The sequence below is a fragment of the Aegilops tauschii genome, chromosome 7 (genome assembly GCF_002575655.3).
Source record: "Aegilops tauschii subsp. strangulata cultivar AL8/78 chromosome 7, Aet v6.0, whole genome shotgun sequence".
NCBI classification, from domain to species: domain Eukaryota; kingdom Viridiplantae; phylum Streptophyta; class Magnoliopsida; order Poales; family Poaceae; genus Aegilops; species Aegilops tauschii.
The window spans coordinates 70,891,228-70,963,316 of record NC_053041.3 but is presented as its reverse complement, the minus strand read 5'-3'; the positions used below and the strand labels follow the sequence as shown (position 1 = coordinate 70,963,316).

Here is a 72,089-nt window from a genome sequence, read left to right as displayed (position 1 = left end):
CGAAAGTCAAAGGGCTAGACCAAGCGGTCGTCTGTGTCAGGGTTAGACGGGACAAGGTACCTGGGGTGGGGGTGGGGGTAGCAATGCCGCCAGGTGCTGCGGTGGGCCCTCCTACGGTTGGGGAAGCATGGTGGTAGGCGCAAGCACCCGGCACGCGGCTCCGGGGTGTCGCTGCCGCCGTGTCCCGGAGGGGGGGAAACGGCCACGCCGGGCCGACACGGAGGGAATCTTGGGGTGGGTTGGGCCGGGACGGTGTTGGGGGTGTTGCTATGGGCTGGGCTATGACAACCAGGTGAAATGGTCCACCGGTCAAACGCCGTCCGATGGAAGTCAAAGGGCTAGACCCGGCGGTCGTATGTGTCAGGGTTAGACGGGACGGGGTACCTAGGGGGTGATACGTCTCCAACGTATCTATAATTTTTTATTGTTCCATGCTATTATATTATCAAGCTTGGATGTTTTATATGCATTTATATGCTATTTTTTTATTTTTGGGACTAACCTATTAACCTAGAGATCAGTGCCAGTTTCTGTTTTTTCCTTGTTTTTGAGTATCGCAGAAAAGGAAAACCAAACGGAGTCCAATTGACATGAAACATCACGGAACTTATTTTTGGACCAGAAGAAGGCCATGGAGTACAAGAGTTGGGACAGAAGAGTCTCGGGCTGCCCACGAGGGTGGGGGGCGCGCCCACCCCCTGAGCGCGCCTCCCTACCTCGTGGACAGCCCGAAGACCCCCCCTGACTATTTCTCGACGCCAAAACCTCTTATCTATACAGAAACCCCCAGAACATAACCTAGATCGGGAGTTCCGCCGCCGCAAGCCTCTGTAGCCACCGAAAACCAATCTAGACCCGTTCCGGCACCCTGCCGGAGGGGGAATCCCTCTCCGGTGGACATATACATCATCCCGGCTTGAGTCTTGAGGTGTATCAGTAGCTCCTTCCCAAATGATGTTGCTCCTATTACTCATTGTTATGATGATAATTGCTATACTATTGGTGCTATCAATACTATTAATGATGAGAGTGATTATGCTTATGATATGAAAAGGCCCAAGCTTGGGGATGCTATGTTTGATGAGAATGACATGTTTGAGAATTTATTTGCTGCAATTAATGTTTGTCCCAAGCTTGGGGATGCTATGTCTAATGAAGATGATATTTTTATCCTCCCAAGTTTTGATATGCAAATTTGTTATGATGATAGCATCCCCCCTACTTATGATGATTATATTGATGAAAGTGGATTTGGAGAGGTCTTGACTTTATTTAGTAATGATTCCACTATCTTGGAAGAGGTTTCAATTGATTATGATGAGAACAAAGTTGCTACCTATGATGATTATTGTGATGATACTTATGCTATAAAATGTAGTGATGATTATATTTATAAAACTTGTCATGATTTTGATTACCATTTTTCTGAACACTACTCTTTTAACGTGGAAACAATTTATAGTATTCGAGTCTCTTATGATACTCCCACTATTTCGATTGAGAAGAATTTTGCTTATGTAGAGAGTAGTAAATTTTCTATGCTTGTAGATCATGAAAAGAATGCTTTAGGTGCTGGTTATATTGTTGAATTCATTCATGATGCTGCTGAAAATTATTATGAGGGAGGAATATATTCTTGTAGGAATTGCAATAATATCATGTTTCCTCTCTATGTGCTTAAAGTTTTGAAGTTATGCTTGTTTTGCCTTCCTATGCTAGTTGATTATTGTTCCCATAAGTTGTTTGCTCACAAAATCCCTATGCATAGGAAGTGGGTTAGACTTAAATGTGCTAGTCATATTCTTCATGATGCTCCCTTTATGTTTCAATTCTTATCTTTTATGTGAGCATCATTGAAATCATCATGCCTACCTAGGGGCGTTAAGCGTTAGCGCTTGTTGGGAGGCAACCCAATTTTATTTTTGTTCTTTGATTTTTGCTCCTGTTTAGTAATAAATAATCTATCTAGCCTCTGGTTAGATGTGGTTTTATGTTTTAATTAGTGTTTGTGCTAAGTAGAACCTTTGGGAAGACTTGGATGAAGTCTTTATGATCATGCTGTAAAAAATAGAAACTTTAGCGCTCACGAGATGTGCTGCCATTTTTTACTGGAGAGTGCTTTTAGGTTGATTTGTTTTTCAGATGATTAATAGACAAAGTCCTAAGGTCCACAAATTTATTTCAGAATTTTTAGAGTTCCAGAAGTATACGTTTCATACAGATTACTACAGACTGTTCTGTTTTTGACAGATTCTATTTTCATTGTGTTGTTTGCTTATTTTGATGAATCTATGAGTAGTATCGGAGGGTATAAACCATAGAGAAGTTGGAATAAAGTAGATATTACACCAATATGAATTTAGAATGAGTTCACAACAGTACCTAAGTGGTGGTTTTATTTTATTATACTAACGGAGCTTACGAGTTTTCTGTTGAGTTTTGTGTTGTGAAGTTTTCATGTTTTGGGTAAAGATTCGATGGACTATGGAATAAGGAGTGGCAAGAGCCTAAGCTTGGGTATGCCCAAGGAACCCCAAGGTAATATTCAAGGACAACCAAGATCTTAAGCTTGGGGATGCCCCAGATGGCATCCCCTCTTTCTTCTTCGTTCATTGGTAACTTTACTTGGAGCTATATTTTTATTCACCACATGATATGTATTTTGCTTGGAACGTCATTTTATTTTATTTAGTTTCGCTTGCTGTTTGAATAATATCCCAAGATCTGAAATTCTTAATTGTTAGAGAGTCTTCACATGGTTGCATAATTATTCGACTACTCATTGATCTTCACTTATATCTTTCGGAGTAGTTTGTCATTTGCTCTAGCGCTTCACTTATGTCCTTTTAGAGCACGGGGGTGGTTTTATTTTGAAGAAATAGATGAACTCTCATGCTTCACTTATATTATTTTGAGAGTCTTTAGAACAGCATGGTAATTTGCTTTGGTTATGAATTTAGTCCTAATATGATAGGCATCCAAGATTGGTATAATAAAAACTTTCATATAGAGTGCATTGAATACTATGAGAAGTTTGATACTTGATGATTGTTTGGAGATATGGAGATAGTGATATTAAAGTTGTGCTAGTTGAGTAGTTGTGAATTTGAGAAATACTTGTGTTGAAGTTTGCAAGTCCCGTAGCATGCACGTATGGTAAACGTTGTGTAACAAATTTGAAACATGAGGTGTTCCTTGATTGTCATCCTTATGAGTAGCGGTCGGGGATGAGCGATGGTCTTTTCCTACCTATCTATCCCCCTAGGAGCATGCGCGTAGTGCTTGGTTTTTGATGACTTGTACATTTTTGCAATAAGTATGTGAGTTCTTTATGACTAATGTTGAGTCCATGGATTATACGCACTCTCACCCTTCCACCATTGCTAGCGCTTCACCTTGAGAGTTGGAGCAAACTTAGCCGGTGCATCCAAACCCCGTGATATGATACGCTCTATCACACATAAACCTCCTTATATCTTCCTCAAAACAGCCACCATACTTACCTATATGGCATATTGCCATGCAACTTTCCACCGTTTCATTTATTATGACACGCTTCATCATTGTCATATTGCCTTGCATGATCATGTAGTTGACATCATATTTGTGGCAAAGCCACCATGCATAATTTCATACATGTCACTCTTGATTCATTGCCCATCTCGGTACACCGCTGGAGGCATTCATATAAAGTCATACTTTGTTCTAGTATCGAGTTGTAATCATTGAGTTGTAAATAAATAGAAGTGTGATGATCATCATTAATAGAGCATTGTCCCATGAAAAAAAAGAAAAAAAAAGAAATGGCAAATAAAAAAAAGAAAAAAAAGGGAAGGCCAAAAAAAAGAGGGAGGCCAAAAAAAAGAAAAGAAAAAGAAGGGACAATGCTACTATCCTTTTTCCACACTTGTGCTTCAAAGTAGAACCATGATCTTCATGATAGAGAGTCTCTTATTTTGTCACTTTCATATACTAGTGCGAATTTTTCATTATAGAACTTGGCTTGTATATTCCAACAATGGGCTTCCTTAAATGCCCTAGGTCTTCGTGAGCAAGCAAGTTGGATGCACACCCACTTAGTTTCTTTTGTTGAGCTTTCATACATTTATAGCTCTAGTACATATGTTGCATGGCAATCCCTACTCCTCGCATTGACATCAATTGATGGGCATCTCCCTAGCCCATTGATTAGCCGCGTCAATGTGAGACTTTCTCCTTTTTTGTCTTCTCCACACAACCCCCATCGTTATATTCTATTCCACCCATAGTGCTATGTCCATGGCTCACGCTCATGTATTGCGTGAAAGTTGAAAAAGTTTGAGAATACTAAAGTATGAAACAGTTGCTTGGCTTGTCATCGGAGTTGTGCATGATGGGAGCATTTTGTGTGACGAAAATGAAGCATGGCCAAACTATATGATTTTGTAGGGATGAGCTTTCTTTGGCTATGTTATTTTGAGAAGACATGATTGCTTGGTTAGTATGCTTGAAGTATTATTATTTTTATGTCAATATTAAACTTTTGTCTTGAATCTTATGTATCTGAATATTCTTGCCACAATAAAGAAGATTACATTGATAATTATGTTAGGTAGCATTCCACATCAAAAATTCTGTTTTTATCATTCACCTACTCGAGTACGAGCAGGAATTAAGCTTGGGGATGCTGATACGTCTCCAACGTATCTATAATTTTTGATTGTTCCATGCTATTATATTATCAATCTTGGATGTTTTATATGCATTCGTATGTTATTTTATATGATTTTTGGGACTTACCTATTAACCTAAATCCCATAGCCAGTGCCAGTTTATGTTTTTTCCTTGTTTTTGAGTATTGCAGAAAAGGAAAACCAAACGGAGTCCAATTGACCTGAAACTTCACGGAACTTATTTTTGGACCAGAAGAAGGCCATGGAGTAAAAGAGTTGGGCCAGAAGAGTCCCGGGCTGCCCACGAGGGTGGGGGCGCGCCCACCCACCTGGGCACGCCTCCCTACCTCGTGGACAGCCCGGAGACCTCCCTGACTTATTCTCGACGCCAAAACCTCTTATATATACAGAAACCCCTAGAACATAACCTAGATCGGGAGTTCCGCCGCCGCAAGCCTCTGTAGCCACCGAAAACCAATCTAGACCCTTTTTGGCACCCTGCCGGAGGGGGAATCCCTCTTCGGTGGCCATCTACATCATCCCGGCGCTCTCCATGACGAGGAGGAGTAGTTCACCCTCGGGGCTGAGGGTATGTACTAGTAGCTATGTGTTTGATCTCTCTCTCTCTCTCTCTCTCTCTCTCTCTCGTGTTCTTGAGCTGGTATGATCTTGATGTATCGCGAGCCTTGCTATTATAGTTGGATCTTATGATGTTTCTCCCCCTCTACTCTCTTGTAATGGATTGAGTTTTCCCTTTGAAGTTATCTTATCGGATTGAGTCTTTAAGGATTTCAGAACACTTGATGTATGTCTTGCATGTGCTTATCTGTGGTGACAATGGGATATCACGTGATCTACTTGATGTATGTTTTGGTGATCAACTTGCGGGCTCCGTCACCTCGTGAACATATGCGTAGGGGTTGGCACACGTTTTCGTCTTGACTCTCCGGTAGAAACTTTGGGGCACTCTTTGAAGTTCTTTGTGTTGGTTGAATAGATGAAACTGAGATTGTGTGATGCATATCGTATAATCATACCCACGGATACTTGAGGTGACATTGGAGTATCTAGGTGACATTAGGGTTTTGGTTTATTTGTGTCTTAAGGTGTTCTTCTAGTACGAACTCTATGATAGATCGAACAGAAAAAATAGCTTCGTGTTATTTTACTACGGACTCTTGAATAGATCGATCAGAAAGGATAACTTTGAGGTGGTTTCGTAACCTACAATAATCTCTTCGTTTGTTCTCCGCTATTAGTGACTTTGGAGTGACTCTTTGTTGCATGTTGACGGATAGTTATATGATCCAATTATGTTATTATTGTTGAGAGAACTTGCACTAGTGAAAGTATGAACCCTAGGCCTTGTTTCAACGCAGTGCAATATCGTTTGTGCTCACTTTTATCATTAGTTAACTTGCTGTTTTTATATTTTCAGATTACAAAAACCTATATCTACCATCCATATTGCACTTGTATCACCATCTCTTCGCCGAACTAGTGCACCTATACAATTTACCATTGTATTGGGTGTGTTGGGGACACAAGAGACTCTTTGTTATTTGGTTGCAGGGTTGTTTTAGAGAGACCACCTTCATCCTACGCCTCCCACGGATTGATAAACCTTGGGTCATCCACTTGAGGGAAATTTGCTATTGTCCTACAAACCTCTGCACTTGGACGCGCAACAACGTCTACAAGAAGAAGGTTGTGTAGTAGACATCAGGAGGGGGGGCTAGCAGTACCGCCAGGTGTTGTGGTGGGCCCTCCTACGGTTGTGGAAGTGTGGTGGCAGGCGCAGGCACCCGGCACGCGGCTCCGGGGTGTGCCCCCCCCCCCCCACGGACATCGCTGACGCCGTGTCCAGGAGGGGGGAAACAACCACGTCGGGCCGACACGGAGGGAATCTTGGGGTGGGGGCGCCACAAGGGGGAAGGACTCCTCCCCTCCCAATTCGGCCTCCCCTAGGCCTCCAAAAAGGCTAAGGGGAGGCACCACCTTTGTTATTGGGCCCTAGGGCCCAATAAAATAACTCTCCACCACTAGGCCTTTTAGTATTTTCTTTAGCCCATTGATGTTAAATAAATTCTTAAAGCCTCCTAATCAATATTACAACCTTTTATCATTTATTTAATGTCTCCAAAAATATTTTCCACCTATATATCAGTTACTAGTATTACACGGTAAAATCCGAAATTCTTCTAGTAACTCCGAAACGCTTCCAGTTTCTCTCGAAACCATATCTTATATTCTTGAGACTATTCCGAGAATATTTTCTCCTAACTCTCACTCAACAGATCGTGATTCCCTTAAGTGTGTGACCCTATAGCCAGGTTCGGTGAAACATAGACACGATCAAAATTGCCTTCCGTTCAATGGTCAATAGCGAAACCATGGACATCCATATTGAGCCATATGAATACATGAATGATATTCGAGTGAACCTTTGGTTACCATATGCTATTCCTTTTGTTTCGTGATATTTTACAAAATTCGAGGTGAGATATATCTGTATCCACTTGAGTCATTCTCATGCTCATTATGTTGGTCTCCTCGTTACCAGTTTTATTCCTCTTTCTCATTGACATGTTCCAGCATCCCTGTGACTTAGTCACATATATCTAGCCAGACGATGATGGATGCTGTCACACCGAGAGGGCTCTAAGAATCTCAGTCGTCAGAGGGGCAAATCTGACTCTTGAGCTATATAATCCCATGTCACACTTTTGGATGAGCCTCAAAGTTGTCGTTATGATCACCATGTTATGAATGATGTTTGAGCAAATGCAAAGTCTATCGTCTAGTATGAAGTGACTATGATACTCTCATGGTCTAAGGAACTAAAGCATACATTAACTCTCTGTGTTATATCTATTAGACTTGGGGAGAACATCTCAAAGTATAACAAACAAGTTGGGTCAATTCAATATGATCGTTCTTCTAACATCATACTCTCAATGTTGTTTGGAATTATCGTTGCACTTAACCAAACACACATGATCAGGAAAACATGATCATCATACAACACTTGAACTAGTCTTAGAGGCAAGACTAAGAATCAGGTTTTACGGTTTTATCATTCCACGTGCTTATGAGATTTTCTACGAATCATATTCAAGAATTATAGCAATTATAGCATAGAATATAAACTCTTAGTTATAAACATGAAAACAAATAATACAAATATGGTTGCCTCTAGGGCATATTTCCAACATTAATATGCTTAGTGTAGAATCGATTTGATTGATATGTTTAGTGTAGAATCGGTCTGATTGATATGTTTAGTGTAGAAACCGATGATATATGTGAATTGAAGTGTATGCTTTTTTGATAATTGTGCATGACATGCTCATTTATCACATGGATTTGTTTTTAGATCCGTATGATATGCTTGCGAGTGTGTGTGTCTGTTTTCAGAAATTGCCTAAGAGGCTAGCTCCGAGTTGTGTCATCGAGGCTGATGAAGCAGGCTATATTGGAGTACGCCTTACATGAAGGGGCTTCATCTCCACCTGTGCGTACGTAGCGGATACGGATGGTTGCATTATCTTAAGCTTGGTGGGGTGGAAGAACTTCCTAGTTGGCAAGAATCTTCAGGTTGGACAGGCCGTCATAGTCACTATCATGAACACCAGACACCATGACTTGAGAAGGATGATCGTCATCAACACATTTAAAAGAATGTGTGTGTATCTAGGCCTTCGAAGCTGATACCAAGTTTTAAGTAAACTGGTTATTATATACTAGCAAAACGAACACGTGCGTTGCAATGGAAAAAAAATCATAATCTCCAATGTCCATCACCACATTTGCTGCATCACCGAGATACACTATACCTCTCATTTTCGTGAAATTGTCAACAATTTTTTAAAATCATGAACATTTTTATAAACTCATGAACATATCTAAGATCGTGAACACTTTTCAAATTCGTGACCATTTTTTTTAGAATTTCGAACATTTTCTATAATCATGAACATTTTATACTATTTGCAAACAATTTTTTTAAAAATTGTGAAGATTTTATTAAAAATACTTCTTGAATAGGTGAACATTTCTAGAGTCGACGAACATATTTTGGGAAATTGGTCGAACAAATTTTGAAATTCACGAAGATTTTTTGAATCAGCGAACATTTTATGAATCAATAAGCTATTTTGTAAGTCATGAACAATTTTTGGATTTTTAGGATATTTTTCAATTCATGAATATAGTTTTAATTGACGCAATTTTATTCAACTTCATTAACATTTTTAATACACAAATTTTTTTGAAAAATCATGTGCATTTTTTGAATTCCGAAACATTTGTGTTCAAAATTGTGAACATCTTTTGAATATACAAACATTTTTTCAAAATCACGAACATTTTCTGAATCCACAAACATTTATGAATTATTAAATATTTTACTTCAGAATTCTCAATTTTTTGTTATTTTTCTGAACATTTCTGAAGTCCCAAATTATTTAAAGTAAAAAAAAAGACGGAAAAGAAAAACGATATTTTAAAAACAGGCTGCCCCGATATGGGCCGGCCCAAACTGGCGCGCTCTGTCATCTCCCAGCGTGCAGAGCACAGTATAGAAGTTTCCTGCCATATGGGCCGGCCTAGGCGGGGATTCTCCTGTGTCAAACGTTTTTTTATCACTTATAGGTGACATCGGTGGATAATATTTTGCAACTTTGGGGGCAATTTCGATGATGGGCCACCAGAAGCAATAACCCCTTTATTATTAGGTATACTAGTCGTCAACCCGTGCGATCGCACGGGCTAGTCTATTTATATATATATATTTCTGATTTGTAGTTTTGTTAACTTTTGTTAAATGCAATATGTATAAGAATTGAAAAATAATAATATAATACAATTTTAAATCCTTGCGAACGTACAAGAGTGCGTATTCTCTATCATGTGAAAAAGGATATATATTCTTTTTAATGAATTCATGATCATATAATCTACAAATATCTATTGTTCACATAAATATGTCCGAGTATTGTTTGATTGTCATGTTATATTTTTTTGAGAGTGGTTCATAGATCTTTACCCACACTACATATGAATGCATGTTTAGAAAAAAGAACACTACGCATCAATGAAAAATATACTACACGACAACATGGAAATATTCACAAATATCTTCATTTGCATATTTAATAACTGAATGTCTTCAAGCCCTGAATATTAGGTAACATGTCTTACTTTGAAAAGGATATTTTTAAGACAAAACAATTACTATATTTTTCCTTTTATTAAGTGTGATTTGAAGTCTTGTGTGCTTTCTTATCAATTGCGAAAACTCCAAACTCATGATATCGTGCAGAAAATCCTAATTGCTCTTTTGATCTCAGTATTTTAAAATTGCATTTTAAAATAATAGAAAAATGTACATGTATATGTGCACTACCAAACTTTACACTACATCATATAATATTTTTATTTGTATGTTACGCTAGAAGTCCACTGCATGCACTATTTGCTATTTCAGGTGCACTATAAGTAATTTTGCATCATAACCCACGAAATATTTTTAGTGAATGTTACATATATGTGAACATTTGCATGCTGGAAAAATCCAGTTATTTGTCCGATTTAACAAAGGGATGTCATTCGTTTTCTATTTCTTTGGCTATTTCCCGCTATTTGGTTTTGGCTATTTGAAGCCGGAGAGCAATACATTTGCATTGTATATGGTTAGAATTTTGTTATGAAGATAATGAGGAAAAACATAAAAAGTACATGTAATTTTTTTTTTCATCAAAAACATGTCAGCACATGTTTCTCCTCCATTAATAACACCACACTTTTATTTTATTTATGCCCAATGAACTTGTAAAAATGATAACTTCCCATCAAGCCTAAATAATTTATATGTAATATAAATTATAAGGAAATATTGTTTGATGTTTATAAGAAACAAATGGAATGACAAAGATCTAATGGACAATGTTAACATCTTTTTGGAAAAAACAGTCCAGCACAACATCCGTACAGAGAAACACATAGCCATGAGGCATGTATGTACTACGTAACACGTTGCATTCATAAACAGCTACAGAGATTAAAAAAATACATATAATTAATTAGGAACTGAGTACCTGTGGTGAGTGACAACCATATCAACAGACATGGATGATGTCATTGCTCGACAAAACATTGTCGTTGCTGTTGCTTCTACCGCCATAGGGCATCAGTCGTAGCAGTTGCCACGAACAAAGTACGGCTTGTCTCTGCCGGCCAGATGTGTTTGCTATCCTCTTGTACATCCCAATACGTAGGAATTATTTCCTGCGCAGCAGGTCATTGCGCGGTGGTTCAACCTGAGTGCCAACCTGGAAAAGCTATAGAAGATCATCGGGTCTAGCGACAATAGCAAAAAGAGAAGCAGCGGAACGGTCATTGTCCAAAGAGAGAAAGAGAGGACTGTTGGCACAGGTCCTGAATCATGTCGCACGGGTCCTAGGAACTTAATTTTCATCTCCGAAGAAGACAGGTTGCACAGCCATGCTAAATTCCTAAGCAGCACGTAATCTAGATTGATTCACATATGCACGTATGTACGCACAGGTAATCCAGATCGATTTCTTTAATCTGCTAAGACACACACATCAGAGATATGGTTGATGGCAAAAGGAACATGGACGTACTGGCCTCCGGCGTTGACTTGTGAACGGTGATGAAGCAAGCTAGCATGATTCGTTCCTAGTCACTAGTAGAAAAAGAGGCTTCCATACGTCCCCATTAGTCCTCAAAACAATCGAACCGCGACAAAAGGGGCCTTTAGTCGCGGTTCGGGAGGAGACCCGCGACCAACTATCTGGGCCCAGCGCGCTCGGTCGACAGCTGGCGGACGGGAGGGGCTTTAGTCCCGGTTGGCCTGGCCAACCGGGACTAAAGGTCCCCGAAGGCCTTTAGTCGCGGTTGGCCAGGCCAACCGGGACTAAAGGCCCATCCAGCTGGCGGACGGGAGGGGCTTTAGTCCCGGTTGGCCTGGCCAACCGGGACTAAAGGTCCCCGAAGGTCTTTAGTCGCGGTTGGCCAGGCCAACCGGGACTAAAGGCCCATCCCTATATATAGGACTCAGCTCACTTCACTTCACTCAGCTCACTTCACAATTTTCAGAAGGGGGTGGTGGGTTTGCTTTTGGTTCCTCCTATGCACACAAGGTGTTCGATGAAATGCCCGAGAGCCTGAAACAAACATGATATGAAGTGTCCGAGCCACACTTGAGCTTTCTCATTTATTTTTCCTCCGCGATCGCGGTTAGCAACTTGAACCTTTCATGTGTCATTGATAAAATATGCATGTGTGTAGTTCATTGTTTAATTTGTATTATTTCTAGCTAGTTAGTTTAACAAATGCATGATGGTTAATTATATACTTTATATAATAATAATGCAGATGAATCGGCAATGGATGTACGGTCCCCGACTCTCCGGCGAGTTCACTACGGGTTTGAAAGATTTCCTCGTAGTGGCAAATGCGAACAAGCAGCGAGGTTTTATTATCTGTCCATGTGCTGTCTGTAAGAATCAGAAGGGTTACTCCTCCTCAAGAGAGGTTCACATGCACCTGCTTCGGCGCGGTTTCATCCGTAGCTATAATTGTTGGACCAAGCATGGAGAAAGAGGGGTTAGAATGGAAGAAGATGAAGAAGGGGATGGTATCGATGACAACTATCATGATCATTTCGGTGATACTTTCATGGAGGATGATGCTGAAGGTGGGGAAGGGTTAGGTGAAGGTGAAGAAGAGGCACATGATGAGCCCGCTGATGATCTTTGTCGGACCATTGCTGATGGACGGAGACGCTGCGAAACTGACAAGGATAGGGAGAATTTGGATCGCATGTTAGAGGATCACAAAAAGTCGTTGTATCCAGGATGCGACAATAGTATGAAAAAGCTGGGCTGCACACTGGATTTGCTAAAATGGAAGGCACAGGAAGGTGTAGGTGACTCATCATTTGAAAATTTGCTGAAAATGTTGAAGAATATGTTTCCGAAGAATAACGAGTTGCCCGCCAGTACATACGAAGCAAAGAAGGTTGTCGGCCCTCTAGGTTTAGAGGTTCTGAAGATACATGCATGCATTAACGACTGTATCCTCTACCGCGGTGAATACGAGAATTTGAATGAATGCCCTGTATGCACTGCATTGCGTTATAAGATCAGAGGCGATGACCCTGGTGACGATGTTGAGGGCGAGAAACCCCGGAAGAGGGTTCCCGCCAAGGTGATGTGGTATGCTCCTATAATACCACGGTTGAAACGTCTGTTCATGAACAAAAAGCATGCCAAGTCGTTGCGATGGCACAAAGAGGACCGTAAGTCCGATGGGGAGTTGAGACACCCCGTTGATGGAACACAATGGAGAAAGATCGACAGAGTGTTCAAAGATTTTGCAGCTGACGCAAGGAACATAAGATTTGGTCTAAGTACTGATGGCATGAATCCTTTTGGCGAGCAGAGATCCAGCCATAGCACCTGGCCCGTGACTCTATGCATCTACAACCTTCCTCCTTGGTTGTGCATGAAGCGGAAGTTCATTATGATGCCAGTGCTCATCCAAGGTCCAAAGCAACCCGGGAACGACATTGATGTGTACCTAAGGCCATTAGTTGATGAACTTTTACAGTTGTGGGCCAGACCTGGTGTACGTGTCTGGGATGAGCACAAAGGAGAGGAATTTGACCTACGAGCGTTGCTTTTTGTAACCATTAACGATTGGCCTGCTCTCAGTAACCTTTCGGGACAGACAAATAAGGGATACAATGCATGCACGCACTGCTTACATGAGACTGAAAGTGTATGTTTGGTTAATTGTAAGAAGAACGTGTACCTGGGTCATCGTCGATTTCTTCCCCGAAATCATAACGTAAGAAAGAAAGGCAAGCATTTCAACGGCAAGGCAGATCACCGGCCGAAGCCTGCGGAACGTACTGGTGCTGAGATATTTGATATGGTCAAGGATTTGAAAGTCATCTTTGGAAAGGGTCCTGGCGGACAATCAGTTCCGCGGGGAGTTGACGGGCACGCACCCATGTGGAAGAAGAAATCTATATTTTGGGAGCTAGAATATTGGAAAGTCCTAGATGTCCGCTCTGCAATCGACGTGATGCATGTTACGAAGAATATTTGCGTGAACCTGCTAAGCTTCTTGGGCGTGTATGGGAAGACAAATGATACAAAGGAAGCACGGCAGGACCAGCAACTTTTGAAAGACCCAGATGACCGGCATCCGGAATGGTTTCAAGGTCGTGCCAGCTACGCTCTTACCAAAGAAGAGAAGGTCATTTTTTTTGAATGCCTGAGCAGTATGAAGGTTCCGTCTGGCTTCTCGTCGAATATAAAGGGAATAATAAACATGGCTGAGAAAAAGTTCCAAAACCTGAAGTCTCACGACTGCCACGTGATTATGACGCAATTTCTTCCGATTGCTTTGAGGGGGCTCCTACCGGAAAATGTTCGAGTAGCCATTGTGAAGCTATGTGCATTCCTCAATGCAATCTCTCAGAAGGTAATCAATCCAGAAGATCTACCACGGTTACAGAACGATGTGGTCCAATGCCTTGTCAGTTTCGAGTTGGTGTTCCCACCATCCTTCTTTGATATTATGACGCACCTCCTGCTCCACCTAGTCGAAGAGATTTCCATTCTCGGTCCTATATTTCTACACAATATGTTCCCCTTTGAGAGGTTCATGGGAGTATTAAAGAAATATGTTCGTAACCGTGCTAGGCCAGAAGGAAGCATCGTCAAGGGCTATGGAAATGAGGAGGTAATTGAGTTCTGTATTGACTATGTTCCTGACCTTAAGCCGATTGGTATTCCTCAATCGCGGCACGAGGGGAGACTAAGTGGAAAAGGCAAGATCGGAAGGAAATCCACGATATGTATGGACGGTCATTCTATGACTGAAGCACACCACACAGTTCTGCAAAATTCCAGCTTTGTGGCTCCGTACTTCGAGCAACACAAGAATATTTTACGCTCGGACAACCCGGGGAAGCCTGAATCCTGGATTAGAAAGGCCCACATGGAGACTTTCGGCAGTTGGTTGCGAAAACATTTAATGAATGACAATGATGTTGGAGATCAGCTGTACATGTTGGCCAAGAAACCATCTTCGACTATAACGATTTTCCAAGGGTACGAGATAAATGGGAATACATTTTACACCATCGCCCAAGATAAAAAGAGCACCAACCAAAACAGTGGTGTCCGCTTTGATGCAGCAACCGAGAATGGGCGAAAGGTCACATATTATGGTTACATAGAGGAGATATGGGAACTTGACTATGGACCCTCCTTTAAGGTCCCTTTGTTCCGGTGCAAATGGTTCAAGCTAACAGCAGGTGGGGTAAAGGTGGACGAGCAATACGGAATGACAATGGTGGATTTCAACAATCTTGGTTACCTTGACGAACCATTCGTCCTTGCCAAAGATGTCGCTCAGGTTTTTTATTTGAAGGACATGAGTAGCAAACCGAAGAAACGGAAAGATAAGAAAACGATCAGTACATCATGCGATGATCCAAAGCGCCACATTGTTCTTTCAGGGAAAAGAAACATCGTGGGAGTGGAGGACAAGACAGACATGTCAGAAGATTATAATATGTTTGGTGAAATTCCGCCCTTCAAAGTGAACACTGACCCAAGCATTAAGTTAAATGATGAGGATGCTCCATGGATACGGCACAATCGTAAGCAAGCAGGGACACAAGGGAAGAATTGATGTGTAATAATTTATTGTACCAAACTTTGTATTTGGTCGATGAACTGAATGATGTATCAAACCTTTTGTCAAACCTTCAAGGGATCGATGAACTGAATTTTTTGATATATTATTTGTATTTTTAAGATTTTAAAATGAATTAGTTTTATTTTTCTGATTTTTTTGATATATAATTGTATTTTTAAGATTTTAAAATGAATTAGTTTTGTTTTTCTGATTTTTTTGATATATAATTGTATTTTTAAGGTTTTAAAATGAATTAGAAACAAAATAATATAAACTTTAATAAAATATATAAGTACAAACAAAATAAAATAAATTTTAATAACATAAATAAAATTTATGACACTAAAATTATCAAAGTATTTTCTGTTCAAAACATTATAAGCAACCTCTAGTATTTTTGAAACTAAAATTATATAAAACTGATTCAACTAAAAATATCGAAGTATTTTCTGTTCAAAATCATTGAAAGCTAAAAGAATTTTCATAAAGAACTTTTTTGCTTAGAAACTTTAATAGCAAAAATAATTATCATAAAGTAAAATAAATAAGTAATTAGAAACAAAATAAAATAAAATAAATAAGTTTTTTGTTGTAAGTAGAAACAAAACAAAATAAATAAAGCAAAAAAGAAAACAAAAAACAGGCAAAAAATAAAAAATATGCCACCTACTAGGCCACCACGGCCTGAATACGACTAGAAACCCATCGATGGGCCAGGATTCAGGCCCGCAGAAGGCCCAGTAGGCCCATCAGGCATAGCAGTCACAATTAGGCCCGTAAGCCTGCAATGGAGAGGAGCTCAAGAGGGGAACGGCAGTGGGGCTTATAAACCACTGCGCGCCCCTCTCAACTAGCGAGGTGGGACTAAACTAGCGAGGGGAGCGGCACAATGCCTTTAGTCGCGGTTGGGGAGGCGGACCGCGACTAAAGGGTACCCTTTAGTCGCGGTTGTTGTCCCCAACCGCGACTAAAGGGTCTTTCTGCGCGGGAAAGAAAGCGGCGCCAAAACCCTTTAGTCCCGGTTGGGGAGGAGGACCGCGACTAAAGGTACCCTTTAGTCGCGGTTGGTGTGGCCAACCGCGACTAAAGGGTACCTTTAGTCGCGGTCCTCCTCCCCAACCGGGACTAAAGGTTCGTCTATATATACTGCACTTAGCAGTTTCCGCCACTTCCCATTCTCCTCTCTCGACGCCGAAGGCCTGCCCCGACGCCGATCGCCGCCCGACGCCCTGCCCTGACGCCGACGCCGACGCCGAAGCCCTGCGCGCCGCCGCCCCCGTCCCCAGTGAGCGCCGCCGCCGCCCGTGCCCTGCCCTTAGCCCTCCGCCGCCGCCGCAGCGTGCCCGTGGCCCTTGCCCCGCCCTTGCCCGCCGCCCGCCGCCCGCCGTCCGCTGCCCCTGCCTGCCGTCCTCCGCGCGCCGGCAGAAGAAGAAGAAGAAGGAAGAAGAAAAAGGAAGAAGAAGAAGAAAGAAAAAGGAAAAAGGAAGAAGAAGAAAGAAGGAAGAAGAAAACGAAAGAAAAACAGAAGAAAAACAAGAAAAAGGAAGAAAAAAGGAAAAAGGAAGAAAAAAAGAAAACAAAAGAAAAAGGAAGAAGAAAGCAAAAAAAAAAAAGAAAACAGAAGAAAAACAAACAGAAGAAAAAAGGAAAAAGGAAAAATGGAAACAAAAGAAAACACAAGAAAAACAAACAGAAGAAAAAAACTGAAGAAAAAAGGAAAAGGAAAAAAGGAAGAAAAAAACAGAAGAAAAACAAAAGAAAACAGAAGAAAAAGGAAGAAGAAAAAAAGAAGAAAGAAAAAGGAAGAAGAAAAAAGGAAGAAGAAAGAAAAAGGAAGAAAAAAAAAAGAAAACAAAACAAAAGAAACCAAATGAAAACCAAAAAGAAAGAAGAAAGAAAACAAAATGAAAACCAAAAGAAAGAAGAAAAAAAAAGGAAGAAGAAAAAAAGAAAGAAGAAAGAAAGAAGAAAAAGGAAGAAGAAAAAAAGGAAGAAGAAAAAAAGAAAGAAGAAAGAAAGAAGAAAGAAAGAAGAAAGAAGAAAAAAAGAAGAAAGAAAAAGGAAGAAGAAAAAAAGAAGTAAGAAAAAGGAAGAAGAAAAAAGTGAAAACCAAATGAAAACCAAATGAAAACCAAAAGAAAGAAGAAAGAAAAAGGAAGAAGAAAAAAAGAAGAAGAAAGGAAGAAGAAAGGAAGAAGAAGAAAGAAAGAAGAAAGAAAAAGGAAGAAGAAGAAAGAAAGAAGAAAGAGGAAGAAGAAAGGAAGAAGAAGAAAAAAAGAAGAAAAAAGGAAGAAGAAAGAACCAAATGAAAACCAAAAAGAAAAACAAAGAAAACAAAACAAAATACTTGGCAGTGCTCAATAATCTTATTTTTTAATTCCTCCTCCTGTATGTCCCCTTAATCTTATTTTTTAATTCCTTTATACTTAAAGAATTTTTACTACATGCAGGAGTGAAATATGGCGGACGATAGAGCCGAGCCGCTTAGGGATCCGGAGGCTGAACGTTATCTAATGGGCATCATCAACAACGAGATTCCTTATGTGCCGGGCTCAGAATATGAGCAAGAAGAGGATGTAGTCTCTTCTTTTCTGAACCTTGAAGGTGGAACAGAGATTGTCGATGATCAAGAAGGTGAAGGAACGGACATTGTCGACGGAGGTCAACCGTCAACAAACGACGATCTCGAATTGCAAGTAGCAACCACCTCCGGCGAGGTATATATATACATTGAGCCTCTCGTGATACAAACTTACTGAAATGTGAATACATATGTATTAACGCGCGCGACTCTCTTTCTTTTTTTAGCCCTCCGGATCGAGTACGACAAAGCGTGGCAAATCCAAGGCGATGAAAACAGGAGAAACATATGCCATTGAGTTTGTTAGTGAAACCGGCAAGCCCCTACAGCACACCTCAAAGTTTATCAACCAATGCGGAGTCGTTGTTAGAGACAACGTCCCGATCACCGTCCAGGAATGGAAGGAGCCAAAGAAGGCACGTATTGGTTTCAGTTTTGTCAACAAGAGAACGAAAAAGGATTGCTGGAGAAAGCTTATGGAACATTTCATTCTACCTCCGGAATACAACAAAGTCGATGAATTCGGTAACGAGGTTCCGGGTGGACGTCAGAGGAGGAGGCTAATTAAAGAGTTCGCTCTTCAGAAGATCGGCGAAGCATTCCGGAACTTCAAGAAAAATTTAACCCGTGACTATGTCAACAAGGGCAAGACTCCGGATTTCAATGGACAACATGAGAAACTGAAAGATGATTGGCCAGAATTTGTGAGGCAAAAGCAATCGGAGCATTTCAAGGAAATATCGAAAAAAATAAGGATAATGCGAGTAAGAAAAAGTTCCATCATATTATGGGGCCAGGAGGATACCGCCTTTCGGAGCCTAGGTGGCAGAAGATGGAGGAGGACCTGAGGGTGCGAGGAATCCCTCTAGGTACAGAGGGATGGGACCCAAGGGCCAAAAGCTGGTGGTACGGGCATGGGGGATCGCTAGACCCGGAGACAGGGGTGTGTGTTCACCGGCAGAGACAGTTTGCTCCCACCCAAGCCCTTATTGACGCAATGACCCAAGCTCAAGAGGGCTTGATCAAGTTCAACAGAGAGAAAGACGCACTGACAATAGCCCTCGGGAATGATGAACACGGAGGACGTGTACGAGGCAAAGGCAAAGTTCCGTGGAAAGTAGGGTTTTCCCAGGACAATGACCCGTACTGTTACAGAAGCCGTAAGAGAAAGACGGACCGGGATGCAGATCTTATGACGAAGTTTGCATCGGAACTCCATGAGTTGAAGCAGACCGTGCATGAACTAGTAAAAGAAAAATCGGCTGCAGGGCCGCATGAAGATCATGAAGCGGATCGCGGAAGCCAGCAGCGGAGAAGCAGCGTGGCTTCCACGGATGCCCCGCCTGGTGCTAGTGCACCGATGATCGAGATTCGTGCACCGGAGCCTCACTACCCCGTGGATGATGTAAAGGAGATGAAAGAATGTGATTTGCATTATCCCGTGGGGAACGTTTCCACGAAGGTAGCTAGCGGTAGTGCTTTACCCTGTACACCTGGAGCACTCCACCACAACAAGCCCATTGCATATGGCTATGCTCGTGTCACGGTGGAAGACATAGTCCAAGGGTTTGAGGACCTGGAGATTGACAAACCTACACCCGAAGGGGAGAGAAGACTTGGAGATGTCAAGCGCCAGTTCATTCTATGGAAGAAGAAGTACATAGTGTTTCCAGGCGAGGCGCCAAGGCTAGCAAGTCCACCCCCCTCCGATGGTGGTGGTGGTGGTGGCGGTGGTGGCGGTGGTGGTGGTCGTGGTGGTTCACCTACACCTCCTTCACGCCATTCGACGCCGTCCCCCGATCCACAACCTCCGGCGGGTACAACGCCCCCCAATCCTCCTCCGGCGGGTACGACGCCCCCCAATCCACCTCCGGCGAAGAAGCAGAAGCAGGCGGACAGCAAGGAAACCCGCTCCTGGACTATTAACCCGGACCCTTATGTACCTAAGACCACAAGGGTACCGGAGCCATCACTGAAGCCTCTCCTCCCAAGGCCTGGGGAACTTAGTGAAGCTGAAACCAAATTGGCCGCGTCTGCTAATTATGAGAAATGGAAGGCGGATATGAAGGCGATAAAAGAGCCTGAGCCCAAGCAAGTATTCACTGAGAAGCAAAAGAAGTGGGCTAAGGATTTTTTGACGACACCGTCCCAAGCCGAGCTGAATATGCCTGACGACTATGGACATGAACTTCGTAGGCAAGCAAAAATATTGAAGGAGGAGAAAGAAGAAAGTAAAAAAAGCGGGAAACAAGTTGACCAGCTCGGGATGCAGAAGAAACAATCGATCCCCCCGCTCATAGTGAAAGCCGGTCCGAAAGAGGACCCCGAGATCATAGCAGCTGCGGCAGCACTTGGATTGACTGTAGCGAGTGCCATGAAACAAGCGTCCGAGATGGGTTTGACTCTTCGTGCCTTCTTAGGCCTTGAGGATGCGCCAGTATGTGAGATAGCATTACAATATGTGCGGAATGGGCCTCTCGTCGAGCCTGCGCGGGAGAAGAGTCTACCGCCACAAATGCGAAATCTGCTACGTTGGTACAAGCAATTCATAACATGGGCCGACAAAGAATATATTTATGCGGATGTTACAGAGGAGCATCACACCAAACGGTACTCTGTACAAGTTCATATGAGTGAATTGTTCCAGCTGTTCAATCTGCGCGACCTCGACAAATCTATGCTGAGTTGCTACGTTCTGTAAGTGATTTATTTCTACCTCATCTCGTTCTTCATTGCCTGCACTATATATATATATATATATATATATATATATATATATATATATATATATATATATATATATATATATATATATATATATTGTCCTAACTATATTGTTGCGTACGCTATTATGCAGATTGAAGATTTGGGAATGCAAAATAAGAAACATCCATGATGTTGGGTTCATTGACCCACATATCGTTAATGGACATGTGTTACAATATCACCCCGAAGACGTGGAGAAAGACTTGTACAAGTTTCTTAGAAAGCATCAACTCAAAAGTCATATTCTATTTCCTTACCATTTTGGGTGAGTGTTTCTCTCTTGTGCCCATTCTCTTTTGTTTACTCCATGCATGGTATGTCTAATCGATGAGTTATGCATGACTGTGCATGTAACGTGTCCGCAGGTTCCACTGGATTCTGCTAAATATTGAACTTCACACCTGCAGAGTTCTAATCATGGACTCTATGGATTCGGATCCAAAGCGTTGGGCCGACATGAGAAAAATGCTGCAAAAGTAATTATTTTCAATCATTTGAGCTCTATATCGATCGGTCTCTTTCGTTCATTTCCTAATATCAAGTAACTAATAACTCCCTTGTTCATTTAATTTTCTTTGCCCTGTAGGGTTTGGAGACGGTTCTCAGAAGAAATTGTCGGTGAATTCAAACATGAGCTAGATTTCAGAAGGTTAGTTAATGTGGATAAGCAGCCACCGGGGACCAATCTATGTGGATACTATGTTTGTGAGAACATCCGGAGACTAACCTCTGAGCGGAAGGCATCGGATAGCGTGCGGAACGCGACGGATAACTTGCGGAGGAGGCTTAGTCCAGAAGCTCGCTTCCGACCAATTCAAGATGAATTAGCAGGATTTTTCTTGAGGGAAGTCATCAATCCTAAAGGAGAACACTATACCGAGGACGCAGACATTTATATGCATACCCGAGATTGAAACTTGTTCGAAGTTGTATATGGTCCTCCATCCTAATTGTGTATGGAAACTTGTTCGAAGTTGTATATGGTCACCCGAGATTGAATATATATTATATATTCCTCTTGAATTCTTCTTGTTTGAAATTTCATATGCATGTATATAGTATCGTAGAATATGGGTACTGAAACTTCATCAAAATTAAAACAAAACACAAAATAAAATATAAAAGAAATAAAACACTACAAATTAAAAAGAAACCAGGTTTAGGGGGGCTAAAACCCTAAACCTGCGGACGAGGCCTTTAGTCCCGGTTAGCCACGAGAACCGGGACTAAAGGCCCTCCGCCCCGACGGACCCCTGGCGGCCACGTGGACGGGCCTTTAGTCCCGGTCAGCCACGAGAACCGGGACTAAAGCCTTTAGTCGCGGTTCGTAAGTGACGCGACAGGGGGGGGGGGGGTTCTTTAGTCGCGCATATTTAGTCCCGGTTGCACAGCCGGGACTAAAGGCTGTTGCGAACCGGGACTAAAGGGCTTTTTTTTACCAGTGAGTGCAATCGTTCATGAAGCTTGGCCGGCGAGATAAGCACGTAGAAGGCAATCTCGATTGACCTAACTATTTGATAGAAGTCAGCGGCGTGAGATGGAGACACGATTAAGAGAGAGATCGGAAAGATTTTTTTTTAGCCAAGAGATTGATATTTGACATTATTACGTCCCTACAGGAATATCACGATCAAAGATTTCATCTCCACATCTAATAAAGTAATAATCCAACGGCTAAGAGTTGATTAGATATGATGCTCTTTTTTTCACGTGTAGGGTTGCTCTTTTTTTCTTCACAAAAGTAACGTAAGGTTTTCTAATTACTTCACATCTGATTGATATGTGTATGTTGACTTTTTTTTCCACAAAAGTAACATAAATCATGGGGTCAAGATAGATCAGTTAAATAGATCAACGGTTAAAATATTTTTAATGATGTGGATTACTATGATGACCCGTATGGTGCCTCCAATTAGTAAATATAAGATAAGATATAAGATATAAGATATAAGATAGATTAGTTCGCTTGTAGTGCATATTGACAATGACTAATCATTAGCTAGAACTGTTTGTGAGATTGATGATTGTTGGATATCTTATCTATATAATTACCTATGTTTGGCCATTGTGCTGCTGTTGGTCTATATAATTATCTATGTCACCGAGATGCAAAATGCTATATGGTGGTGCAAATAAATTTTTTGGCTGAGAAAACTGTTGTTGGCGTGCATGTTACATGGAATGCCGCTAGGTGGGAAATAATAGTGATGGCGTGGGACACGTGGCATGCAAGAAGCACCTAAATTACTGCTGATGTGGGCACTAACACCGCAAATATTTTTTAACGGTGACACCGCCAGCAACGTCATTTTTGCAAAGCCAGCACTATGCTTTTTCTACACTAGTGCAGTGTTGATACTATGCTTTAGTGTGATAATAGATATGCAATGTTTGATAGATGATACCATTGCGAATATTGTTGTACCATTGTTGATACTATCTTGTTTATAAGATATGAGGCAGTGCAGCTGGACAGTGCAATCATCATTGACCAGTCAAAGTGGGATGATAGGCTAGTGATAATAGGCAATAGAGATGACGGTTACTGCCCAATAAGTGTTTATGTAGTGGTGAGTCATGTATGTATCGATTCTCCTATTGTATCATCTTTATACTTATGAAATTACTACTGATAAAGGAGGCTCTTTTCCAGGGTCACTTTATTTTTAAATGAACAACTAAAAATTCCAGCATTGAAAAAGACAATCAGAAAACTCCCTCATTAGACAAAATATATAGATACCACCCATGCATCCATGCATGTTTTAATTAAGGTGTGTATTGTCTGAATATCATATAGGCTATAACGTGTCTAGGTCTCGCATACATACTACATATAAAATGAAATAAAAATATGAGTTTAACTAATTAAGCATGCACATTTATGTGTCAATACACGGCAAAATCATCCGTGTTTTTCATAGAGCATACTAAATTATGTCCCAGCCATTGAAACAGGGACATGCAAATAAATATTAACTGAAATCTAACACGTCGAGCCAAACATTGACAATCAATATGACGTCATCAGGTTGTAAAATTCAACCATGTGAACCAACTAATCATAAAGAAATAAACACATAGGATTTGTTTTATGTGGGTGGCATACAATTATGTTTGGTCCTTTGGACGACCAAAAAAAAGACAATTATACGACAATTATTCATTTACAAGTAGTAGGTGCACATGTTGATGACTTAATTAGCTCGGAACCTTGTGTCATGTTCCAAGTGAAATGCATCATTGAGAAAAAAAAGATTGGTTGCTGAAGGGATGCAGTGTGGCCACTTTTGCAAGGGCTACCCACCGACCCTTCTACTATGAGGTTTACTTTATTCTTAAAAGAAACGGCTAAAAATTCCACCATCCGACAAAAACAATCACAAAACTCCCTCATTAGACCGAATGTCTAGATACAAGCAATGCATGCATGCACGTGTTTAGGTTATGTATTACGTGAAACATCATATAAGCTATGATGTGTCTAGGTCTCATATACGTACTACATATACTACATATAAAATAAAGGGAGCGCCTGGAACTCAGCTGAATGAGACACAATTTGGTCTCATTCAGATGACATATTGATGACGTCATACAATTGTTTGTTTGTTTCAATCATTCATGGAAACAAAAACAGGTTGATAGGGCCTCGCTGCTACTTTTTTTCAATCTAGTTTTTCTCTTTCTCTGTGTTGGACCTAGTATTTCTTTTACAACTTCTATATATGTCACACATCGTCCATGTACACCGTCTGAGCTAGCTACATATCACTGGCTTGATCACTCGTACGCATGCAAAAACACACTTGCGCAGGCACTCATTTTATCCACGAGCTTAGCTGCTCATCACTTGCCTTTGCATGCATGCATACACATTATTCAAAAAGTTAGTGAATACAGAAAATGTCTGTGAAACTTAAAACTCTTTATGTTTCTAAATTTAATTTTTTTTAAACCATGATTTTTATAAATGCAAACAATTTTAAGAAAATGTCATGACTTTTATTAAAAAAGACGAAAACAATAAAAGGAAAATGATGAATATATTTTTTAAAAATATGGAGATGCAAATAGCTGATAACTCTCCTCCCAACCTTAATTGTTGTCTTATTGCGGCATGCAGTTGCATGTCGAGGGTGAACTTCCAACTGAGACAAACAGGTTGGGTCGAGGTGTTGTCGAGGGTGGACTTATAACTGAAAAAATGGGTCGAGTCCTTATTCATATCGAGGATGGCGTTGCAACTAGAACAAAATTAGTCGAGCACCCAATTGCAAACTCGTGGAGGACTCGCAACTGGGATACAAAATGTGGGGCTCCCAATTGCATGTCAGGGTGTAATGCAAACGAGAACGAAAATGGGTTGGGCTCCAGTTGTGTGCCGATGGTCGACTTGCAACTCGGAAAATAAAAAAGGCGGGCCCCCATTGCATGTCGGTGGTGGAGTTCTAACTATGACAAAAATGAATGACCCCAGTTGCATATCGACGGTGAAGTTACAACTGGGACAAAAAATGGGTCCGGCCCTAGTTGTGTATCGTGGGTGGAGTTACAAATGGGAACCCTCGACAAACACACACCCCCTAGTTGCGACTCGATGGTCGGCATGTAACTGGGGACTCTCGACAAACACACACTCCCGTAGTTGCAAGTCGATGGTTGACATGCAACTGGGGACCCTCAACACACACACACACACACACACACAGAGTTGCGAGTCGACGATCGGCATGCAACTAGGGGTCTCGACAAACACACACACACACACCCCTAGTTGCAAGTCAATGGTCGGGTTGCAACTGGGGGCCACGACAAAACACACCCCCCTAGTTGCGAGTCGTTGGTTAGCATGCAACTAGGGGCCTCGACAAACACACACACACACACACACACTAGTTGCGAGTCGATGGTCGACATGCAACTAGGGGCCCTCGACAAACATACACTCCCCTAGTTGCAAGTCGATGGTTGACATGCAACTGGGGACCCTCGACAAACACACACACCCTGAGTTGTGAGTCGATCTTCGGCATGCAATTGGGGGGCCTCGACAAACACACACACACCCCTAGTTGCAAGTCGATGGTTGGGTTGCAACTGGGGGCCACGACAAGACACACACACCCCCTAGTTGCGAGTCGATGGTTAGCATGCAACTGGGGGCCTCGACAAACAAAAACACACACACACACACACACACACCCTAGTTGCGAGTCGATGGTCGACATGCAACTGGGGACCCTCGACAAACACACACTACCCTAGTTGCAAGTCGATGGTTTACATGCAACTGGGAACCCTCAACAAACATACACACACACACACACACACACCCTGAGCTGCGAGTCGATGGTTGGCATGCAACTTGGGGCCTCAACAAACACACACACACACACATCCCTAGTTGCAAGTCGATGGTCGGGTTGCAACTGGGGGCCACGACAAAACACACACGCCCCCTAGTTGCGAGTTGATGGTTAGCATGCAACTGGGGGCCTCGACAAACAGACACACACACACACACACACACACACACACCCTAGTTGTGAGTCGATGGTCCACATGCAACTGGGGACCCTCGACAAACACACACTCCCCTAGTTGCAAGTCGATGGTTGACATGCAACTGGAGACCCTTCACAGACACACACACACACACACACACACACACACACACACACACACACCCTAGTTGTGAGTCAATGGTCCACATGCAACTGGGGACCCTCGACAAACACACACACCCTGAGTTGTGAGTCGATCTTCGGCATGCAATTGGGGGGCCTCGACAAACACACACACACCCCTAGTTGCAAGTCGATGGTTGGGTTGCAACTGGGGGCCACGACAAGACACACACACCCCCTAGTTGCGAGTCGATGGTTAGCATGCAACTGGGGGCCTCGACAAACAAAAACACACACACACACACACACACACCCTAGTTGCGAGTCGATGGTCGACATGCAACTGGGGACCCTCGACAAACACACACTACCCTAGTTGCAAGTCGATGGTTTACATGCAACTGGGAACCCTCAACAAACATACACACACACACACACACACACCCTGAGCTGCGAGTCGATGGTTGGCATGCAACTTGGGGCCTCAACAAACACACACACACACACATCCCTAGTTGCAAGTCGATGGTCGGGTTGCAACTGGGGGCCACGACAAAACACACACGCCCCCTAGTTGCGAGTTGATGGTTAGCATGCAACTGGGGGCCTCGACAAACAGACACACACACACACACACACACACACACCCTAGTTGTGAGTCGATGGTCCACATGCAACTGGGGACCCTCGACAAACACACACTCCCCTAGTTGCAAGTCGATGGTTGACATGCAACTGGAGACCCTTCACAGACACACACACACACACACACACACACACACACACACACACACACCCTAGTTGTGAGTCAATGGTCCACATGCAACTGGGGACCCTCGACAAACACACACTCCCCTAGTTGCAAGTCGATGGTTGACATGCAACTGGAGACCCTGCACAGACACACACACACACACACACACACACACACACACGTAGTTGCGAGTCGATGGTCGGCATGCAACTGGGGACCCTCGACAAACACACACTCCCCTAGTTGCGAGTCGATGGTTGACATGCAACCGGAGACCCTCCACACACACACACACACACACACACACACCCTAGTTGCGAGTCGATGGTCGGCATGCAACTGGGGACCCTCGACAAAAACACGCTCCCCTAGTTGCGAGTCGATGGTTGACATGCAACCGGAGACCCTCCACACAAACACACACACACCCTAGTTGCGAGTCGATGGTTGACATGCAATTGGGGACCCTCGACATATAGTAGGAAACAAAAGAACTTTTTTAATAGATGAAGACGAAAAAACAGCAAGAACAAAAATGAAAAAATGGATATAAAAAATAAAATGAGAAAGGGAAGCACGAGTAAAAATATGAACTGGCAAAAAATTAGAACAACAACAAAAATCCAAAATTTTCAATGAAAAACAGAAAAAGAAAATCTAGAATGGAACCGCTACTTTCATTCACGCTCTCTTCGATTCTAGAATGGATGTAGTTGTCATCCTCTTTGTGGGTCTAAAATATGAATACTGATAGGCATAAAAAAGAAAACACAAATGAGAAAAAAACAGGAACAAAAAAGTATAAAAAATTATCTTCTAGTACATTTCAGAAATTAACCCAATCTCATTTGAGTATAAATAAGTTTCAAAAATCTTCACATGTTCTCTCCCAACCAAAAAATGAAAACAAAAAAAGTAAAAAAAAAATAGAAAAAATGCAGGCAAAATTGAAAGTTAAATAGGAACAATGGATAAAAAATAAAACAGCAAAGAAAAACAAAATGCAGAAAAAAAAAGGCCACGTGTTTCCTTATTATCTCCCGGTAGCCCACACATGCCCAGCGGGCTAAAACCCAGCGTGGGACAACAAAAATGGTGCGACAAAAAAAAGGGCTGCAAGCCGAATAACAGATAGGCTGGGCCTTGTTCGCTACGAAGCTTTCCTCCTCGACAAAACATGAACCGTGACGTGATTGAATCCTACGGTTGAAAAAATGAATGAGACCAAAAATATTCTCAGCTGAATGAGTTTCAGCAAAACCGTAAAATAAAATATGAAAACGAGACCAGATAATTAAGCATCCACATGTATGTGTCAATATACAAGGCAAAATCATTCATGTTTCCAACCAAATGAGTCCAGCTATTGAAACTGCAGGGACATGCAAATAAATATTAACTGCAACCAAACACATTGAGCCAAACATTGGTAAACGATATGAAGTCGCCAGGATGTAAAATTCAAGACAGAGTTAGAAAAATATACTCTACAAAAATGCATACAATATTGGGGTCGTTAATTTTGACAACCAAGGAAAACAACTAAAGATAAATGCGGGCACATGTTGACGATTCAATTAAACTGGATAGAAAAAACACATGTTGACGATTTAATTAAACTTGGACAGGAAAAAACCATGACGGAAACCGCTCGCTCTTCCACGGCAGCGATGGCATCGACTCACGCAACAAAGGGGTGAATGACTTGTCTCTAATGTTGTCCACGCCAGAGTCACCGAGAGGTGCCTCCGGCTGCTTCCACTGGTAGAGTTTGTTGAGGAAGTAGATACAGTCTCCCTGAACTCCATGACCAGCGGGCAAAGACTTGGAGCACGGCCTGCTAACAAAGAGCGCCTGGCCTTGTAGGCTGCCGTCCAACTTCTTCCACCGGCGTTCGCTCAGGTTGGCTTCCCAGACCTCGAACCGGAAAGTTCTTCTACCATCCGCATCCGGGGAGCTGGGCATCCTCATCCATGGGCGGCGGAGCCATCGCTTCACCATCAACAGCTTGCCACCGGACTCGAGCAGCTACATCTCGACCAAGGGAAAACCGTCTTGGAAATGTTGGTGGTGGTGGTTTTGCCATGGGTGCTTTATCATGAGTTCGGTACTGTACTTGAGTTTGAAGCCTTTTTGGTGGCCATTGCTGAGGTCAAGGGTCTCGAGGACATGGCCCCTGGGAGAGCGCGTAGATTTTCCCTTGAAAAAGGGCAATGTCGATGGCCTCGTGATGTAGATCCCCCAGGAGGACTGAGTTGCTCTCGCCGGTCGGTCGGCAAGTGGACACGATGACATCGCGTCCGATCAGGACGGCGACGACGATGGGCTCGTCGTCTGACGCCGAGGAGGACACCACCACCCTCCCTATAGCTTTCATGGTGGGCTCGGTTTGGCCCCGCCAGGAGCGGAGGATGCCCCTGAGCTCGTTGTGGTTGTGGGGGGTGCAGCTGAGCTCGTTCCGCAGTCGACGATGCCGGACGTCGTAAGTCCGCAGGAGGCCGGCTAGCTCGGGGAGACGGGTGGTGGCGCCGGAGAGAGCGTTCAAGAGGGAGCAGCTACCGTCGCGCTAGTGCACGAGGAACAACATGTTCTCGCCGGCGCTGTAGCGCCAGCAATCGTCGGGGAGACGCAGGCGGTGGTGCGGGTGCGTCGCGCTGTCGTTTGCCAGGTCGAAGAGGGTGCCGTTGCAGAACATGACCCACGGGAGCCGCCTCGGTGGGAGCTGGCCGGCGGCGGAGCGCCATGGTCTACAGATGGCGCCTGCTCGGACGCGGTCCGCGAGGGACGTGAGGCGGCGGAGGACCAGGAGCAGGAGATCATCTGGCAGGTACGCCCAAGAAGAGTCTTTCGCCATCGCGATTGATTGATTGATTCACCAAAACCTAGGCTAGGCATGACTTCCGCGCGTGCACAATTATTTCTGTTTTCGCTCGGAGCAAGTCACGCTCAACTTTGTGCGCCGCGCCGCGCGTGAGTCAGCCTTAAGCACGGCGCGTTTCAGTTCCTTCCGAGCGTGGCGAGTTGCGTTGCGTTAGGCACAACCGGCGTCACGTGCTCGGAATTGGCCACAGCCAGCCAGGGTTCAACTAATTAAGCATGCACATGAATGTGCCAATACTACAAGGCAAAGTGATTCGTGTTTCTAACAAAATGAGTCCAGCTATTGAAACTGGAGGGACGTGCAAATAAATATTACTGAAACGAAACACATCGAGCCAAACATTGGTAAACGATACGAAGTCCCTAGGATGTAAAATTCAAGATACAGTTAGAAATTATATATGTAAACCAGCTAATCTCTATATGTTCCTTACTATTTAAAAATACCTGAACTCTGAATCGCGCGGCTGCGCCGGATGGCTGTCTCGAGCGCACGCGCGAGAGCCGTCCGATACGCCTGATCGCCAGTGACGCGCGCGGAATCGTCCGACCAGAACAATAATAACCCATGTCACCACAAGCGCAAGGAGCGGCCCACGTGGGGACAGTGCATGAGGTGGGGATTCAGTTGAAACTTAGATCTGCATGCATTTAATTAGCGTTTTCAAAATTTTGGAAATCTATAACTTTTAGACCAAGCATCGAAATTAAGATCTATTTTCACCCTTAGGTTAATCGTGACGAGATCTTCAAAACTAGATCCCATATGAGTATGTTTCGACTAACTTTTTTGTTGAGCAACTTTGGATGCTACGGAGGCAACTTTAGTACTATAGGAAAGCAACTTCTTGTTAGTTTGTTTAGTATGACTTTTTATGATTGAAAATCTCTTTGAAGTTGGCTACCATGACTATCTAGTTAACTGGCTTCACTTCTAAGTTTTCTATCATAATTAGCTTCACCTCCAATTTGGTAGTATTGTAGACAACTTAGTTTCTGGGATAGGCTAACATCATCCTAAACTGCTTGCCATGACAAGCGAGTAGCTTAATATCATCCTTAGTTGCATGTAATACTTTTTGGTATAGTAAACAACTTAGTTTCATAGAAAGGCAACTTACTAACAATGATGGACCACCTTTTCAATGTATTCTAGGCAACTGAAATAGAAATGGCAGGCAACAGAGCATCACAGGTAGGCAACTTAGAAAAAGAATGATAAGAAACTTCCCAATATTAGTAGGCAACTAATTTATAAAGTTAGGCAACTAACATCAATGTTGGGCAATTTCATAGTATTTTGTAGCCAACTGAGCATGAACCGTGGGCAACTGGTCACTAACGATAGGCAAAATGGACATGAGTGTTAGGCAATTTCATAGTATTTGTAGGCAACTGGGCATCAACCACAGGCAACTAATCATCAATGATAGGCTACTGTGCATCAATGTTAGGCAATTTCATAGTATTTGTAGGCAACTGAGCATCACAGGTAGAAAACTGGGTATCAATGTTAGGCAACTTTATAGTATTTCTAGGCAACTGAGCATCAAACGTAGGCAACTCATAATCAATGTAAGCAACCGAGCAGCCATGATAGACAAATTGGGATAAAGTCAGCAAGACTCACAGGACATAGTGCAGTGAAGTTGCTTGTATGTAGCACTAAAAGGCACCTCATGTTTTGTGTGATTTTATTGTTTTGACACAAATCAACCTAATAGAAAGTCATACTAGGCCAAAAATAAGAACATGATGCTAAATGAGGCAACTTTAGTGCTAAGTAGGAGCAACTTTGATGGTAGATGAATTGAACCGTATCTATTAGTGAATTCGCCTAGTAGCCTCCTAATTAGTTGTGTGCAGTAGTGTAATAGATGGCATAGAGTTAGGATACTTGCTAGTTATGGTATACAACTTAGAGATGAAGCTAGTCAATTTTGGTAGTTGCGATAACCAACTTAGAAAGATTTTTCGTTGATAGGCAATCATAATAGAAAAAAAAGTTGCTTTCTTATAGCACTATAGTTGCCTCAATACAACCCAAAATTGGCCGAGAAAAAAGTTTGTCAAAATGTACCCATATGGGATCTAGTTTTGAAGTACTCGTCGTGAGAAACCCAACGGTGAAAACGGATATGAATTCCGATGCACGAATCAAAAGTTATAGCTTTTGAAATTTTTTGAAACCCAAATAAAATGCACGCGGGACAAGATCGTAGGTGATTTCCTAAGTAGCGTGAATACGTCAAGTAGTTTCCTTTTAGGATGTCAGTTGGTTTCGGAATCACGGGGACGTGGGGTGGTGGTGTGAGAAACTGATTTGCTTTTTTGGGAAAGTGACAGCCCGCCTTCCTTTTGGGGAGAGCGCTCGATCCCGCGAGCCAGCGCTCGGGCGCCAGGTAGCCACGTCCTTAAAAATATTGTAAGATTCCATGTTTCATTGTTCTTCTCATCATCCTTTCATCCAACCTTCCCCAAATGATAACCAATTATGGTAATTATTTATCTTCTGAACCAATTTCACTTTTATTTACTTAGCAAACTTCACATCAAACTATAAGATAAAATCACGGGGACGATTTGATAAAACATTCATTTACACAATCACATTAGTATGTGCAGGTAAATCACAAGCTAACGTACTGAGTAAATATTTATACCCCATTGCAACGCATGGGCATTGTCCTAATAACCATACAAAAATGCATACAATTTCTTTTTGGGACCATTGGACAAGCAATTAGGAATACAACTAAATGCTGGCACATGCATGTTGATGACTTAATTAAACTTGGCCATGAAAAAACCATGATGGAAACCGCCCACTCTTCCACGGCAGCGATGGCATTGACTCAAGCAACAAAGGGGTGAACGTCTTGTCTCTAACGTTGTACACGCCAAAGTCGCCGAGAGGTGCGTTCGGCTTCCTCGACACATAGAGGTTCTTCAGGAAGTAGATACAGTCTTCTCGAACTCCATGACCGACGGGCAAAGACTTAGAGCAAGACCTGCTCACAAAGAGCGCCCGGCCTTCTAGGCTGCCGTCCAACTTCTTCCACTGGCCTTCGCTAATGTCTGCCTCCCACACCTGCAAGCAGAAAGTTCTTCTACCTTCCGGGAAGCAGGGCATCCATGGGCGGCGGAGCCATCGCTTCACCATCAAGAGCTTGCCGCCAGACTCAACTAGATATAGCTCGACCAGGGGGTCAGCGAAAACGTCTTCTTCATCTTGCTTGAAAACGTCTTCTTCATCTTGCTCATGTTGCTGCCATGACCACGGGTTCTTTATCAAATCTAAAACGCACCGCACTTTTGGTTCAACGCCAGGCGGCGTCGGCTTGTCGAGGTGACCATTGATGAGGTTGAGGTTCGAGAGGACATGTCTGATGGAGAGGGCGTAGATCTGCCCTTGAAACAGAACCATGTCGACGGCCTCGTGAACCAACACCAGCAGGCATGAGTTGCTCTCTCCGGCCGGCCGGCAAGTAGAAACGAAGATTTTGTTTTCGAGCAGGACGGCGACGATGGGGTCGTCCGGCGCTGAAGATAACACCACCTTTCCTATAGCCATCGTGGGCTCGTGTGGGTCATGGGGGGTGCGCCTGAGCTCGTTTGGCTTTCGGTGCCAGAGGTTGTCAGTCCGCAAGATAGCAGCTAGCTCAGGGAGATCGGTCCTGGCACCGGAGAGAGCGTTCATGAGGGAGCAGCTGCCGTCGCGCTGGTGCACGAGAAACAGCATGTTCTCGCCGGCGCTGTAGCGCCAGCAGTCATCGGGGAGACGCAGGCGGTAGTGCGGGTGCGGCGCGCTGTCGTTGGCGAGGTCGAAGAGGGTGCCGTCGCCGAACACGACCCAGGGGAGCCGCGTCGGTGGGAGCAGGCTGGAGGCGGAGCGCCACGACCTGCAGACGGCGCCTGCTCGGACGCGGTCCAAGAGGGACGTGAGGTGGTGGAGGACCAGGAGCAGGAGATCCGGTTGCAGGTCCGTCCATGCAGACTGGCGCTGGTCTTTCGCCATCATGATTCACGAAAACCTAGCTTTGGTTGATGATTCTGGTAAGAAAATAAAGCGTACGTGCGTGGTTCTATTTAGTCTAGGTTAAACCGCCATTGCTTTCCTTTTTAAACAAGTCTACCTGTCTGTCTATTTATCTTGTGTGCTCAAATCTATCTAACCAGTTTTTATTTCAAAATTACAGAAAACGAACTCCTATGATTGCATGATTAGGAAGGTGATTGTATGCCCAGACGTAGCTATCTAAGATCATTTTTTTTACTTTACAAAATCTTGAAGCTACATGGCAAAATTCAGAATTTGCATTTATACAACCCCTTCTGTCCGGTGTTCCCTCGTGGGCCGAAGGGACTTTTCCCTGGACCGAAGAGGTATCTTCATAGCCCACTGAGACAAAGACATTGTCTTCATTTGCGGCCACGCGGAAGATCTAGTCTTCATTCGTTCCCCTCACAAACAAAGAATTTTGGGATAAGATCGGGTCCTTCTTCTTTCTCCGAACGGCTGCCATTTCTGTCTATCTCACTACAAAAATCTGCGCTAATCTGTGATGAAAACTCTTGTGATGAAAAATAAACAATGGGCGTCGCTGTCGCCGTGTTCCGGAGGAGGGAAACGGCCATGCCGGGCAGACACAGAGGGAATCTTGGGGTGGGTTGGGCCGGGATGGTGTTGGGGGGGTGTAGCTATGGGCTAGGCTATGACAACCAGGTGAAAAGGTCCATCGGTCAAACCCCGTCCGGCGAAAGTAAAAGGGCTAGACCCGACGGTCGTCTGTGTCAGGGTTAGACGGGACGGGGTACCTGGGGGAGGGGGGTAGGAATGCCGCCATGTGTTGCGGTGGGCCCTCCTACAGTTGTGGAAGCATGGTGGCAGGTGCAGGCACCCAACACGCGGCTCCGGGGTGTGCCCCCCCCCCTCACGGGCGTCGCTGCCGCCGTGTCCCGGAGGGGGAAACGGCCACGTCGGGCCGACACGTAGGTAATCTAGTGGTTGGTTGGGTCCAGACCGTGTTCGGGGGTGTAGCTATGGGCTGCGTTATGACAACCAGGTGAGAAAGTCCACCCGGTCAAACCCCGTCCGTCGAAAGTCAAAGGGCTAGACCCGGTGGTCTTCTGTGTGAGGGTTAGACGGGACGAGGTACCTGGGTGGGGTAGCAATGCCACCAGGTGTTGCGGTGGGCCCTCCTACAGTTGTGGAAGCATGGTGGCAGGCGCAGGCACTCGGCACGCGGCTCCGGGTTATGCCCCCCTCACGGGCGTCGCTGCCGCCGTGTCCCGGAGGAGGGAAACGGCCACGTCGGGCGGACACGGAGGGAATCTTGGGGTTGGTTGGGCCGGGATGGTGTTGGGGGTGTAGCTATGGGCTGGGCTATGACAACCAGGTGAAAAGGTCTACCGGTCAAACCCCGTCCGGCAAAAGTCAAAGGGCTAGACCCGGCGGTCGTCTGTGCCAGGGTTAGACTGGACGGGGTACCAAGGGGGGGTAGCAATGCCGCGAGGTGTTACGGTGGGCCCTCCTACGGTTGTGGAAGCGTGGTGGCAGGCGCAGGCAACCGACACGCGGCTCCGGGGTGTGCTCCGCCGTGTCCCGGAGGGGGGAAACGGCCACGTCGGGCCGACACGGAGGGAATCTTTGGGTGGGTTGGGCCGGGACGGTGTTGGGGGTGTAGCTATAGGCTGCGCTATGGCAAGCATGTAAAAAGGTCCACCGGTCAAACCCCGTCCAACGAAAGTCAAAGGGCTAGACCCGGCGATTGTCTATGTCAGGGTTAGACGGGAAGGGGTACCTCGGGGGGGGGGAGCAATGCCGCCAGGTGTTGCGGTGGGCTCTCCTACGGTTGTGGAAGCGTGGTGACAGGTGCAGGCACCCGACACGCGGCTCCGGGGTGTGCTCCCCTCACGGGCATCGCTGACGCCGTGTCCCGAAGGAGGGAAGCGACCCCGTCGGGCCGACACGGAGGGAATGTTGGGGTGGGTTGGGCCGGGACGGTGTTGGGGGTGTAGCTATGGGCTGGGGTATGACAACTAGGTGAAATGGTCCACCGGTCAAACCCCGTCCAGTGAAAGTCAAAGGGCTAGACCCGGCAGTCGTCTGCGTCAGGGTTAGACGGGACGGGGTACCTGTGGGGGGGGGGGGTAGCAATGCCGCCAGGTGTTGCGGTGGGCCCTCCTACGGTTGTTGAAGCGTGGTGGCAGGCACAGGCACCCGACACATGGCTCCGGAGTGTGCCGCCCCTCACGGGCGTCGCTGTCGCCGTGTCCCGCAGGGGGAAACGGCCACGTCGGGCCGACGCGGAGGTAATCTTGGGGAGGGTTGGGCCGTGACGGTGTTGGGGGTGTAGCTATGGGCTGGGCTATGACAACCAGGTTAAAAGGTCCACCGGTCAAACCCCGTCCGGCGAAAGTCAACGGGCTAGACCCCGCGGTCGTCTGTGTAAGGGTTAGACGGGACGGGGTACTTGGGGGGGGTAGCAATGCCGCCAGGTGTTGCGGTGGGCCCTCCTACAGTTGTGGAAACGCGGTGGCAGGTGCAGGCACCCGACATGCGGCTCCGGGGTGAGCTCCCCCACGGGCATCGCTGCCATTGTGTCCCGGAGGGGGGAAACAGCCACGTCGGACCGACACGTAGGTAATCTAGTGGTTGATTGGGTCCATACCATGTTGCGGGGTGTAGCTATGGGCTGGGCGATGACAACGAGGTGAAAAGGTCCACCGGCAAACCTCGTCCGGCGAAAGTGAAAGGGCTATACCCGGTGGACTGTTGTGTGAGGGTTAGATGGGACGGGGTACCTGGGGGGGGGGGTAGCAGTGCCGCCAGGTGTTGCGGTGGGCCATCCTAAGGTTGCAGAAGCATGGTGGCAGGCGCAGGCACCCGGCACGCGGCCCCGGGGTGTGCCCCCCTGACGGGCGTTGCTGCCGCCGTGTCCCGGAGGGGGGAAACAGCCACGTCGGGCCGACACGGAGGGAATCTTTTGGTGGGTTGGGCCGGGACGGTGTTGGTGGGTGTAGCTATGGGCTGGGCTATGACAACCAGGTGAAAAGGTCCACCAGTCAAACCTCGTCCGGCGAAAGTAAAAGGGCTAGACCCGACGGTCGTCTGTGTCAGGGTTAGACGGGACGGGGTACCTGGGGGGAGGGGGGTAGGAATGCCGCCAAGTGTTGCGGTGGGCCCTCCTACAGTTGTGGAAGCATGGTGGCAGGTGCAGGCACCCAACACGCGGCTCCGGGGTGTGCCCCCCCCTCACGGGCATCGCTGCCGCCGTGTCCCGGAGGGGGAAACGGCCACGTCGGGCCGACACGTAGGGAATCTAGTGGTTGGTTGGGTCCAGACCGTGTTGGGGGTGTAGCTATGGGCTGCGTTATGACAACTAGGTGAGAAGGTCCACCCGGTCAAACCCCGTCCGGCGAAAGTCAAAGGGCTAGACCCGGTGGTCTTCTGTGTGAGGGTTAGACTGGACGAGGTACCTGGGGGGGGGGGGGGTAGCAATGCTGCCAGGTGTTGCGGTGGGCCCTCCTACGGTTGTGGAAGCGTGGTAGCAGGCGCAGGCACCTGCCACGCTGCTCCGGGGTGTGCCCCCCTCAGGGGCGTCGCTGCCGCCGTGTCACGGAGGGGGGAAACGGCCACGTCGGGCCGACACGGAGGGAATCTTGGGGTGGGTTGGGCCGGGACAGTGTTGGGGGTGTAGCTATGGGCTGGACTATGACAACCAGGTGAAAAGGTCCACCGGTCAAACCCCGTCCAGTGAAAGTCAAAGGGCTAGACCCGGCAGTCTTCTGCATCAGGGTTAGACGGGACGGGGTACCTGGGGGGTAGCAATGCCGCTAGGTGTTGCGGTGGGCCCTCCTACGGTTGTTGAAGCGTGGTGGCAGGTGCATGCACCCGACACGCGGCTCCGGGGTGTGCCCCCCTCACGGGCGTCACTGCCGCCGTGTCCCAGAGGAGGGAAATGACCACGTCGGGCCGACACGGAGGGAATCTTGGGGTGGGTTGGGCCGGGACGGTGTTGGGGGTGTAGCTATGGACTGGGCTATGACAACCAGGTGAAAAGGTCCACCGGTCAAACCCCGTCCGGTGAAAGTCAAAGGGCTAGACCCGACGGTTGTTTGTGTCAGGGTTAGACTGGACGGGGTACCAAGGGGGGGGGGGTTAGCAATGCCGCCAGGTGTTCCGGTGGGCCCTCCTACGATTGTGGAAGCATGGTGGTAGGCGCAGGCACCCGACACGCGGCTCCGGGGTGTGCCCCCCTTCACGGGCGTCGCTGCCGCCGTGTCCCGGAGGGGGGAAACAGCCACGCTGGGCCGACACGGAGGGAATCTTGGGGTGGGTTGGGCCGGGACAGTGTTGGGGGTGTAGCTATGGGCTGGGCTATGACAACCAGGTGAAAAGGTCCGCCGGTCAAACGCCGTCCGACGAAAGTCAAAGGGCTTGACCCGTCGGTCGTCTGTGTTAGGGTTAGACGTGACGGGTGCTACCTCTTGAGCATGCGGTGGTTTTCCTTTGAAGAGGAAAGGGTGATGCAGCAAAGTAGCGTAAGTATTTTCCTCAGTTTTTGAGAACCAAGGTATCAATCCAGTAGGAGGCCACACGCAAGTCCCTCGTACCTATACAAACAAATAAGAACCTTGCAACCAACGCGATAAAGTGGTTGTCAATCCCTTCACGGCCACTTGCAAAAGTGAGATCTGATAGAAATGATAAGATAATATTTTTGGTATTTTTATGATAAAGATTAAAAGTAAAGATTGCAAAATGAACGGCGACAGAAATAGCTAGTTGACTGGAGATTAATATGATGGAAAATAGACCCGGGGGCCATAGGTTTCACTAGTGGCTTCTCTCAAGATAGCATAAGTATTTCGGTGGGTGAACAAATTACTGTCAAGCAATTGATAGAAAAGTGCATAATTATGACAATATCTAGGCATGATCATGTATATAGGCATCACGTCCGTGACAAGTAGACCGACTCCTGCCTGCATCTACTACTATTACTCCACACATCGACCGCTATCCAGCATGCATCTAGAGTATTAAGTTCATAAGAACAGAGTAACGCATTAGGTAAGATGACATGATGTAGAGGGATAAACTCAAGCAATATGATATAAACCCCATATTTTTATCCTCGATGGCAACAATACAATATGTGTCGTTTCCCCTACTGTCACTGGGATCGAGCAACACAAGATTGAACCCAAAGCTAAGCATTTCTCCCATTGCAAGAAAGATCAATCTAGTAGGCCAAACCAAACTGATAATTCAAAGAGACTTGCAAAGATAACCAATCATACATAAAAGAATTCAGAGGAGATTCAAATATTGTTCATAGATAATCTTGATCATAAACCCACAATTCATTGGATCTCGACAAACACACCGCAAAAAGAGTTACATCGAATAGATCTCCAAGAAGATCGAGGAGAACTTTGTATTGAGATCCAAAGAGAGAGAAGAAGCCATCTAGCTAATAACTATGGAACCGAAGGTCTATGGTAAACTACTCACACATCATCGGAGAGGCTATGGTGTTGATGTAGAAGCCCTCCATGATCGAATCCCCCTCCAGCGGAGCGCCGGAAAAGGCCCCAAGATGGGATCTCACGGGTACAGAAGGTTGCGGCGGCGGAAATAGGGTTTCTTGGTGGTCCTGGTTGGTTTCAGGGTATATGGATATATATATATATATATATATATATATATATATATATATATGAGGAAGAAGTAGGTTGGTGGAGCTGCGAGGGGCCCACGAGGGTGGGGGGCGCGCCTCCCTGCCTCGTGGCCTCATCGTTGATTTCTTGACGTCCACTCCAAGTCCTCTGAATCACATTTTTTCCAAAAATCACGCTCCTAAAGGTTTCATTCCGTTTGGACTCCGTTTGGTATTCCTTTTCTGCGAAACACTGAAATAGGCAAAGAAGAACAGCAATTTGCACTGGGCCTTGGGTTAATAGGTTAGTCCCAAAAATAATATAAAAGTGTATAGTAAATCCCATTGAACATCCAAAACAAAATATATAATAGCATGGAACAATAAAATATTATAGATACGTTGGAGACGTATCAAGCACCCCCAAGCTTAATTCCTGCTCGTCCTCGAGTAGGTAAATGATAAAAACAGAATTTTTGATGTGGAATGCTACCTAGCATGATTCTCAATGTAATTTTTTTATTGTGGCATGAATATTCATATCCGAAAGATTCAAGATAAAAGTTTAATATGGACATAAAAATAATAATACTTCAAGCATACTAACCAAGCAATTATGTCTTCTCAAAATAACATAGCCAAAGAAAGTTCATCCCTACAAAATCATATAGTTTGGCCATGCTCCATTTTCATCACACAAGAATGCTCTCATCATGCACAACCCTGATGACAAGCCAAGCAATTGTTTCATACTTTAGTAATCTCAAACTTTTTTCAACTTTCACGCAATACATGAGCATGAGCCATGGATACAGCACTATGGGTGGAATAGAGTATGATGATGGGGGTTGTGTGGAGAAGACAAAAAAAGAGAATCGATCTTATGAGATTTTCTACGAATCATATTCAAGAATTATAGCAATTATAGCATAGAATATAAACTCTTAGTTATAAACATGAAAACAAATAATACAAATATGGTTGCCTCTAGGGCATATTTCCAACATTAATATGCTTAGTGTAGAATCAATTTGATTGATATGTTTAGTGTAGAATCGATCTGATTGATATGTTTAGTGTAGAAACCGATGATATATGTGAATTGAAGTGTATGCTTTTTTCATAATTGTGCATGACATGCTCATTTATCGCATGGATTTGTTTTTAGATCCGTATGATATGCTTGGGAGTGTGTGTGTGTGTTCTCAGAAATTGCCTAAGAGGCTAGCTCCAAGTTGTGTCATTGAGGCTGATGAAGCAGGCTATGTTGGAGTACGCCTTACATGAAGGGGCTTCATCTCCACCTGTGCGTACGTAGCGGATACGGATGGTTGCATTATCTTAAGCTCGGTGGGGTGGAAGAACTTCCTAGTTGGCAACCTGGAAAAGCTATAGAAGGTCATTGCTCGACAAAACATTGTCGTTGCTGTTGCTTCTACCGCCATAGGGCATCAGTCGTAGCAGTTGCCACGAACAAAGTACGGCTTGTCTCTGCCGGCCAGATGTGTTTGCTATCCTCTTGTACATCCCAATACGTAGGAATTATTTCCTGCGCAGCAGGTCATTGCGCGGTGGTTCAACCTGAGTGCCAACCTGGAAAAGCTATAGAAGGTCATCGGGTCTAGCGACAATAGCAAAAAGAGAAGCAGCGGAACGGTCGTTGTCCAAAGAGAGAAAGAGAGGACTGTTGGCACAGGTCCTGAATCATGTCGCACGGGTGCTAGGAACTTAATTTTCATCTCCGAAGAAGACAGGTTGCACAGCCATGCTAAATTCCTAAGCAGCACGTAATCTAGATTGATTCACATATGCACGTATGTACGCACAGGTAATCCAGATCGATTTCTTTAATCTGCTAACACACACACATCAGAGATATGGTTGATGGCAAAAGTAACATGGACGTACTGGCCTCCGGCGTTGACTTGTGAACGGTGATGAAGCAAGCTAGCATGATTCGTTCCTAGTGCAATCGTTCATGAAGCTTGGCCGGCGAGATAAGCACGTAGAAGGCAATCTCGATTGACCTAACTATTTGATAGAAGTCAGCGGCGTGAGATGGAGACACGATTAAGAGAGAGATCCGAAAGATTTTTTTTTAGCAAAGAGATTGATATTTGACATTATTACGTCCCTACAGGAATATCACGATCAAAGATTTCATCTCCACATCTAATAAAGTAATAATCCAACGGCTAAGAGTTGATTAGATATGATGCTCTTTTTTTCACGTGTAGGGTTGCTCTTTTTTTCTTCACAAAAGTAACGTAAGGTTTTCTAATTACTTCACATCTGATTGATATGTGTATGTTGACTTTTTTTTCCACAAAAGTAACGTAAATCATGGGGTCAAGATAGATCAGTTAAATAGATCAACGGTTAAAATATTTTTAATGATGTGGATTACTATGATGACCCGTATGGTGCCTCCAATTAGTAAATATAAGATAAGATATAAGATATAAGATATAAGATAGATTAGTTCGCTTGTAGTGCATATTGACAATTACTAATCATTAGCTAGAACTGTTTGTGAGATCGATGATTGTTGGATATCTTATCTATATAATTACCTATGTTTGGCCATTGTGCTACTGTTGGTCTATATAATTATCTATGTCACCGAGATGCAAAATGCTATATGGTGGTGCAAATAAATTTTTTGGCTGAGAAAACTGTTGTTGGCGTGCATGTTACATGGAATGCCGCTAGGTGGGAAATAATAGTGATGGCGTGGGACACGTGGCATGCAAGAAGCACCTAAATTACTGCTGATGTGGGCACTAACACTGCAAATATTTTTTAACAGTGACATCATATTGCTGGCGTTGGGCTCCCACGCCAGCAACGTCATTTTTGCAAAGCCAGCACTAAGCTTTTTCTACACTAGTGCAGTGTTGATACTATGCTTTAGTGTGATAATAGATATGCAATGTTCGATAGATGATACCATTGCGAATATTGTTGTACCATTGTTGATACTATCTTGTTTATAAGATATGAGGCAGTGCAGCTGGACAGTGCAATCATCATTGACCAGTCAAAGTGGGATGATAGGCTAGTGATAATAGGCAATAGAGATGACGGTTACTGCCCAATAAGTGTTTACTGACACTGTAGTGGTGAGTCATGTATGTATCGATTCTCCTATTGTATCATCTTTATACTTATGAAATTACTACTGATAAAGGAGGCTCTTTTCTAGGGTCACTTTATTTTTAAATGAACAACTAAAAATTCCAGCATTGAAAAAGACAATCAGAAAACTCCCTCATTAGACAAAATATATAGATACCACCAATGCATCCATGCATGTTTTAATTAAGGTGTGTATTGTCTGAATATCATATAGGCTATAACGTGTCTAGGTCTCGCATACATACTACATATAAAATGAAATAAAAATATGAGTTTAACTAATTAAGCATGCACATTTATGTGTCAATACATGGCAAAATCATCCGTGTTTTTCATAGAGCATACTAAATTATGTCCCAGCCATTGAAACAGGGACATGCAAATAAATATTAACTGAAATCTAACACGTCGAGCCAAACATTGACAATCAATATGATGTCATCAGGTTGTAAAATTCAACCATGTGAACCAACTAATCATAAAGAAATAAACACATAGGATTTGTTTTATGTGGGTGGCATACAATTATGTTTGGTCCTTTGGACGACCAAAAAAAAGACAATTATACGACAATTATTCATTTACAAGTAGTAGGTGCACATGTTGATGACTTAATTAGCTCGGAACCTTGTGTCATGTTCCAAGTGAAATGCATCATTGAGAAAAAAGATTGGTTGCTGAAGGGATGCAGTGTGGCCACTTTTGCAAGGGCTACCCACCGACCCTTCTACTATGAGGTTTACTTTGTTCTTAAAAGAAACGGCTAAAAATTCCACCATCCGACAAAAACAATCACAAAACTCCCTCATTAGACCGAATGTCTAGATACAAGCAATGCATCCATGCACGTGTTTAGGTTATGTATTACGTGAAACATCATATAAGCTATGATGTGTCTAGGTCTCATATACGTACTACATATACTACATATAAAATAAAGGGAGCGCCTGGAACTCAGCTGAATGAGACACAATTTGGTCTCATTCAGATGACATATTGATGACGTCATACAATTGTTTGTTTGTTTCAATCATTCATGGAAACAAAAACAGGTTGATAGGGCCTCGCTGCTACTTTTTTTCAATCTAGTTTTTCTCTTTCTCTGTGTTGGACCTAGTATTTCTTTTACAACTTCTATATATGTCACACATCGTCCATGTACACCGTCAGAGCTAGCTACATATCACTGGCTTGATCACTCGTACGCATGCAAAAACACACTTGCGCAGGCACTCATTTTATCCACGAGCTTAGCTGCTCATCACTTGCCTTTGCATGCATGCATACACATTATTCAAAAAGTTAGTGAATGCAGAAAATGTCTGTGAAACTTAAAACTCTTTATGTTTCTAAATTAAAAATATTTTTTTAAAACCATGATTTTTATAAATGCAAACAATTTTAAGAAAATGTCATGACTTTTATTAAAAAAAGATGAAAACAATAAAAAGGAAAATGATGAATTTTTTTTTTTAAAATATGGAGATGCAAATAGCTGATAACTCTCCTCCCAACCTTAATTGTTGTCTTATTGCGGCATGCAGTTGCATGTCGAGGGTGAACTTCCAACTGAGACAAACAGGTTGGGTCGAGGTGCTGTCGAGGGTGGACTTATAACTGAAAAAATGGGTCGGGTCCTTATTCATATCGAGGATGGCGTTGCAACTAGAACAAAATTAGTTGAGCACCCAGTTGCACACTCGTGGAGGACTCGCAACTGGGATACAAAATGTGGGGCTCCCAATTGCATGTCAGGGTGTAATGCAAACGAGAACGAAAATGGGTTGGGCTCCAGTTGTGTGCCGATGGTCGACTTGCAACTCGGAAAATAAAAAAGGCGGGCCCCCATTGCATGTCGGTGGTGGAGTTGTAACTATGACAAAATGAATGACCCCAGTTGCATATCGACGGTGAAGTTACAACTGGGACAAAAAATGGGTCCGGCCCTAGTTGTGTATCGTGGGTGGAGTTACAAATGGGAACCCTCGACAAACACACACCCCCTAGTTGCGACTCGATGGTCGGCATGTAACTGGGGACCCTCGACAAACACACACTCCCCTAGTTGCAAGTCGATGGTTGACATGCAACGGGGGACCCTCGACACACACACACACACACAGAGTTGCGAGTCGACGATCGGCATGCAACTAGGGGCCTCGACAAACACACACACACCCCTAGTTGCAAGTCAATGGTCGGGTTGCAACTGGGGGCCACGACAAAACACACCCCCCTAGTTGCGAGTCGTTGGTTAGCATGCAACTAGGGGCCTCGACAAACACACACACACACACACACACACCCTAGTTGCGAGTCGATGGTCGACATGCAACTAGGGACCCTCGACAAACATACACTCCCCTAGTTGCAAGTCGATGGTTGACATGCAACTGGGGACCCTCGACAAACACACACACCCTGAGTTGTGAGTCGATCTTCGGCATGCAATTGGGGGCCTCGACAAACACACACACACCCCTAGTTGCAAGTCGATGGTTGGGTTGCAACTGGGGGCCACGACAAGACACACACACCCCTTAGTTGCGAGTCGATGGTTAGCATGCAACTGGGGGCCTCGACAAACAAACAAACAAACACACACACACACACACACCCTAGTTGCGAGTCGATGGTCGACATGCAACTGGGGACCCTCGACAAACACACACTACCCTAGTTGCAAGTCGATGGTTTACATGCAACTGGGAACCCTCAACAAACATACACACACACACACACCCTGAGCTGCGAGTCGATGGTTGGCATGCTACTGGGGGCCTCAACAAACACACACACACACCCCTAGTTGCAAGTCAATGGTCGGGTTGCAACTGGGGGCCACGACAAAACACACACGCCCCCTAGTTGCGAGTTGATGGTTAGCATGCAACTGGGGGCCTCGACAAACAGACACACACACACACACACACACACACCCTAGTTGCGAGTCGATGGTCGACATGCAACTGGGGAGCCTCGACAAACACACACTCCCCTAGTTGCAAGTCGATGGTTGACATGCAACTGGAGACCCTTCACACACACACACACACACATACACACACACACACACACCTAGTTGCGAGTCGATGGTCGGCATGCAACTGGCACTACTAGGAAAAGGGCTATAGATGGAATGGCCACTAATGGCGCACCAGACATGTGGTGCACCATTGCTATATAGCAATGGCGCACCATGTGCTGGTGCGCCATTAGTGTGAAAAACACTAATGGCGCACCAGACAAACGGTGCGCCATTAGTAACAAATTTTTTTTTATTTTATTTTTCCAAACATACTAATGGCGCACTAGCCACATAGTGCGCCACTACTATATTTTTTTTATTTTTTATTTTTTTGCAAAACTACTAATGGCACACCAGGGAACAGTGCACCATTACTAGCGATCCCCCTCCATCTCGATCGCTATCCCACCTCGCCAGATCCGGCCCCCCTCGCCGCCGAGCACCCCCCGCACCCTCTACCCCGCTCCACCGGGCGCCGCCGCCGACCCCCCGCACCCTCCCCCGCTCCACCGCCGCCGACGACCCACCGCACCCTTCCCTGCTCCACCGCCGCCGACGACGACCCACCGCACCCTCCCCCGCTCCACCGCCGCCGACGACCCACCGCACCCTAGCTCCCCTGCTCCACCGCCGCCGATGACCCACCGCACCCTCCCCGGCCCGCTGCACCGCCGCCGACGACCCCCTGCACCCTCTCCGGCCTGCTCCACCGTCACAAATGAATGCTATAGCTAATTCCTCCCTCTCCCTCGCCAGTTCCCCTTTGTCCCTCTCCCCCGCGCCAGTTCCTCTCCGTCCGCTCCCAATCCGCGCCCCCGCCGCCTCCCTCTCCCCATCCTCCCCTCCGACCCCACCCCACTCTCGCTGGAGCAGCGCCGCAGGGCCGACACCAACCTCGCCCTCGCCCGCGCGCGTCGCAACCTCCGCCTCGCATTCAACAGCTACACATTCTACACCGAGGACAAGGACATGAAGAGCGATGGTTATCAGAACTCCGGGGTAACGACGGAATCCTACACCGGTAACGACAAGGACAGAGCACCCCCCGCAACCCCCGACGACCCACCGCACCCTCCCCCGCTCCACCGCCGCCGAGCACCCCCCGCACCCTGTTTTTATAAAAATTATTACTGTTTTTATAAAAAAATATTACTGTTATGATTTAAACAAGTTTCAACATATTTAAACACAAATAAATATCAAACAGCATTTTAAATGCATTTTTTATAAAAATTATTACTGTTTTTATAAAAAAATATTACTGTTATGATTTAAACAAGTTTGAACATATTTAAACACGAATAAATATCAAACAGCCTTTTAAATGCATAAAAAAAATTGGGGAGCCTGGGAATCGAACCCAGGACCTCCTAGTGTGTGTGCTGCGTGCTGACCAGTCGGGCTAGTGGGCGTGTTCTGATGGAGATAGGGTTAGGTGGGATATAACCTGACCAGTCGGGCTAGTAAGTAAAACAAAATTCTAATGGCGCACCAGGGGAAGGTGCGCCATTAGAATTGACGTACTTATGGCGCACCAGGGGGAGGTGCGCCATTAGAATTTTTATACTTGTTCCCCTAACACTGTCGCCTCCCTCCCTCCCTCGCTCGCCAGATCCCCCACTCCTCGACCCCAACCGTACGCCGCCGCCCCCTTGCTCCGCCCCCTCCGTCCGCCGCGCCTGCACGCCGGCGAGCGCGGCCCCGACGCGCCCATCCCGCCTGCCCCTGCCGTGCTCCGCCACCGGCCCCTGCTCTCCTTCGACCGCGGCGAGCGAGGACCCGGAAGAGCTCGGATCCCGACCGCGACCCCTTCGCCGACCCCGACCCCGACCCCTCCGGCGACCAGGTACCTCTCCTCCTTCCTCCTTCCTCCCTCTCTCCACCATTCCCCATTCCCTCCCACCTGTCCAGCGCCGACTCCATCACCATGGACTGACTCCCTCGCAGTCAAGATCCGCCCCGTCGACGTCTAGCAGCCCAGCTCGACCTCCAGCCACTCCAGCTCCCTGGTGCGCCAAAAAGGTGGCAGCTCGTAGCCTCGTACATTGCTTTCAGTATGGGTGTAGAATCTCTAGCAGATAGTTCACTAGTATAACAACAATGGTCATTGTTTAGTATTTGGCACTTCTGTTTAGGTTAAAACAATGTTATTTTTTTGTTCTTTTGCAAAGATTAGAGTGCAGCAGCCCTGTAGATTGTGATTAATTACTATATGATTCAGTTCTAAATATTTTGTTTTATGATCCCAGTGCAAAGGAATTCATATTTTAGTTTACATCTGTCTATGTAGTGTGTTGTGAAGGCCAAGTTTGAGAATTGGTGGTGTCGCAGAGCAATCCTCTCCCTTGACAGGTACAATGTCCACTCTTCCACATGTCTTAGTTTTTTTAATGCAATTGCTTCATTGCCATATTACATCATTAACTGTTATATATTCCAAATCGTGCAAAACTTCAATAGGGCAAACCTTATGTGATGATACAGGTTGTTAGTTGCTACTAGAAAGTGTTGAGAGATATTAAAGCGGTGTAACAATTGCTGTCGGGTTTAGCAACTGATATCTTCTTCATCTCCTTTTGCACTGCTTACATGTAAGGTATTGTAGTTTAGGTGCTTCTTTCACCAGCTGCAAAACAATGCAGCTGGTGCTTGATGCATGTGTTAATGCATGTGTTAATGCTAGTAAGCTCCTGTTATGGGTCTCAAGCATGAATGTACCCCAAGATTTCTATTGGAACTGGACATGTGTTAATGCAATTAGGTGCTTCTTTCACCAGCTGCAAAACAATGCAATTTCATACATTTTCACCAGCTGCAAAACATCATAAAAATACCATTAGGTACTTCCGTAAACACAAAAATAGAAACAATGCAAGACATGGCTTGTCTCTGATCCTCTGTTTTCTTTTTTCATTGGTTGCATTTTGATCCTAAATGTCAATCAATAAGTCTATTATTAGGAATCAGCAAAGTTGATTATCTATTCTACATAATTTCTAATCTGATGTTTGCATTTCCTAACTGTAGCATTTTTTTCCTCAGACCAAGGCAAATGAAATCGACTAAAGAAAGAAATAGAATTTACCAATTACCACTAACCATGGCACTAATGTTTCACCTTAGATCATATGTTTGTTCTCTGATACACATGTGGGAAACCTTCTAAACAACAACCTATTAATGGTAGTTGTTCTTTGTATTGTGGAATACATCGCATGTTTTATAAATTGGGTCAGATGTATAATTAGTCGATGTATAATCCTGGTACTAATTGGTCTCTTCTGCTGCTTATCAGAGATGGGGGGAAGCAGCCACCGCCGCTCTGCCTCACCGGAGTACGAGTTGGATGCTTTCGAGTACTTCAGTATCATACTTGGGACTTCAGTATCAGCCACGAGGCAGGTACATAAAACGAGAGATCTCCCCTTCACCCATCTCATTATGATAACTCTGTTGTTTGCTACATCACTCCTTGTCCCAAATTGCAGAGGCTGCCTGACACTTTTATGAACATGCTGGGTGAAGATCCGCCACATAATGTGAAGCTCCGACAGGCCGGCAGCGGGGTTCGCAGGCTGTGGGACGTGGAGTTGGTGATCGAGGAGGGCCACATGTACCTGTGCCGTGGCTGGGAGAAGTTCTACAGTGCCTACGACCTACGGACCGGGTACTTTCTTCTCTTCAGGTACGACGATGACGCCACAATGCTCATCGTGAAGGTTTTCAACACGACTATGTGTCGCATGCGCTACACTGACGACGAAGATGCCAGTGCGTTCTGCCTCTTCTTATTCCTCTACATTTGGCTTTGTCTCACATCGATTGTTAACGGCCATTGTTGCATTTGGACAGGCAATGGGAGCAGCAGCAGCGACACTGGCTACAGCCAAAGCAGCAGCGATTATGGTTGTAGCAAAAGCAACAGCGATTCTGGCTTTAGCGAAAGCAGCAGCGATTCTGGCAGCAGCAAAGACAGCAAGAAGGATGATCCGGACTGGAGTGGGGGAGAAAAGGAGCAGAGTGGGCCGCTGCAGGATGACGATGGGCATCAGGCTGAGGATGACCTAGCGCTGGTGTTGGCTGACCAAGGGCAAGAGATGGTGGTGGCTGACCATGGGCAAGAGATGGTGGTAGCTGACCATGGGCAAGAGATGGTGGTGGCTGACCATGGGCAAGAGATGGTGGTGGCTGAGGATGACCTAGCGATGGTCGTGCCCGTCCTGCCTGAAGGTGGCCTCGCGATGGTGGTGGTGCCTGACAATGACCACGCACCGGTGGTGGCGCCGGCGATCCCACAGCTGGGCGACATGACCACGCCAATTGTGGTAGAAGACTACATCCCACAGCTGCCTCCACCGCCTCGCCGCTCTTGGCGCATCAGGCTGAGGAAGGAGAAGGAGAAGAACAATGAGAACTGAACTATGTGAAACTTTTGTAATATGGTGTTGGATGGATAACGATGTTGGATGAACAATGTGAAACTTTTGTAATATGTAACGATGGAACTATGTGTTGGCTATGTATGTATATATGATGAAACTTGTGTGTTGGATATGATTGTTATATGGATGCTTGTTGTATATATATGTGTTGGATATCTCATATGTGAAATAGTGACCTGAGATTAAGAAAAAAACGATTTCTTTTTTTAAAAAAATGCTACTAATGGCGCACTTCCATCTGGTGCGCCATTAGTATACCAGTTACTAATGGCGCACCTGTGGGATACTAATGGGAATGGCGCACCTGTGGGATACTAATGGCGCACCCGCGGTGCGCCATTAGTATGGTGCGCCATTACTAAAATATTCTAGTGGCGTGGTGCTAGTAGCGCACCAGTAGTGCGCCATTAGTAGGCAAAACTGGTGCGCCACTAGTAAGCCTTTTTCTAGTAGTGTGGGGACCCTCGACAAACACACACTCCCCTAGTTGCGAGTCGATGGTTGACATGCAACCGGAGACCCTCCACACACACACACACACCCTAGTTGCGAGTCGATGGTCGGCATGCAACTGGGGACCCTCGACAAAAACACGCTCCCCTAGTTGCGAGTCGATGGTTGACATGCAACCGGAGACCCTCCACACAAACACATACACACACACACTAGTTGCGAGTCGATGGTTGACATGCAATTGGGGACCCTCGACATATAGTAGGAAATAAAAGAACTTTTTTAATAGATGAAGACGAAAAAACAGCAAGAACAAAAATGAAAAAATGGATATAAAAAATAAAATGAGAAAGGAAGCACGAGTAAAAATATGAACTTGCAAAAAATTAGAACAACAACATAAATCCAAAATTTTCAATGAAAAACAGAAAAAGAAAATCTAGAATGGAACCGCTACTTTCATTCACGCTCTCTTCGATTCTAGAATGGATGTAGCTGTCATCCTCTTTGTGGGTCTAAAATATTACTGATAGGCATAAAAAAGAAAACACAAATGAGAAAAAAACAGGAACAAAAAAAGTATAAAAAATCATCTTCTAGTACATTTCAGAAATTAACCCAATCTCATTTGAGTATAAATAAGTTTCAAAAATCTTTACATGTTCTCTCCCAATCAAAAAATGAAAACAAAAAAAGTAAAAAAAAAAGAAAAAATGCAGGCAAAATTGAAAGTTAAATAGGAATAATGGATAAAAAATAAAACAGCAAAGAAAAACAAAATGCAGAAAAAAGGCCACGTATTTCCTTATTATCTCCCGATAGCCCACACATGCCCAGCGGGCTAAAACCCAGCGTGGGACAACAAAAATGGTGCGACAAAGAAAAGGGCTGCAAGCCGAACAACAGATAGGCTGGCCCTTGTTTGCTATGAAGCTTTCCTCCTCGACAAAACATGAACCGTGACGTGATTGAATCCTACGGTTGAAACAATGAATGAGACCAAAAATATTCTCAGCTGAATGAGTTTCAGCAAAACCGTAAAATAAAATATGAAAACGAGACCAGATAATTAAGCATCCACATGTATGTGTCAATATACAAGGCAAAATCATTATGTTTCCAACCAAATGAGTCCAGCTATTGAAACTGCAGGGACATGCAAATAAATATTAACTGCAACCAAACACATTGAGCCAAACATTGGTAAACGATATGAAGTCGCCAGGATGTAAAATTCAAGAAAGAGTTAGAAAAATATACTCTACAAAAATGCATACAATATTGGGGTCGTTAATTTTGACAACCAAGAAAAACAACTAAAGATAAATGCGGGCACATGTTGACGATTCAATTAAACTGGATAGAAAAAACACATGTTGACGATTTAATTAAACTTGGACAGGAAAAAACCATGACGGAAACCGCTCGCTCTTCCACGGCAGCGATGGCATCGACTCACGCAACAAAGGGGTGAATGACTTGTCTCTAATGTTGTACACGCCAGTCACCGAGAGGTGCCTCCGGCTGCTTCCACTGGTAGAGTTTGTTGAGGAAGTAGATACAGTCTCCCTGAACTCCATGACCAGCGGGCAAAGACTTGGAGCACGGCCTGCTAACAAAGAGCGCCTGGCCTTGTAGGCTGCCGTCCAACTTCTTCCACCGGCGTTCGCTCAGGTTGGCTTCCCAGACCTCGAACCGGAAAGTTCTTCTACCATCCGCATCCGGGGAGCTGGGCATCCTCATCCATGGGCGGCGGAGCCATCGCTTCACCATCAACAGCTTGCCACCGGACTCGAGCAGCTACATCTCGACCAAGGGAAAACCGTCTTGGAAATGTTGGTGGTGGTGGTTTTGCCATGGGTGCTTTATCATGAGTTCGGTACTGTACTTGAGTTTGAAGCCTTTTTGGTGGCCATTGCTGAGGTCAAGGGTCTCGAGGACATGGCCCCTGGAGAGCGCGTAGATTTTCCCTTGAAAAAGGGCAATGTCGATGGCCTCGTGATGTAGATCCCCCAGGAGGACTGAGCTGCTCTCGCCGGTCGGTCGGCAAGTGGACACGATGACATCGCGTCCGATCAGGACGGCGACGACGATGGGCTCGTCGTCTGACGCCGAGGAGGACACCACCACCTTCCCTATAGCTTTCATGGGGGGCTCGGTTTGGCCCCACCAGGAGCGGAGGATGCCCCTGAGCTCGTTGTGGTTGTGGGGGGTGCAGCTGAGCTCGTTCCGCAGTCGACGATGCCGGACGTCGTAAGTCCGCAGGAGGCCGGCTAGCTCGGGGAGACGGGTGGTGACGCCGGAGAGAGCGTTCAAGAGGGAGCAGCTACCGTCGCGCTGGTGCACGAGGAACAACATGTTCTCGCCGGCGCTGTAGCGCCAGCAATCGTCGGGGAGACGCAGGCGGTGGTGCGGGTGCGTCGCGCTGTCGTTTGCCAGGTCGAAGAGGGTGCCGTTGCCGAACATGACCCACGGGAGCCGCCTCGGTGGGAGCTGGCCGGCGGCGGAGCGCCATGGTCTACAGATGGCGCCTGCTCGGACGCGGTCCGCGAGGGACGTGAGGCGGCGGAGGACCAGGAGCAGGAGATCATCTGGCAGGTACGCCCAAGAAGAGTCTTTCGCCATCGCGATTGATTGATTCACCAAAACCTAGGCTAGGCATGACTTCCGCGCGTGCACAATTATTTCTGTTTTCGCTCGGAGCAAGTCACGCTCAACTTTGTGCGCCGCGCCGCGCGTTTCAGTTCCTTCCGAGCGTGGCGAGTTGCGTTGCGTTAGGCACAACCGGCGTCACGTGCTCGGAATTGGCCACAGCCAGCCAGGGTTCAACTAATTAAGCATGCACATGAATGTGCCAATACTACAAGGCAAAGTGATTCGTGTTTCTAACAAAATGAGTCCAGCTATTGAAACTGGAAGGACGTGCAAATAAATATTACTGAAACGAAACACATCGAGCCAAACATTGGTAAACGATATGAAGTCCTAGGATGTAAAATTCAAGATACAGTTAGAAATTATACATGTAAACCAGCTAATCTCTATATGTTCCCTACTATTTAAAAATACCTGAATTCTGAATCGCGCGGCTGCGCCGGATGGCTGTCTCGAGCGCACGCGCGAGAGCCCTTCGATACGCCCGATCGCCAGTGACGCGCGCGGAATCGTCCGACCAGAACAATAATAACCCATGTCACGACAAGCGCAAGGGAGCGGCCCACGTGGGGACAGTGCATGGGGTGGGGATTCAGTTGAAACTTAGATCTGCATGCATTTAATTTGCGTTTTCAAAATTTTGGAAATCTATAACTTTTAGACCAAGCATCGAAATTAAGATCTGTTTTCACCCTTAGGTTAATCGTGACGAGATCTTCAAAACTAGATCCCATATGAGTATGTTTCGACTAACTTTTTTGTTGCGCAACATTGGATGCTACGGAGGCAACTTTAGTACTATAGAAAAGCAACTTCTTGTTAGTTTGTTTAGTATGACTTTCTATGATTGAAAATCTCTTTGAAGTTGGCTACCATGACTATCTAGCACTAGTAGAAAACAGGGCATAGGTCACAGGGCAGTTTTCACATTATCCCCGGTTCAGTCACGAACCGGGACCCATGGGGGCATTCGTCCCGGTTCGTGAGCCCAGGGGGCCGGCCGGGGCCTCGTGGGCATTGGTCCCGGTTCGTATGGAACCGTTTGTTCCGGTTCGTGCCACGAACCGGGACTAATGGTCCTCGCTCCTGGCCCACAACCATTTGTCCCGGTTCTTGGCATGAACCGGGACAGAAGGCCCGGATTTAGTACCGGTTCATGCCACGAACCGGGACCAATGAGGTGCCTATATATACCCCTCGCCCGCGAGCAGAGCACTCCAGTGCTCTGTTTTTCTCTGGCCAGCGAGGGGAGGGCTTTGTGGTGCTCTAGCTCACCTCCTATGCACATGAGGTGTTCGATGAAATGCCCGAGCCACACTAGTTAAGCTTTGTCCTCTCGAAGCTCGACCTCAAAGCTCCATTTTCCTCGAGATTTGTCTAGGTTTAGCGGCCCGTCACGTCCCATTCCCGTCTTCACCGCCGTCGACCGCCCGCGCCGATCTCGTCGCCAGCAACACCGTGGTGAGCCTCTTGTTCTTATCTTCTTTTTGAAAGAAAAATTCTTACTTTAGATAGATACTTGTCTAATTTTCTTACTATTTTATTCCTTCTTATTACATAGTGCGATGGTTTTGGTATCCGCCCCCGTCGGCCCTCGTCCTGTCTACGATTCGGATGTGGTATATATTATCTTTTTATAACTATTTGATTCATTTATTGTTTATGAAAAATATACCGACCAGCGTGACATAGATTTTATTTATCTAGGAGGTGGTTGAACCGGAAATTCTAACCGACCCTATTGTCGAGAGGTTAAATTTAGTTGAAGAAGAAAATAATTACTTGAAGGAAAAAATAAAAAAAATTGAGGAGGAGAAGATGATATTGGAGTTGCATGTTGCGGATGTCGTCGATGATCACAAGATCAAGATGGATGCAATGCGCTTGAAGATTAGAAAGATTAGAAAATATGCCATTCATACCGAGGCTTGGTATCATTATGTCGTTGGATCAATTGTGACATTGGTTGCGATTATGATCGCATTTGTTTTTGCATTGAAATGTTTACATAGTTTCAATGTATGGTTTAATTAATTAGATGCTCTGGAGAGCTATATATATGTTGTTAGATGAGAACTATGTATGTACTTTGGTTCTAATGTGATGATGAACTTCTATTAATTTGGTCACTTAACTATCTATTCATGATGTTCTGTAATGGTTTTTGACACACTTAATTATATATAATGCACGCAGATGAACCGGCAATGGATGTACGATGACAGACACACCTACGAGTACATTAAGGGCGTGCATGATTTTCTCGAAGTGGCAGAGGCAAACAAGCAGAATGGTTTTATGTGTTGTCCATGCCCTACATGTGGGAATACGAAGTCTTACTCTGACCGGAAAATCCTTCATGCCCACCTGCTTTACAAGGGTTTCATGCCACACTATAATGTTTGGACGAGGCATGGAGAAATGGGGGTTATGATGGAAGACGGCGAAGAAGAAGAGGACGATGACAACTATGTGCCCCCTGAATACGGTGATGCTGCAACGGGGGAAGCTGCTGAAGATCAAGAGGAACCAGACGATGTGCCCAATGATGCTGCAAGGGGGGAAGCTGCTGAAGATGAAGAGGAACCAGTGCCCGATGATGATGATCTCCGCCGGGTCATTTTTCGATGCAAGGACGCAATGCGAAAGTCAAAAGGAGAAGCTGAAGTTCGATCGCATGTTAGAGGATCACAAAAAAGGGTTGTACCCCAATTGCGAAGATGGCAACACAAAGCTCGGTACCTTACTGGAATTGCTGCAGTGGAAGGCAGAGAATGCTGTGCCTGACAAAGGATTTGAGAAGCTATTGAAAATATTGAAGAAGAAGCTTCCAAAGGATAACGAATTGCCCGACAGTACATACGCAGCAAAGAAGGTCGTATGCCATCTAGGATTGGAGGTGCAGAAGATACATGCATGCCCTAATGACTGCATCCTCTACCGCGGTGCGTACAAGGATCTGAACGCATGCCCGGTATGCGGTGCATTGCGGTATAAGATCAGAAGAGATGACCCTGGTGATGTTGACGGCGAGCCCCCCAGGAAGAGGGTTCCTGCGAAGGTGATGTGGTATGCTCCTATAATACCACTGTTGAAACGTCTGTTCAGAAACGAAGAGCATGCCAAGTTGATGCGATGGCACAGTGAGGACCGTAAGAAAGACGGGAAGTTGAGAGCACCCGCTGACGGGTCGCAGTGGAGAAAAATCAAGAGAAAGTACTGGGCTGAGTTTGCAGCTGACCCAAGGAACGTATGGTTTGGTTTAAGCGCGGATGGCATTAATCCTTTCGGGGAGCAGAGCAGCAATCACAGTTCCTGGCCCGTGACTCTATGTATGTATAACCTTCCTCCTTGGATGTGCATGAAGCGGAAGTTCATTATGATGCCAGTTCTCATCCAAGGCCCTAAGCAACCGGGCAACGACATTGATGTGTACCTAAGGCCATTAGTTGAAGAACTTTTACAGCTGTGGAATGGAAACGGTGTACGTACGTGGGATGAGCACAAACAGGAGGAATTTAACTTGCACGCGTTGCTGTTTGTAACCATCAACGATTGGCCCGCTCTCAGTAACCTTTCAGGACAGACAAACAAGGGATACCACGCATGCACGCACTGTTTACATGACACTCAAAGTATATACCTGGACAAAAGCAGGAAGAATGTGTACCTGGGCCATCGTCGATTTCTTCCGACCAACCATCAATGTCGAAAGAAAGGCAAGCATTTCAAAGGCGAGGCAGATCACCGGAAGAAGCCCGCCATGCGTACCGGTGATCACGTACTTGCTATGGTCAATGATTTACACGTAATCTTTGGAAAGGGTCCCGGCGGACTAGCTGTTCCGAATGACGTTGAGGGACACGCACCCATGTGGAAGAAGAAATCTATATTTTGGGACCTACCCTACTGGAAAGAGCTAGAGGCCCGCTCTTCAATCGACGTGATGCACGTGATGAAGAACCTTTGCGTGAACCTGCTAGGCTTCTTGGGCGTGTATGGGAAGACAAAAGATACACCTGAGGCACGGGAGGACCTGCAACGTTTGCACGAAAAAGACGGCATGCCTCCGAAGCAGTATGAAGGTCCTGCCAGCTACGGTCTTACGAAAGAAGAGAAAGAAATCTTCTTTGAATGCCTGCTCAGTATGAAGGTCCCGACTGGCTTCTCGTCGAATATAAAGGGAATAATAAATATGCCAGAGAAAAAGTTCCAGAACCTAAAGTCTCATGACTGCCACGTGATTATGACGCAACTGCTTCCGGTTGCATTGAGGGGGCTTCTACCGGAAAACGTCCGATTAGCCATTGTGAAGCTATGTGCATTCCTCAATGCAATCTTCTGAGATCGATCCAGAAATCATACCAAGGCTAAGGAGTGATGTGGCACAATGTCTTGTCAGTTTCGAGCTGGTGTTCCCACCATCCTTCTTCAATATCATGACGCACGTCCTAGTTCATCTAGTTGACGAGATTGTCATTCTGGGGCCCGTATTTCTACACAACATGTTCCCCTTTGAGAGGTTCATGGGAGTCCTAAATAAATATGTCCGTAACCGCGCTAGGCCAGAAGGAAGCATCTCCATGGGCCATCAAACAGAGGATGTCATTGGGTTTTGTGTTGACTTCATTCCTGGCCTTAAGAAGATAGGTCTCCCTAAATCGTGGTATGAGGGGAGACTGACTGGAAAAGGCACGCTTGGAGGGGGGAACTCAATAATATGCAGGGACGGATATTCTTGGTCTGAAGCACACTACACAGTTCTACAGAACTCTACCTTGGTGACCCCGTATGTCGATGAACACAAGAACAGTCTGCGCTCCAAACACCCGGAGCAGTGTGACGACTGGATTACATGTGAACACATCAGGACTTTCAGCAGTTGGTTGGAAACACGTCTCAGAGGTGACACCACTGTTTGTGCTGAGTTGTACTCGTTGTCTAGGGGACCATCTTCGACTGTATTGACTTACAAAGGATACGAGATAAATGGGAATACATTTTACACGATCGCCCAAGATCAAAAGAGCACCAACCAAAACAGCGGTGTCTGCTTTGATGCAGCAACCGAGAGGGGAAAGGACACATATTATGGTTACATAATGGACATATGGGAACTTGACTATGGACATGATTTTAAGGTCCCTTTGTTTAAGTGCAAATGGGTCAATCTGTCAGGAGGCGGGGTACAGGTAGACCCACAGTACGGAATGACAACAGTGGATCTGAACAATCTTGGGTACACTGACGAACCGTTCGTCCTAGCCAATGATGTGGCACAGGTTATCTATGTGAAGGACATGTCTACTAGACCGAGGAAAAGAAAAGATAAGGAAGCGAATACATCATACGATGAGCCAAAGCGGCACATAGTTCTTTCAGGAAAAAGGGACATTGTGGGAGTGGAGGGCAAGACAGACATGTCTGAAGATTATGAAAAGTTTCATGAAATTCCTCCCTTCAAAGTCAAGGCTGACCCAAGCATCCTGATAAACGATGAAGATTATCCACGGTTACGGCGCAATAAGCAAATGACACAAGCGAAGAAAAAGTGAAGACTTTCTCCCGCAACTATTATGATGATAGCATGCCAACTTTGTAATAGACGAGTATGATACCATTGTCCGTTTTGTACAAGAAGTGCATCTAGTTTTTGCCGTAACCCTCTCAACTTTCTTGCACATGCTATGTGGATGAAATGATGATACCATGCCAACTTTCAACCTTTTCAGAGTTCATTTGAAATGCTTTATAAGCCCTGAGTGCAGAGAGGTTAGGCCCGTAAGCCTGCTTTAGAGAGGAGCTCGACAGCTCAGGCGCACCGCACCTTATAAACAGGTGCGGCTCTCTCTTAGCTAGCGAGGTGGGACTAAACTCACCACCACGCCACTGTGCAAGGTCATTGGTCCCGGTTGGTGGCACGAACCGGGACCAATTCCACCCTTTGGTCCTTGTTGGTGCCACGAACCGGTACTAATGAGGCTGTGGCCCCACGAGCACCTTTAGTACCTGTTCGTGGCACAAACCGGTACTAGAGTTTCTTACTAGCTAAGCAGTTTTTTAGTCCCACCTCGCTAGCTGAGAGGCACTAGGAGCGGTTTATAAGCCCTGAGTGCAGAGACGATGAAGAAGAGGCGCAATGCTCACGTTGCTTAGCTTCAAGCCTTGAGGAATAAGGTAGACTGCATCGAGCTATGTGCAGTGCAGTCTACACTATTCCGAAAGGCTTGAAGCAAATCAACGCGCATTGCGCCTCTTTTTTATTTTTAATCATTAAAAGCAAAAAGAATTTTCATAAAGAACTTTTTTTGATAGAAACTTTAATAGCAGAAAGAATTATCATAAAGTAAAATAAATAAGTAATTAGAAACAAAATAAAATAAAATAAATAAGTTTTTTGTTGTAAGTAGAAATAAAACAAAATAAATATAGCAAAAAAGAAAATAAAAAAACTAAATACAGCAAAAAGAATTTTCATAAAGAACTAATGGCACTAAGAGAAAGTTTATATGTTTTCTAAAACTAATGGCACTAACAGACAGTTTATAATTTTGCTGACCTAAAAACAAAAAGAATTAAAAAATAAAGCAAAAAACAAAAGAAAATAAATAATGCAAAAAATTTAAAAAACTGCCACCTATTGGGCCACCACGGCCTGAATTCGACTAGAAACCCAACCTGGGCCTGGATTTAGGTCCGCAAAAGGCCCAATAGGCCAACAGACAGCACAGTGTGACATTAGGCCCGTAAGCCTGCATTTGAGAGGAGCTCGAGAGGGCAGCCGCAGTGGAGCTTATAAACCACTCCGAACCCCTCTCAACTAGCGAGGTGGGACTAAACTTTTGGCCGCGGGCAGCGCAAGGCCTTTGGTCCCGGTTGGTGGCACCAACCGGGACCAATGCCCCCCTTTAGTCCCGGTTGGTGCCACCAACCGGGACCAAAGGCCGCCGCTTCCCGCCCTTTGGGCTGCTGAAAAGAGGCCTTTGGTCCCGGTTGGTGGCACCAACTGGGACTAATGCCCACCTTTAGTCCCGGTTGGTGCCACGAACCGGGACTAAAGGCTTTGCTATATAAGTCCACACTTAGGAAATTTTCGACATACCTCGCCAGTTGCCCCCGACGCCGCCAGGCTGCCCGTGCTCGCCGTCGCCGCCCGCTCCTCATCGCCGTCGCCCCGCGCCCTTGCCTCGACGGGTCGCCGCCCGGTGCTCGTCGCCGTCGCCCTGCCCCCACGCGCCGCCCCGCCTCGTGCTCCCCTGCTCGCGCGCGCCGCCTCGGCGCCCCAAGCCCCCCTGCCCGGCCCGCGCGTGCTCGCCGGCGCCCTCGCCGCCCCCGCCCCGTCCCGGCCCCGTGCGCCGGCGCCCTCGCCGCCCCCGCCCCCGCCGTCGCCATCGTCCTAGCCGCCCCCGCTGTGAGAGCCGCCGCCCCGGCTCTGTTTTTTTTATTAGTTTAATTTTTTTGTTCATATGTGATGTATATGTGTATGTGGCTATAATGTATATGTGAACAAAAAAAAATTTGTATGTATGTAGATGTTCAAAATGTATGAATATATATGTCAAAAATGTTTTTTTGTTCATAGAAAGTTTTTTGTTCATATATAGAAAGTTTTTATATAAGACAATGGATATATATTCGATATATATGAGAAATGATGATCCACATGGAAAAGTTTTATATATGCAAAAGTTGCAATTTTAGAAAAGTTTTATATATCTAGCTAGGAAGGGAAGAAGAACAAAAAGAAGGATACGAAAGAAGAAAATAAGAAGAGGAAAGAAAGAAGAAGAGGAGAGGAAGAAGAGGAGATATAAATAAGAAGAGGAAAAAAGAAGAAAAAGAAGAGGAGAAGAAGAAAGGAATAGAGGAGAAGAAGAAAAAATAGAAAATATTCTATTTTTTCTTCTTCTCCTCTATTCCTTTCTTCTTCTCCTCTTTTTTTTCTTCTTTTTTTTCTTCTTTTTTTTTCTTCAATCCTCTCCTCTATTCCTTTCTTCTTCTCTCCTCTTTTTATTTCTTCTTCGTTTTCTTATGTTTTATCGGGTCTGTCGTCGTCGATATATACCCCTCCCGATAACTTCAACACGAGGGGGGATAACTTCAACACGAGGGGGGGGGGTCGATATTCCCCCTCCCCGATAACATTATTTTCCCGTGTATATATGTCGTCGTTGTCGATATAACCCCCTCCTGATAACTTCAACACGTGGGGGGGTCGATATACCCCCTCCCCGATAACATTATTTTCCCGTGTATGTATGTTGTCGTTGTCGATATTACCCCCTCCCGATAACTTCAACACGAGGGGGGATAACTTCAACACGAGGGGGGGTCGATATACCCCCTCCTCGATAACATTATTTTCCCGTGTATGTATGTCGTCGTTGTCGATATAAAACCCCCTCCCGATAACTTCAACACGTGGGGGGGGGGTCGATATATACCCCCTCCCCGATAACATTATTTTCCCGTGTATGTATGTCGTCGTTGTCGATATATATAACTCCCTCCCAGATAACTTCGACATGATGGACGGTCGATATGTATACCCCCTCTCGACCGTGATAACTTATACCACGGGAGCACCCCCCGGCCCTCTCACTCGACCAAAACTCTCGAGGACACCCAAACCCTAGAAAAAAACGATGTCGGTCTCCTACCCCCTCCCGCCGCGCCCCTACCCTTGAAGCGTTGCCTAGGCCACCCCATAACCGGAATAAGCTAGGTCTACGTTTGCACTAATATATCCACCTGCTGTCATGTTTGTGTAATAATTGCCATGTTGTAATATTTGCAGAAACAATGGAGCACGGACGAGATGAGCAAGCAGAAGATGTGTTGGGGGACATAATCTTAGCCGGAGGTGATATCTTGTCGTATCTTAACGACAATGATGGTCTGGAAGAACAGGGTGAAGAAGCAGGCTGCGGTGATCGAAGAGTGGAGGAGGAAAGACATGATTATGATGGCTCCGGTGACCCAATGCTGGTGCAAGAAGGAGCCCGTGGTGACGGCTCCGGTGACCGAACAGAGTCCGGCCAGGTAAATATATTAGTTAAGCCTGTGCTGACTAGCTAATTGATGCATTCATTGTTTTGGTATGTACACATATTAATTAACACTCGTCTTTCTTCTTTTTTCTAGCCCTCCGGATCGAGCACAACTGCGGTAAAGAGACGAGGCCCGAAGAGAAAGTTGCGCTCGGATGAAAGGTTTGAGATCACAGCAATCGCGCGCGACGGCCAACCGATTGAACCCCTTCGGACAAAGGATGCTTTTGCTGCTCAGTGCGGGGTTCTAGTTAGGGACAAGATCCCGATCAGCATCCACCAATGGTATAAGCCTAAGAAGGAAGACCCTGAGGTGTCTTATGTCAATGATATGCACAAAGATGATCTTTGGACTGAGCTGAAGGCAAATTTCACCCTACCGCCAGAGGAGGATCCGCAGAAGCCAGTTATAGAGCAATTAATCAAGTCTCATGCTCTTAAGAAGATGGCAGACCTATTCAGGAGGTGGAAGAATGAGCTGAAAACTTTTGTTGACAAAGAAGAGACACCAGAATTCGTCGGCCGGTATGAGAAGATCAGAGATCACTGGCCCGCATTTGTGGCCCACAAGACATCGGAAAAGAGTAAGAAGATGTCAGCGACAAACAAGCAGAATGCTGCGAAGAAGAAGCTTCACCATCGCACGGGGTCAGGTGGCTACCTCAAAGCCCGGCCTAAGTGGGACAAGTCTGAGAGGGATCTGCTTGATAAAGGGATCGAACGAGAGACAATGAACTGGCCAGACCGTTGCCGGACTTGGTTCTTCGGGGCTGGCGGAACCTTGGACCCTGTATCAGGGAGGTGTCGTTGGACGGACGAGCAACTTGCAATACCCATCAAGAAGCTTAAGCACTATATCGATGCAGCGCAGCAAGGGACGTTCGTTCCCGACAGAGAGAACGACGAGCTCACAATGGCCCTCGGGAATCCTGAGCACCCTGGATGGACACGAGGCACGCCAGGCTCCGTTCCGTGGAAGGCTGGTTTTCCGGACGCGGGCGGTTACAAAACCCAGGAGAGGAGGAAAAAAGTGGAGCAGATCCAAATTCAGCGTCTGCACGAAAGGGTTCAAGTGTTAGAGGAACGAGACGGCAATAGAGATGCCGAAACTGCCCCCGAAGCTACACCGCCATCTCAGCGTAGAAGCAGCGTGGCTTCCACTGAGCTGCCTCAGCTGGAGCATGCGGCTACTCCTAGCTACCCCGTGGATGCTATCACGGAGTCTCAACATTGCCACCTTATGGCGGAATGGCAGAACTTGAAAGTCAAGGCGGCTGTTCGCTCTGTTTTACCTACTGAACCCGGCGCAACCTACCACTGCCGGCTGATTCCAGAAGGATATGCTAGGGTGATGGTGGATGAAATAACGGAGGGATTTGAGGACCTCCAGCTTGACCATGCTACCGGTGAAGGGGAGACTCGGCTGGGTTTAGCTCAGGAGACTCCATGCCTATGGCGGAAGGAGCTCATCAAGCTTCCGAACTGGATGGCTCCGGCGAGTAAGGGCACTCCGCCTCCTCCTCCGGCGAGTGATCAGGGCACTCAGCCTCCTTCTCCGGCGCGTGGCGGCACTCCGCCTCCTTCTCCGCCAGCGCCGGCGCGCCAGGGCAGCCAGCCTCCTCCTTCTCCGCCTCGTCAGCAAGGGCGGAAGAGACCCGCCACCGCTGCGGCTGCTCCGGCGCGTCGTAGTCCTTCTCCTCCGCCTCGTAAGCAAGGAAAGAAGACAGCCACAGCCGCTCCGTCTGCTCTGCCGGCGTCTAGCAGTACAGCTGCCAGAGGCGGGAGGCAATACAGATTCGGTCCTTCTCTGAAGACTACAGAGAAGTTACCATATGAGAGGACCGAGGAGGAGAACGCGAAGATCGTGCGAGCCGAAGTGAAGAACTTCTTTGAAGGGGTCAAAGCAAAGAAACATCCACCTCCGGAGGAGAAGGTAGATCCGGTGAAAGCAAAGCGCACTCTGGCTGCCCTGACAAAACCACCAAAGTCTCCGCCAAGAGGCAACTATGAGCGCGTTCTTGGAAAGGCATATGCCGAAGCGGAGCGGTCGGGAAGTACTGTCAGTGATAAAAGGATGAAAGAACGACGAGCTGGGAAAAAAATTGCCCAGCTCGGCGAACAAGCGAACCAATCGTGCCCCCCGCTCAAGGTGTCAAAAGACATCGTCGCTAATGATCCGGGTATGGTGCTCGGTTATAGCAATCTTGGAGATTACCTGCCCGACGATGTACATTATGAAATCATGGAGGTGGACAACCACAAATACCATTACGGGAAGCCTCTCGTCAAAGATGTCAGATCTCTAAGCACGATGATGCGAAGACTACATGATTGGTACATGAAAACCTGCAGAGAGTCTTATGGGATGAGTACTTTGACGCTGAGAGTTAAACCGGAGCATGACCTCGTTGGAATTGAACTGCTGAATGTTCCATTTGAGGATTTCTTCCAGTTTTACAACCTAAAGTCCCTCGATAAAACAACAATCACTTGCTACTGTCTGTAAGTAGTACTACTTCTGTCATTAAGTCTCTCTATATAGGTCAGCTCTTTCATTGCATGTATTTATACTTATCCTCACTATATTATGCAGATTGAAGATCGCCGAATTGAAGAAAAGATAAATCGGTGATATTGGGTTCATCAACACAAATCTCATAGATGCATATACGGTTGAAAAACATCCCAAAGAAGCCGAGGCCAACTTGCTACAATCGTTGGTATTAAATCAAAACAAAGATATAATACTCTTTCCTTACAACTTCAAGTGAGTGTTATTGTCTTCTGCATATTCGGTTTCCCTTATTAGTCCAGGTTATGGTAATGTAATTGATGACTTATGCATGCATGCGTAGCTTCCACTATATTCTCCTAGAGATTAAGCTTGAGCCGGTAGTAGTAACCGTCTTAGACTCGAGATGAAAAGATCCCCAGGACTATGCGAACATGACTCAAATGCTCCAGAAGTAAGTTAAATCGATCATTATCCACCATATCAGCAACTTTGTTCATTTCCTGATATCAAGTAATTGTTTTCTTTGTCTGGCAGGGTTTGGAGAAAATTCACCTCAAAAGCCCCGGGACTGCCGAACCAGCTGCAATTTAGACACCCGAAAGTAGGTACTATAGTAGCATGTTTCGCGCATCTCCTAGTGATTCAAGCGCTAGTTTGATCAATACCATTTAGCATGCTTGCTTATCAGTTTGATTGACCTCTATTTCTTGTAAAGTGGTTGTGGCAGCAACCCGGGAATAATTACTGTGGATACTACATTTGCGAGTCCATCCGCTACCATACTTGTGAGCGGGGCTACACTGAAGAACAATATGAAGTGCGTAAGCAATAATATTCACAATTTTATTTTATTACCATCATTTGTGTTGAGTTTCATTTATTCATATATATATGTATTGACCCCCTTCTTCAAATTAGATTTTTCGGAAGCGGGATCAACTCCTAGCAGAAGATCGTATGCGAGGAATTCAAGAGGAATTGGCGGCATTCTTCCTTAACCACGTGATCGCTGAAAACGGAGAATACTATGTGGACCCTGTGTTCCTACAATATAATTAGGAGATTGTATTGTAAGAGATAATTATTGTATATATGTAGCCGGTAGTGTCGGATAGATATACGAGAACTTGTTGTTCGACCAATATCTCGGAGAAGGAGAGGTGGTCGATATCACTTCTCTCTGTCTGCATATGTTCATGACGATCTTATGTTTCCTTCATTTGATTACTAGCTAGCGTGTCTACTCCTCTCCATACGTATATAGTATGTAGCGTCGACCAAGCACGGAGATAAGAAAGGACACTTCTCTCTATTAATTAGCTAGCTAACACAATATATGAAACACCTAAATTAACCCCCCAAAACCCCTAAACCACCCCCTTTCAAAAAAAACAAAAACCTCAGCTCCTGCTAGGGGCTGACGCGTGGATGCCTATTGGTCCCGATTGGTGGCACCAACCGGGACCAAAGGCCCTCCTGCCTGGGCTCCCCGCACCGGCCACGTGGACGACCTTTAGTCCCGGTTCGTGTAAGAACCGGGACTAAAGGGCTAGGGCATTAGTAACGACCCTTTAGTCCCGGTTCCAGAACCGGGACTAAAGGCCCTTATGAACCGGGGTAAAAGCCCCTTTTCCTACTAGTGTAGTTAACTGGCTTCACTTCTAAGTTTTCTATCATAATTAGCTTCACCTCCAATTTGATAGTATTGTAGACAACTTAGTTTCTGGGATAGGCTAACATCATCCTAAACTGCTTGCCATGACAAGTGAGTAGCTTAATATCATCCTTAGTTGCATGTAATACTTTTTGGTATAGTAAACAACTTAGTTTCATAGAAAGGCAACTTACTAACAATGATGGACCACCTTTTCAATGTATTCTAGGCAACTGAAATAGAAATGGCAGGCAACAGAGCATCACAGGTAGGCAACTTAGAAAAGGAATGATAAGAAACTTCCCAATATTAGTAGGCAACTAATTTATAAAGTTAGGCAACTAACATCAATGTTGGGCAATTTCATAGTATTTTGTAGCCAACTGAGCATGAGCCGTGGGCAACTGGTCACTAACGATAGGCAAAATGGACATGAGTGTTAGGCAATTTCATAGTATTTGTTGGCAATTGGGCATCAACCACAGGCAACTAATCATCAATGATAGGCAACTGTGCATTAATGTTAGGCAATTTCATAGTATTTGTAGGCAACTAAGCTTCACAGATAGAAAACTGGGTATCAATGTTAGGCAACTTTATAGTATTTCTAGGCAACTGAGCATCAAACGTAGGCAACTGATAATCAATGATAAGCAACCGAGCAGCCATGATAGACAAATTGGGATAAAGTCAGCAAGACTCACAGGACATAGTGCAGTGAAGTTGCTTGTATGTAGCACTAAAGGTACCTCATGTTTTGTGTGATTTTATTGTTTTGACACAAATCAACCTAATAGAAAGTCATACTAGGCCAAAAATAAGAACATGATGCTAAATGAGGCAACTTTAGTGCTAAGTAGGAGCAACTTTGATGCTAGATGAATTGAACCATATCTATTAGTGAATTCGCCTACTAGCCTCCTAATTAGTTGTGTGCAGTAGTGTAATAGATGGCATAGAGTTAGGATACTTGCTAGTTATGGTATACAACTTAGAGATGAAGCTAGTCAATTTTGGTAGTTGCGATAACCAACTTAGAAGGATTTTTCGTTGATAGGCAATCATACTAGGAAAAAAAGAAGTTGCTTTCTTATAGCACTATAGTTGCCTCAATACAACCCAAAATTGCCCGAGAAAAAAGTTTGTCAAAATGTACCCATATGGGATCTAGTTTTGAAGTACTCGTCGTGAGAAACCCAACGGTGAAAACGGATATGAATTCCGATGCACGAATCAAAAGTTATAGCTTTTGAAATTTTTTGAAACCCAAATAAATGCACGCGGGACAAGATCGTAGGCGATTTCCTAAGTAGCGTGAATACGTCAAGTAGTTTCCTTTTAGGATGTCAGTTGGTTTCGGAATCACGTGGACGTGGGGTGGTGGTGTGAGAAACTGATTTGCTTTTTTGGAAAAGTGACAGCCCGCCTTCCTTTTGGGGAGAGCGCTCGATCCCGCGAGCCAGCGCTCGGGCGCCAGGTAGCCACGTCCTTAAAAATATTGTAAGATTCCATGTTTCATTGTTTTTCTCATCATCCTTTCATCCAACCTTCCCCAAATGATAACCAATCATGGTAATTATTTATCTTCTGAACCAATTTCACTTTTATTTACTTAGCAAACTTCACATCAAACTATAAGATAAAATCACGGGCACGATTTGATAAAACATTCATTTACACAATCGCATTAGTATGTGCAGTTAAATCACAAGCTAACGTACTGAGTAAATATTTATACCCCATTGCAACGCATGGGCATTGTCCTAATAACCATACAAAAATGCATACAATTTGTTTTGGGACCATTGGACAAGCAATTAGGAATACAACTAAATGCTGGCACATGCATGTTGATGACTTAATTAAACTTGGCCATGAAAAAACCATGATGGAAACCGCCCGCTCTTCCACGGCAGCGATGGCATTGACTCACGCAACAAAGGGGTGAACGTCTTGTCTCTAACGTTGTACATGCCAAAGTCGCCGAGAGGTGCGTTCGGCTTCCTCGACACATAGAGGTTCTTCAGGTAGTAGATACAGTCTTCTCGAACTCCATGACCGACGGGCAAAGACTTAGAGCAAGACCTGCTCACAAAGAGCGCCGGGCCTTCTAGGCTGCCGTCCAACTTCTTCCACTGGCCTTCGCTAATGTTTGCCTCCCACACCTGCAAGCAGAAAGTTCTTCTACCTTCCGGGAAGCAGGGCATCCATGGGAGGCGGAGCCATCGCTTCACCATCAAGAGCTTGCCGCCAGACTCAACTAGATATAGCTCGACCAGGGGGTCAGAGAAAACGTCTTCTTCATCTTGCTTGAAAACGTCTTCTTCATCTTGCTCATGTTGCTGCCATGACCACGGGTTCTTTATCAAATCTAAACCGCACCGCACTTTTGGTTCAACGCCAGGCGGCGTCGGCTTGTCGAGGTGACCATTGATGAGGTTGAGGTTCGAGAGGACATGTCTGATGGAGAGGGCGTAGATCTGCCCTTGAAACAGAACCATGTCGACGGCCTCGTGAACCAACACCAGCAGGCATGAGTTGCTCTCTCCGGCCGGCCGGCAAGTAGAAACGAAGATTTTGTTTTCGAGCAGGACGGCGACGATGGGGTCGTCCGGCGCTGAAGATAACACCACCTTTCCTATAGCCATCGTGGGCTCGTGTGGGTCATGGGGGGTGCGCCTGAGCTCGTTTGGCTTTCGGTGCCAGAGGTTGTCAGTCCGCAAGATAGCAGCTAGCTCAGGGAGATCGGTCCTGGCACCGGAGAGAGCGTTCATGAGGGAGCAGCTGCCGTCGCGCTGGTGCACGAGAAACAGCATGTTCTCGCCGGCGCTGTAGCGCCAGCAGTCATCGGGGAGACGCAGGCGGTAGTGCGGGTGCGGCGCGCTGTTGTTGGCGAGGTCGAAGAGGGTGCCGTCGCCGAACACGACCCAGGGGAGCCGCGTCGGTGGGAGCAGGCTGGAGGCCGAGCGCCACGACCTGCAGACGGCGCCTGCTCGGACGCGGTCCAAGAGGGACGTGAGGTGGTGGAGGACAAGGAGCAGGAGATCCGGTTGCAGGTCCGTCCATGCAGACTGGCGCTGGTCTTTCGCCATCATGATTCACGAAAACCTAGCTTTGGTTGATGATTCTGGTAAGAAAATAAAGCGTACGTGCGTGGTTCTATTTAGTCTAGGTTAAACCGCCATTGCTTTCCTTTTTAAACAAGTCTACCTGTCTGTCTATTTATCTTGTGTGCTCAAATCTATCTAACCAGTTTTTATTTCAAAATTACAGAAAACGAACTCCTATGATTGCATGATTAGGAAGGTGATTGTATGCCCAGACGTAGCTATCTAAGATCAATTTTTTTTACTTTACAAAATCTTGAAGCTACATGGCAAAATTCAGAATTTGCATTTATACAACCCTTTCTGTCCGGTGTTCCCTCGTGGGCCGAAGGGACTTTTCCCTGGACCGAAGAGGTATCTTCATAGCCCACTGAGACAAAGACATTGTCTTCATTTGCGGCCACGCGGAAGATCTAGTCTTCGTTCGTTCCCCTCACAAACAAAGAATTTTGGGATAAGATCGGGGCCTTCTTCTTTCTCCGAACGGCTGCCATTTCTGTCTATCTCACTACAAAAATCTGCGCTAATCTGTGATGAAAACTCTTGTGATGAAAAATAAACTATCACCTAAGAACTTGTTTTGTGAAGGTTTTCTGTCACAAGTTGTTTTCCCCCAGATCAGCCCCCTTAGGTGCACTTGTGACGTTCTGGCCTTGTTTTAGACAATGAATTTGGCCATCATCCATATTCTGCGACGATTTGTACCGTCACGAAAAATGTTCGACGGGTTGCACTACCAGAATAACCGGCGATGCCGACGGCCAAACCTATGCCGACGGCCCCCGTCGGCATAGATGGGTGTATCCCGACGGCCCAGCTCAAGCCGTCGGCGTATATCCATCGGCATAGGTCGGCCGATGGCATCGCAAGAAATGTGCCTATGGTGGCTGTCGGCATATCATGTGGGCCTGGCTACCTAGGCGGCGACGGCCGTTTGACGGCGTCACGCGTACGCCGACGGGCTAACGGTGGTCGTCTGCATAGCTATGCCCATGTCATCGATCCGCGTCGCGCGCCACGTTATCGATCCGAGCCGCTCGCCGGTCCGTGGGGTGGCATACCTATGCCGACGGCCTTGCTGTCGGCATAGGCCTGGCCCTTGGATCTTGCCACGTCATCGATCCGGTCCAGGGCTCTACCGTTCCGTGGCCGTAGCTATGCTGATGGCATTGCCGTAGGCATAGATTTCTAATAATATTGTAACATTTTATTTATTTTATTTATTTTCTCTTATTTCCATTTTAGTTTTTTTCCAAAACTATTAACTTAAATGTGCCTTATGTACATAAAACATATCTCGATTATATATATATCGATTGCCCCCCACACGGGCCTTGCTTCACCCGCAAAACAAAAAAACTAATTTGATTAACTTCAATGTGCCTTATGTACAGAAAACATATCCCGGTTATAGATATACGATTGCCCCCCCCCCCCACACGGGCCTTGCATCCGTCATGTCTCGGAGAGGGGAGACGGGACGGGGTACCTGGGAGGGTGGTAGCAATGCCGCCAGGTGTTGCGGTGGGCCCTCCTACGGTTGTGGAAGCATGGTGGCAGGCACAGGCACCCGACACGCGGCTCCGGGGTGTGCCCCCCTCACGGGCGTCGCTGCCGCCGTGTCCCGAAGGCGGGAAACGACCACGTCGGGCCGACACAGAGGGAATCATGGAGTGGTTGGGCCGGGACGGTGTTGGGGGTGTAGCTATGGGCTGGGCTATGAAAACCAGGTGAAAAGGTCCAACGGTCAAACCCCGTCTGGTGAAGGTCAAAGGGCTAGACCTGGCGGTTGTCTGTGTCAGGGTTAGACGGGACGGGGTACCTGGGGGGTAGCAATGCCGCCAGGTGATGCGGTGGGCCCTCCTACGGTTGTGGAAGCATGGTGGCAGGCGCAGGCACCCGACACGCGGCTCCGGGGTGTGCCCCCCTTCACGGGCGTCGCTGCCGCCGTGTCCCGGAAGGGGGAAACGGCCATGCCGGGCCGACACGAAGGGAATCTTGGGGTGGGTTGGGCCGGGACAGTGTTGGGGGTGTAGCTATGGGCTGGGCTATGACAACCAGGTGAAAAGGTCCACCGGTCAAACGCCGTCCGACGAAAGTCAAAGGGCTTGACCCGTCGGTCGTCTGTGTTAGGGTTAGACGTGACGGGTGCTACCTCTTGAGCATGCGGTGGTTTTCCTTTGAAGAGGAAAGGGTGATGCAGAAAAGTAGCGTAAGTATTTTCCTCAGTTTTTGAGAACCAATGTATCAATCCAGTAGGAGGCCACACGCAAGTCCCTCGTACCTATACAAACAAATAAGAACCTTGCAACCAACGCGATAAAGGGGTTGTCAATCCCTTCACGGCCACTTGCAAAAGTGAGATCTTATAGA

The 72,089-nt window shown here is 45.8% G+C and overlaps 4 protein-coding genes across 4 annotated transcripts; 1 reads left to right on the top strand and 3 right to left on the bottom strand.

Moving 5' to 3' along the window:
- Window positions 1-32,794: 32,794 nt before the first annotated feature.
- Window positions 32,795-34,024, bottom strand: LOC109779141 (uncharacterized). Its single transcript, XM_020337750.1, has one exon. The coding sequence runs from the start codon at window positions 34,022-34,024 to the stop codon at window positions 32,795-32,797; it is 1,230 nt and encodes a 409-aa protein (XP_020193339.1).
- Window positions 34,025-48,476: 14,452 nt separating this feature from the next.
- Window positions 48,477-52,373, top strand: LOC141026845 (uncharacterized). The gene is made up of 5 exons (XM_073503704.1): window positions 48,477-48,601; window positions 49,152-49,242; window positions 49,329-49,611; window positions 49,693-49,860; window positions 52,138-52,373. The coding sequence occupies exons 1-5, from the start codon at window positions 48,477-48,479 to the stop codon at window positions 52,371-52,373; spliced, it is 903 nt and encodes a 300-aa protein (XP_073359805.1).
- Window positions 52,374-52,535: 162 nt separating this feature from the next.
- On the bottom strand, window positions 52,536-53,360 carry LOC120970311 (uncharacterized). The gene has a single exon (XM_040397507.1). The coding sequence runs from the start codon at window positions 53,358-53,360 to the stop codon at window positions 52,536-52,538; it is 825 nt and encodes a 274-aa protein (XP_040253441.1).
- A 15,111-nt stretch (window positions 53,361-68,471) lies between these two features.
- Window positions 68,472-69,701, bottom strand: LOC141026844 (uncharacterized). Its single transcript, XM_073503703.1, has one exon. The coding sequence runs from the start codon at window positions 69,699-69,701 to the stop codon at window positions 68,472-68,474; it is 1,230 nt and encodes a 409-aa protein (XP_073359804.1).
- Between the last annotated feature and the right edge of the window lie 2,388 nt (window positions 69,702-72,089).

Coding starts and splice junctions, on each gene's coding strand:
- LOC141026844 (XM_073503703.1), bottom strand. CDS start 69,701: ATGGCGAAAGACCAGCGCCAGTCTGCATGGACGGACCTGCAACCGGAT.
- LOC141026845 (XM_073503704.1), top strand. CDS start 48,477: ATGCAGCTGGTGCTTGATGCATGTGTTAATGCATGTGTTAATGCTAGT. Junction 49,243..49,328: donor CAGTATCAGCCACGAGGCAG/GTACATAAAACG, acceptor CCCAAATTGCAG/AGGCTGCCTGACACTTTTAT. Junction 49,861..52,137: donor TGGGGGAGAAAAGGAGCAGA/GTGGGCCGCTGC, acceptor AAACTTGGACAG/GAAAAAACCATGACGGAAAC.
- LOC109779141 (XM_020337750.1), bottom strand. CDS start 34,024: ATGGCGAAAGACCAGCGCCAGTCTGCATGGACGGACCTGCAACCGGAT.
- LOC120970311 (XM_040397507.1), bottom strand. CDS start 53,360: ATGGCGAAAGACTCTTCTTGGGCGTACCTGCCAGATGATCTCCTGCTC.